This window comes from Amblyomma mixtum, chromosome 4, assembly GCF_055824585.1.
Source record: "Amblyomma mixtum isolate Tamu chromosome 4, ASM5582458v1, whole genome shotgun sequence".
NCBI lineage: Eukaryota > Metazoa > Arthropoda > Arachnida > Ixodida > Ixodidae > Amblyomma > Amblyomma mixtum.
In genome coordinates, this window is record NC_143015.1 from 86,149,218 (window position 1) to 86,221,306 (window position 72,089).

Here is a 72,089-nt window from a genome sequence, read left to right on the forward strand (position 1 = left end):
CAATTAACCCCGTCGCTCGACAGCTGCGGCCACCGCATCCTTGCATCTTCTTAATCTTGTCCACCCACCTAACTTTCTGCCGCCCCTGCTACGCTTGCCTTCTCGCGGAATCCACTCCGTTACCCTTAAAGGGGGACTGACGGCAACGCTGCGAACCCTTTTGTGTTAGTAAACTCCGATAGTTCAGCATTTTGTGGCTTCGTTGCTACTAGCCCTGCAGCGAAAAGGTGCATTGATTGCTAAGAGATTTGGATTTGAAGTTGAAAACTTCCTCCCGCCGCTACAATACGAACTCGGGACTCTATGATGACGCATTAGTGTAAAATTGCGTCAAGTGGCGGAAGCCGAAAGCCGGAACTTCGTCAGTACTGGACCCGAGGGTTGCGCTGCCTCCAAAGAGCAGGATAAGTGAATACTGCGGCCCGCCGGATGTTCAAGGCCTCAATCGGCCGTTTACGTTTCCAACAACGTTGCGGGGGATCCCGTTTCTGATTCCGACAACTATGTTCTCGCAAACTGCGGCCTGCATTCAGCGACCTTAGCCCCACGCAGTGTACCCTGCTTTTGAGTGGTCCAGGAAGCGGGTGTGGGAAAGAATTGCTAACTCCGAGGAGTCGGTAGCGTCACTGTCACCGCCCAGCCACCATTACATCTGATGCGTAGCGACTGGTACGTGCAGGCCTATTCAAATTCTGTAATAATAGTCCTCGTAGGGCTGGTTATGCTGCCCATCGTCATGGTACGTTGACGAAAGGAACACGCCGAGCGGTGCGTTTCAGGATGTGGAGGCGCGTTCAACATTGGCCATACACAGCTCTTTCTCCTTATCGCAATTGCGTGTCGTTGCGAGAATTTCAGCAGAGGACCAATTAGAGAGGCACTATGGGGTCCTCCGCTGCTCTGCCCTTGTAAATCGAGGCGCATATCGAAACATGAGGGCACGCAGAACGCACAGGCGTGAAGCACCCCAAAACTTAACGAAATTCAGCTGGCTGCCTGTTGCGCAGCCAATCTCAGGTTTTCTTTGACTTCGAACGCTCAGGTTGTCTTTTTTCTGTATTGCTCGTGTGATGTGCACTAAGGGTTTCACAACAAAATTTATATAGTTCAATATCGATCAAACACGTTGCCTTCATGCACGTTTGTCAGCGACAGAGATCTATAGTGTGTTTTCTCCTATTTCATCATCATGCTAGTACTTGCGAGATTGCCGTGCGGAGGCGATACCAGAACTTTAATTCTTGCTCTTTCCCACCTACGAGAGCTTTGTTTTCTGAAAGAGTGGTGTTTTTGTGTTTAGGAGCTGGTATTCTATCTCTGCAAGCAAACTTCAATTTCTGCTCGGTGTCTGTTTAAGGACAAGCGGTTATATTCCCTCCGCATAACATGCCCTGCCCAAGCCCTTTCTTCCTCTTCATTTCGACTAGATTGTAATTAACCCCCGTTTGTTCCCTCACCCACCTTGCCCGCTTACGGTCTCATAAAGTTACACCTATTAACTTTCTCTGCTTAGCTCGCTGCGTTGTCTTTAACATAACCTTAACCCTTTGTTAGCCTCCACGCTTCTACCCCATAGGTTAGTACCGGTAAGATACAGCTGTTGTATACTTTTCTCTTCAGGGACTTTCATAAACTGTTATTCATGATCTGAGAGAACCTCCCATATGCGCTCCACTCCGTTATTATTCTTCCAGCTATTTCCCTCTCATGTTCCGGGTCAGTAGTCACTACCTCCTCTAAGCAGACGTACTCGTTTAGCACTTCCAGCACCTCGGTACCAATTTTGAACTGCTGTTCCTTTGCGAGACTGGTGAGCACTACATTGGCTTCCAGTATGTTAATTCTTAGACCCATCTTTCTGCTCTGCCTGTCCAACGCACTGATCATTCTTCGCAGCTCATCTCTTGAGTGGCTTAGCAAGACAATGTCATGAATCGCAAATTAGGTATTGTCAATTATCGCCACCTTTTTCCAATCCCGGCCTCGTTAGAGGTATGGCGTAGCATAAGGAATTCAGCTGAGGGTACAGGCATGCACTACGCGATGAGTGTCCGCCTCTCTCAGCCCACGTGCGCGTCCTTCACCCTTTATGTGAGTTGCACGGTGGCTGCTATGGCCTTTTTGTGTCGGTTTACTGTGTCCGTTTTAAAGGCGAAAGCTTTTAATGCCTCATTGTTGAGGACAGAAGGTTGTCAGCAGAGATGCCACGCTTCTGGAATTGTGCTAATTTTGGCCTCTCCTCCGCGCAGCAGCGCAACCTCCTCCTGTCCTCAGCAACCGGCGTGCAGGCGAGGGTTTCAGCTGTGCATAGCAACCGTGACGTCACGCAGTAGCGGTAGAACCAGCGTGCTTGTCGGCGCTGGCAGCTGCACCACCGCTCCTTCGCCAGACGTCTCGTTGCAGTCGAGTGAGGGAGACGCATGGCTGCGAAGCGGCCCAGTGATTCCGCACCAAGCCCTTCGAGGAAGCGGCAGTGTCTTGACCACAAGGCTTTCGCCAAGCACACTTTAGAATTTCCAAAGTGACTTCGGTAATTTTTTTCCATCCTGTTGAAGGTACAATCCTAGAGTGCGGTTGGTGCATACTTAAGTGTCCTGTAAGCCCTAAATTGATATTTCTATCGTGGTTTGGTATGTCCTTCGCTTGGGGGTATGACGAGTAATTGTTATTTGCCTAGCGAGCACGCTAGTCAGATTCTTGAGGTTAGCTTAGTAATGGTATCTACTGCTGTTTGTAACTTCCCCTCGATTCGACCATCTGATCTGTATGTGGATGGATGGATAGATATACACCTGTCGTGTGCCCACTGTGGCCACCCTAATACTTCAAACCTCTCATTCTCATCAGCGGACGTAACTTTCTGCCGCCTCCTGCAACGCTTGCCTTCTCTTGCTATCCATCCAGTCCGTTGCCCTTAAAACCATCGTAAAAACCATCGGCCTTCGAATTATATGCCGCTCAAAAACATATTTCTTCTTTTAGATCTTTTAACGGATGATGATGAGCTTCTTCTTGAAAAACCGGCCACGCTGTATACGCAGTGCCTTATGACCTCGGGCATACCGGAAGCTTGGAAGAAGGCTTTGTGATCTTAATTCATAAAAAAGAAGACGTCAAGCAAAAGAAAAGTTAGAGACCGACCACCTTACTCACTGCTGCCTTCAAGGAATTTATTAAGTTAATCGCTAAAAAAGTCAGGACAAGCTTAGACTTCAGTCAACCAAGTGGTCAGACAGGGTTTCGTAAAGGCTGCTTACTCGACAATAGGCCATATTGACATTATCAATCAGGGAATAGAGAAATGTGCGGAATATAATTAAACCCTTTATATAGCCTTCACACTAGTAGGCTACGAAAAAGCAATTGACTCATTTGAAACCTCAGGAGTGATGCAGGCATTAGGGAATCGGGGTTTAGGTTAGCCTGATGTTAAAATGCTGGAAAATATTCATCAAGGCCGGACAGTCACCACAGTCCTCCATAAAGTCAGCAATAAAATTCCAAGTGGGAAGGGCTTCAGGCAGGGAGGCACGACGTCGCCAATGCTTTTCTCAGCATGTTTACAGGTGGTGTTCAGAGGTGAACAGTTGAGGATAAGTGTTGATGGAGAATACCTTAGTAATCTGCGATTTGCTGATGACCTTGCCTTGCTAAGTCACCCATGGGAAGAACTGCAAACCATGATCATTGACGCAGGCATACATAGTTTGGCGGTGGACCTCAAAATAGTATGCAAAAATGCGAAAGTTATGTTCAACAGTCTCCGAAGCGAACAGCACTTTACGATTGGTAGCGAGGCGCTAGAAGTGGTAAGGCTAATCGTCTGAATCATGAATGGAAGTTTACCAATACCTGTGAGAAGAAAAGTGAACAACACTTGTGTCTTACCGGTACTCACCTAGAAGGCAGAAACATGGAGGGTAGCGAAAAGGTTCACTTAAGTTGAGGACAATGCGGTGAGCTATGAGAAGATAAATCATGAGTGTAAAGTTAAGAAGAATGAAGACTGCAGAGTGGGTCAGTGAACAAAAGCAGGTCAATGAAATCCTTATCGAAACGGAGAAATAATGGGACAAAGATTAACAGAAAATGAATTACTCTCTAGAAAATACGGCTCATGTTCTGCTTTTAGGGAGCCTTTTGGCGAGGGGTGAAAGGTGTGAACCCCTAATCTAACAGAGAAATGCCCGTCGGATGGTGGTCACGTGCCCGAAAAATAAATGTTGGCAATGTCGACAAGTTCTGTTGGGCGTAGAAACAAGCCAAAGAGGAATGAGAAAGTTGAATGTTGAACAGCTGACACGCCAGGCGTCCATGGGTCCAGTTACGGGCGTGGTTGTTCATTGCTGGCATTACGGAACACTGCACCGGTAAAATTACGAGTGGTAAAGGCTTGACACCCGATTATGCCTTTGCAAGTCGTTGCACAAGGCTCTTCGTACAATGAGTTGATTGCAATTAACAATGAGTTGATTGCATTAAGAAGTGTACTAACTCATGGATGTCGTAGAAATGTTGAGAATATTTCTGGGCAGCCGGTAGAAGTCTTTTAGCTTCTGCCAGCTAGTCGGAAAAGATCGAAAATACAGTTTTGCATACCCAGGTAAGTTAGTCAAGATTTACAACCGTTTCTGCCTAGTGAAATCTCTGCAAATACATTTGTGAGAAAGCAGAGATAGAAAGCCCGTAAAGTAATATTTCAAACCTAGCTTGTAATCTATTCCCAGCAGAGACAGAAGACGACAAGGCATGCAAGGCACGAAACATTTTCAAAATTCACGCTTGGCTCTGATATTTTTTCGTAATCGCCTATAGAAATTTACTTTTTTTCTGCCACTGCACCTTGGCCAATCCCTCCATGTAGGTACGTGCCATGTCTTAAGAGGAAGAAGAAGAAGGAAAAGGAGGCGGCGCTATTCCTCGTGCTCGCGCAGGCTGCCATCAAGTAGGAGCTGTTCCGTACCTGCAAGGCGTTTAACATACAGGCCCCGCCCGCTTCATATCCTCGGATCCACGGCGGCTCTACCCCTCTGGATCTTCAACGTCACCCTGCTGGAGGCTCACCCTCACAGGTAAGGGGCTACACAGTCGCTTCGAAACACTATGCCTCTGAACCACGGCATTTCGAAGTGGTTTCTGCCTAGATCAGGAACAGGCTGAAGTTCCTTCCATTAGGTCTAACCGCGTTTCTCCCTGAGGCGACCATTCGCTCATTCATTGCCTAAGATTGAAGAGTGCCTGGTATTCTTCGCGGCCCAATATGGTGCTTTTTAATTACTGACAATTTTTTCCTGCGCCACACGAAACCGATTATCAGTTTAGAGGTTGCCTTGTGCTTAACTCGAAGTTGAGTGTTGGCTTTGTAGCATCAAGTTTCTAGTGAATAATTGCGCCCTTAATGCTTCATGTAACCCTGGAGGAGTAATTGCCTTCAGGAGGAAAATCACTTCTCTCTCTTGTGAAGGCTTTCGCTGCGCGCTTTAAACTGCGTAAGCACTTTGCCAGTGTTTGTTGCGAGCCGGAAGAAAAGAGCAGTTGACATGCATGTAATTTCGGCGGCCCATAAGCTTTCTGTATTTGCAATGATGTCAGGATTAGGAGCTCTAGTGGGCATCTTGTGATGATGCTAGGCTGAGGGCTCTGCTCTCATTATCAAGTTAAGTGATGCAGAGGAACAATGGAACGAGGAAAAACAAAATATATAGTTGGTTTCGAAGGGCTGTCTTGCTTTGTTACATTTGTCTTGGCGGAATAAAGGACATTAGTGCCCAAGAATAGTGTCTAGCATCGGCCGGTATCATGTCACCGGATGACGAGAGGATACCCTGGCAGATTAGGCGTCGCATTTCTCTTCGACCCTACCGAGGACATTGTTGCCGAAGAGCAAGCTCTTGGTCAAGTTGGTCGTATACTGGCAACAGAACTGCAGCACGGGAATCATGCTGACATTACGAAGACAGGAACCGCATAAGCGATGTTTCAAATGTCTTGTATAAGTCGAAATAGAACCTTTTCTTTGCTACTCGATAAGTGGTCATACGGTGTATACCAGCTCTAGCTCTGAATTTGACACGTGACTTTGTGTTTGGTAGAGCAGAACTTTAGGCCAGTTGGTTTAGCCACATATTCAGGAAAGCTTTGCGCAGAATAACACAAGACGGGAGGAAGAAACACGCACACACACACGAGCGCAAACGCTCGTGTGCATTTCTGAATTTCTGTTTGGCTGTGCGGTGCACGCGTACGCGGCGCAGCAGAGTTCGTTCGTGTGTCTGTGTATGTACTGTGAACGTGCTTCTTTGGCTGCAGTTATCTCTCTTATTTGCACTTTCTTGGTTTCTGTCCTTTAATTTCAGCAGCTCATTTGCAAGGGGAGGATGTGCACAGTATTCGCGAAGAAAGGGAAGATGTGAATTGAATTTGAAACAGCGAAAGCGGTGTTCATCGTGTTTTAGTTAGTATAATAAACGCACAGTAACTCAGAACTGTGCGTGTTTCATGGGCCTCGAAAAGCGTGTCAGAAACAACCCCTCAGTGTTTCGGAATTGGTTGCACGGGCAGCCGCTTCGAAAGGGAATGGAAAGCCGTAATGATTGTTGAAGCAGAAAATCCTGGCATGTGGCTCCTCTTGCGAGTAGAAACAATATCCGAGGCCGCTCGTTTAGGCGCCATGGTCCAAGTATCTGGACTTAAACTCTGCAATCATCTGCATGCAGGAGGATGACTGGCAAGCAGCACAGCGGTGGTCGGCACTATTCCCGCTTCCTGGCATGCCTTGGCGTCGCCTGCCCGCTACTGCTGACCCCAATGCTCTTCCAGGAAAGCCAGGTGGGTATAAAGGCGAAGTGACATTGAACACTTTCGGAGAAGGCTGTAGCAAAATCCGTAACACTAAACTCCGCCTGAACGCCGGTGCTTCGAAATCCGCGTTTGCTTCCTACGTTCTGGGTAATTGAGCAGAGCTTTGAGAACACCTTTATAAGCGGCAGTGTGAGTCATAATAATCGAGCGCGAATGCTAAAAGTATATATGAGGTGTTTCCGGGAAAGCCTCTAATAACTTTTACAATACCCAGAAATTCAGAACATAAGTATTTTAGGCAAGAAAAAGGTGATGAACGCATTTTTATGTATTGCAAGATTTCACTAAACAATCAATAGATCCTCAAATCTTCAATCGGCAGACTTCCGATATTTTGCTATTTACTTTTTGGCTGTCGTCGAAAATGTTCCCCATTGGCCTTTCATGGCACTCTTCACCATTCGATGCGAGTCATGAAAAACTTAAAAAGAAAGATTTTGTTACGCATCGGAAGAGCGGCCAATTTCCTTCGATGTTTCCTTAGCAGCACCTTATAATATTCCAATATTCAATACTTTTGCCCAAGAATGCTGGGCAAGAGTATGTCGACGGTTTCTTTGGGGTTTAATGCAGGTGTCGCCGGACACCATAAAATACGTGCGTAATGTTAACCAGTAACCTGGTTCACTAATTTCTGAAAAGTAGAACTACACAAGCAATGTTTGAATGAATGTGCAGTATCTTGGTCCCAAATGCGGGAAAGGGCGCATTGAGGCCACTAGTTCATATTTAAGAGGTGGTATACTTAACAATGGTGTAAGTGGTCCTGCGGAAGGACGAAAAACCTTGCAATAAATGTATTTCGATAACGAGTTCCAAAGCACCGCAAGATCACATCTTGGCTGCTTTTCCGTCCATTCATGCAATCCAAGCAAAGAGAAAATGAAGTATAGTTAAATGACTTGGTGTTGACAGCAGTTGCAGTCCTTGTGTACCTTGGCGCACTTAAAGAAGTACACGAACATGCTAAAGCATCGATTGATACAGAAACGCGTGCAGTATGAGCGCAGGATCTGGGTGACTTGACAAGTCTATATTGGGTGGAGCCATCTGTCCGCGTTCGAAAGAAGCTCTAGGAAAGGCGAAAATGGTCGGGTCGTGCCGTCGGGCGGTCGGTCGACACATAAACATATTCTTACACTTCGGCCGGGTGCCATGCGCCAGCGCTTCTTCGAAGCTACAACTGCGGCGTGAGCTGACCGACGCCGCTAAACGTGCTTCATTTATAGGCGCCACCGCGTTTGTTCGTCGCATCGAGCCAAGGCAGTCACGCTCATACACCTAACATCAACAGTACAGTGTTCTGTCACCCTCCAACGGATCGCCATTTGACAAGCGTGGAGATGGTTACAGAAGCTTCAAGTTTCCTTCTTCCCCACTCGGGGCTGTCGCCTCCTCAGGGAGTGGAGAGATGCATTACCCAGAGCGGGCGAGGCTATGCACTCTACGTGGATAATAGGGGATCGTTTCTTCAAGCTTCACAAATCTTCTGCGGCCCACGCGGAGGAGATTCCTTTCGCGTCACACCTCCTCTCCAAATGTGCGCCGGTTTTCGTGACACCTATACAGACCCTGCCAGCTGTATGTTACAGGTAGTCTCCTATGGGGCAGAGACCTATACAGACCCTGCCAGCTGTATGTTACAGGTAGTCTCCTATGGGGCAGAAACGTGGTGGCTAGCCAAAAGGCGTGCAGCCTAAGTTAAGGACAACGCAGCGAGCTATGCAACGAATAATGATAGATTTAACGTTAAGAGAACGGGAAGGGACAGAGTATTAAGGAAACAAACGTAGGTTGATTACATCTTAGTCGAAATCGAGATGAAGAAATTGGCTTGGGCGGGCATGTAAAGCGAAGGCAAGATAACTGCTGGTCCTTAAGCGTAACGGAGTGGATGGATGGATGGATGGAAAAACTTTGTTTTCGTCATAGAGCATGTGTGGACGATTCCGTGTTAGATGGCCATCAACTCATGGCTGACGGCGACCTGGGTGGCCCACTCCACGGCCCTGGTCTGGACGACCGGGTCTGAGCTGGCCAACACGGCCTCCCACTGCTCGAGGGAAGGATCACGCATAATGTCCGCCGGTGGCTGTGTTATGCTACAGCTCCATAATATGTGGTCATAGGTTGCCCACTCGTGACACCATTTGCACTCCGGCTGAATGTCCGGGTAGATTTTGCTCAACACGTATGGGTTGAAGAAACATCTACTCTGCAATCGTCGCCAGACGCATTCCTGCGCCTTCACCAATTGCTTGTCCGGGAGTGGGTAAATCCTCCGCTCAAGTCTGAAATGATTAGTAATGTCATGAAAGGATACCAGTCCATCTCTCGTGGACCTTCCCGGGTGGCGGCATATAGTGCCTCGCATGTATCCCTCTTGGTTTAACCCTCAGCACAAAAAGCTCGGACTTTGGCTGAGAGCACGAGAGTCCTGCTTCCCCTGCTAGCTCCTCCCCAATATCCACCGCCTGTTGTCGAGTTTCTTCCAATTGTGCGTCACTGCCTCTTGTTACCCATAGAGTAATGTCATCCGCATAAAATGTATGTTTAAATCCCGATATCTCTTGCAGCCTGGGTGGTATCTTGATCAAAGCGAGATTAAATAGGAAGGGCAATAATACCGACCCTTGCGATGTCCCCCTGCCCCCCAATGGGAAGGGATCCGATTTCATTTCTCCGACTAAAATCTCCGCAGTCCTACCCTCCAGAAACGATCTGAGGTACCGGAAGGTTCTACCCCTCGATGTTATGTCCGATAGGTTCCTGAATATTGCCTCATGGGTAACATTGTCAAAGGCCTTAGTGAGGTCGAGCCCCAAGATAGCCTTGGTGCCCGTGTCGTACCCAGGATCAACCACGTCTTTTTTGAGCGATAACATGACGTCCTGCGTTGATAAATTAGCCCTGAAGCCAATCATTGTTTCAGGTAACAACTCATTGTCCTCTACATAACCCTGAAGCCTGTTCAATTTGGCCAAGCACGACGTTAGCGAGATGGGACGCAGATTCTGAATGCAGAGTTTCTTCCCTGCTTTAGGAATAAATGTAATCCTAGCATGCTCCCACTCTGGCAGAATCTCCCTGGCCGCCCAATATTTATTCATCAAATTCGTGAGTGCCCCCACTGACTTGAAATCCAGGTTCTTCAGCATTTTATTAGTAACCCCGTCCAGACCCGCTGCTGACGTGGTACGAAGCTGGCCCATTGCAAACTCCACCTCCGCCACCGTAAAGTCTGCATCTAATTCAAGGTTTTCCTCCCCCGAGTAATCCGGCAAGCAACCGCCTGCCTCTCTGTTTATGTAACGACTTCGGAGTTTATTTATAAATTCCCCAGTCGTGCCTTGATACCGATGCACTAATCTAGCCATTTGCCCCTTCTTCGCAGATTTGGTTGCCGCCGGGTCTAAAAGGTGCCTCAACAACTGCCATGTTTTTTTTTTTTGCATCCGAATTGCCCATTCATCCGGTCACAAATCTGCCCCCACTGTTTGCACTGCAACTCCAATGTGTAGGTTTCGATTTATCGTTCTAGCTTGGCCATCTTCCTACAGAGGACACCATTATGCCTTTGTTTCCTCCACCTCTGAAGGAGACTCGCATGTGCTCCCCACATGTGTAACAATCTAGAGTCAGCCGTAAAGCCCTCCTCCTCCGTCGGAACCTCTTCTGTGGTACTCTTCACGGCCTGCTTGAGTGTGTCAATCCAGGCTCCTAAGTCCTCGATTTCCCCGTTCACTATGTCATACCTGTATTTCCGAAATCGGTCCCAGTCCGTCACTCGAGTTCCTTTCACCGTGTCTTTGTGCTTAGCAGCACTACATATCGTGGAAAGGATATAGTGATCACTTCCCAGTGGCTGTCCCGTGTCTGCCCACTTTGCATCCCTGATACCATTCACAAATGTGAGGTCTGGAGAGGTGTCTATGCTCACACTGTTGCCTATCCTGGTATGATCTAGCGGGTTGTTCAAGATCGTCCACCGCAGGTCCTGGGCAACCTGCCAAAGCTTATTTCCCTTCGAGCTTGCTCGGATGTTGCCCCACTCCGGATGAGGCGCATTGAAATCTCCCACTACGATGAGTTGAGACCTAGCCGCTAGCCGTTGCGTCTTGATCAGCAGGTCTGACAAGCCCACCCCCTTATCTTTTGGAGAAGAGTATACATTAAGAACAAATAGACTCTTATCGTCCTTTCTTTTGGGCAAAATCTCCAGCAGGACGTAGTCCTCCCTGCTGCTGTCTATGGTATGCTGAATCACTGTGGTGTTGCGATGGACTAGCACGGCCGTGAAGACACTCGATACGCCCCCTCGATCAATCTCTGGTGGTGCAAATGTCTTAAATCCCGGTAATTTCACCGAGCCGCTAGCCTCCTGCAAAGCTATAATGTCCGGCTTACTATCCCGATTTTGTATGTGCAACTGCAGGTTCCCCCGCTTGCGACGGAAGCCAACGAATATACACCAATACGCCCAGCTTCATGTACTTCTGACGACGGAAGCCCTTGCAGTTCCACTGCCAAACCTCAATTTGCTGGCCAGGGGCAATGGTGAGGCCCTAGGTTCACTAACATCGGCTCTTGGCCGACTACGGGAGGCAATCTAACCTCTATAGCATAGCATTTAGCTGTTTAAACATGTCCATTACCTGGGTCTGGAAACCCCGCATGTCATTGGTGAAGGCGTCAAGAGGATCCTCAATGTTGCCTAGTCTAGCTTCGATCCTGTCGACCCGACCTTCCAACCTATCCTGTCTTTCTTCCAGTTTTCCTACTCTCTCCGCAAGGGTAAGCATGTCGCTCCTAAGACAAGTGACTTTAACTACTGACTGCGGAGTGTCCGCCGCCGAAGTTTCTGCTCCTCTCTTTGCATGAGCTCCCTCATCTGCCGGAGGTGGCCTTTTGACCGTCCACCGATTCTCCACTTTCTCCACTTCCATAGCTGTGTTATCGTCCACGCGAGAAGCGTTCACAAGCGCCGCTTGCTGTGGGGCCTGGGCCAACAGCGTCTGGACCCTTTCTACTCTGCCGGTTTTAAGCGCGCGTTCCATCTCTACTATCCTAGCTTCCATCTTTTTGATAGTTTCGGCTTGCTGCAGCACCTGCCTTTGTAGCTCCTTCTCTCGAGCAGTCTCATTTCAGGAGCCCGCGTTGGGCCAGCTCACGTTTTTCCTCGTGGCACTTGGGTTTCTTCCATGACCGGAACCTTGCCCTCCTCCTTTGCCAGGCTCGGGTCCGGGCAGTGGCGGGAAGGAAGCTGACCGGTCCCTGCTCTTGCTATCGCCTCTCGCACCGCTAGATGACCGCTTCCTGGGCCTCGAACGCCGCTCCTCCTTGCCAGTTTGGCTCTTGTCCTCGTTGTTCTGCTGCAGACCCGTCGGCTGCTGACGGGCTAGGCGAAACTTGCAGTTCCGGCTTCCCGTGCTGTGCGCCCCATGGCACACGGCGTGCAGGGCAGCGACTCTCCCTCCGGTGGTGCAGGATGTTCTTTCCCGCAGCGGCGACACAGATTAGTCTCCGGACGATAGCAAACGTCCGCCCGATGTCCCACTCGTCTGCAGTTATAGCAGGTCTCGACTAACTCTCTATATGGGATCACAGCGTACTGACAGTTCCAATAGATGACTTGCCGCGGAACGCGCTTCCCCGCGAACGTGATCTGAATCGCCTTTGACTTGCCCAAAGGTCTGGCATCCAAAATATCCATGTCTTCATTCCTCTTCAAGAATCCTGCGCGAACTTCTGCCAGTGGGCATCCGTTGTACGCATTGTAAATTACTCCGCGCACAGAGTTCTCCGGCGCCGCCACGTACGCCGAAACCTCAAGGTCACGACCGCCCAGCTTGAGCGTCTGGATTCCAAGAGAAGGCAAGTTTTCTAGAGGGCGGCAGGAAGTTAGGTGGGAGGATCAAATTGAGGAGATTGCGGGCATACGTTGGCCGCGCCCGGCAGAAAACAGTGTTAATTGCAGAGATATGGGGGAGGCCTTTGCCTTCAGTGGGCAGGGGTAGGCTGATGATGATGATACTACTGACCGTAGCAAGAAAAAAAAATCAACCCGCACGGTTCCACAACCAGGACTGATCATTTTTTTTTTGTCACATAAATAGTGATATCGCCCTGTACGGTACACCAAACGGCTTTTCATCTCGGCGAATTTTCTTTCGTGTTCCATACGTCCGTACGCCCATTTCATATCTCCAATAGCATTATTCTTGAGTTCAATATCATTTTTCGCCTCCCTTGGACTATACCATTCGCCGCTGAGAGGAAGGGGAAACCAAGTAGCGTAGTCTTAGCAAGAACCACCCCTGCTGATGAGGCCTGCGCATCGGAATCGCGATTTGGTTACTGGCGCTTCCTAGGCTTCTTAGTCGGCAACAAGCGAGCCCGGCAAGCTGCGTCTCAAGTACAATTTGAAGTTTATTGTGCATTAATAATACAATCAAACAAGTCCAAGAAATTAGTACTGTAGGTGGTCCCGTGGTTAAAAAACCGTCAGGGGGACCTCGTAATGCAATGTGACATTTTCTAAACAAGTACAAAGGAAGTGTTCACTAGGTACTGTCACAGGAATCTGCATGGGCCCCAGTAACAACAATATCGTTAGTAAAGAACTGCAAGTTATCTTATGTGCAAAGCACCGCAAAAAGCGTTATGCCTGGAGTGTAACAATGGCGAAGAATAACAAACTTAACATCATGATAAGCAAAAATTAAATCATGATTTGCGAAGCCTAATGTTTTTATTACGGTTAGAAAAATGAAACTGTTGCGGAGTGATTTAATTTGGTATGAAAGGAATTCCGTGACCTTATACCGGTGAAATTTTTGTGTATTTTTTATAAGTACATACTTTTGAAAGGGGCAGATTAAGACACTCAGAAAACATACTTGCATTGATGTTGTTAAAATAATGGTTGGGGAAGACTCCCAGTTCTATTTCACGGTGAATAACCGGATAAACAATAAGTTAACAACAACGACATCTTCGTCCAGACCTTGAACTGGCGGCACCTTATCGATGGCTTTACCACGGCTCATTTCAAAGGCACTTCTTCCGGCAGTACAAATGTGCTATATTCAAAAATCTTAGCTCGTGTCATGCTAGCACTATTGGCACATTTGAACTGCTGACGAATACATAGTGCACGTTAAAGCACCCCAGGTGGTAGAAATTTCCGGAGTCCTCCACTACGGCGTCTCTCGTAGCCTTAGTCGCTTTAGGACGTGAAACCCCATAAACCAACCAAACCAACCAACATATTGCAAAAGAAGAATAACCAACATTCCCAAAGCTTTCTGGGTGGTTGCAGTATAGGTATTTCCGGACTTCTTTCGTCTAGTCCAGGGCGTCCATTTAGACAGTCTCCACGCAGACTTGTTCTATAAAGGCGAACTGGTCCTGCTGGACCATGCTGGACAAGATCTGATGCCAAAGCTCCATCTTGGATTTTGGTGCGAAGGCACTGCCTTGTTAGGTAGACAGGCACACGTGGTATGGAATAATATGGCCCTGACTCGGTAATGTGCATATCTATAGTCACAAGCGATGGGATGATTTTTGCTTAGCACTGATACGTCGTAAGGGCAATGCGGCAGTTTCTTTTCATTGATTCGACAAGAGGCACTAAAACACACACGGAACTCTGCCGCACACTCGGTGGCTACTGCAGGAGTCCCGCTGCTGCTTCTGCCTGGCGACAGTGTCCATCGTGCAGCTGACGGAGGCGCTGCCGCCGCCCATCATGGCCCTCCTGCCGCTCTTCGTCTTCTCCGACCTGGAGGCCACCCCGAGCACCGACGCCGAGCTGACGGTACGCGGCGGCCCGAATCACCGACGGAGAATGCCTCATCGCTCTCCTGGGAGGAATTGCAAAGCTCTGTAGATCGTCTGGAGCTAGTGTTGAGGAAAAGTTGATGGAAGTTCGTGAGAAATGCCTTTGTCAATTATAGGTTCTCTAATAAAGTTGTTAAGAAATATCTAACGCAAAAATGTCGTGTATCACTTGTCATATTACTGGTTACTTACATGAACAGTTATTAGTGATTCCAATAGCGAACAACAATAAAAAAGAATGGCGGCGTCAGTCTTTTCACGATAAGACATGAGTCAAAAATAGTTTCAATAATACTTTAGAATTCAGGCGCCGCAGCAACCTCTCAAAAAGTCACGAATTGCGAAAGCAAAAACGAATATTCAAAGACAAGAAGTCTGAGCTGGATGAGTTATTTTCTCTGCTGCCACCCCCCCAGGAAACATAACGGGGCGCCTAAAGGAAATCCCTCATAGCAATCAGCTGTGCTTTGCTGCGATTGAAGGAACAGGGTCAAATGCCTTCAGCGAGTCCAGGAAGCGTGCTTATATTTCTTTACTACTATCCGAACCTGTTCCTAACTCCCTGAAATACCAATTGTAAATTCGGTAACTGCAATAAAACACGATAAAGTGGCGCCAAAGCTGTGCTGAACAGGTAATAAAGTTGTCCTTGTGTAAGTGTTATACCACGTCAGGGTATAGCGCACGTTCGAATGTCTCATAGCAAAGATAAGTTATACTGGTGTGTAGCTGCAGACATGTGTCCGATCACCATGAAATATATGGCACCCGCTGTGGTGGTCTGTTGTGGCTCGGCGCTTCAGAACACCGGCACGCATCCCGCAAGCCTTGGTTCGGGACCTGCAACCAGCTGTTCTGCTGTGCAGGGCAGCCTGCTGGTCGTGCTGGTGGACGTGATGATGGTGCGTGTGCTGGGCTCCACCAGCGTCCTGCAGCGCCTCTCGCTGTTCCTGCTGCAGGAGTTCGGCACTCGGCTCCGCAACGTGGCGCTGGTGTGCCTGTCGACGGCCGTGGTCGTGCCACTGCTGGTCCACGACACGCTCGCCGTGCTGCTCGTGCTGGCGCTGGTCAGGCGACTCGTCTTCGACTTCATGAACGACAACTTGCAGGTGTGCATTTCGGTCCGGTGGAGAGCAGGACGGAAATGGGATCCCGAGGACATCATTTTGGGATGGCTAGACTGTCGTTTTCTGATAGGAAGGTTTATGGTTTATGGGGGGACAATGCTCCATAGTGACTCAGGCTATAAGGGAAGCCGTAGTGAAGGGGTCCGAAGTTTCGACTACCTAGGCTTCTTTAACATTAACTGGCATCGCACATTTCCTATACGTCTGAAATTTCGCCTCCATCGAAATTCATTTGCTGTTGCCGGGATCGAACCCGCGTATTCTGAGCCAGGAGCCGAACGCAATTACCACAGAGCCCTCGCAGCGTGCCAGAAGGAATGCTACTCTAAATGGCTCCATTGGAAGCACGTACGATACGACCAGAGGGAGCTTTTTCTAAGATGTTATTTATTGGCGTCACCATTGGCGTACTGGGACAATTTTTGTACCGTGCACATTCTACGTAAGTTGGGACTTTTGCCCATTTATTTTTGTCTTGTGACCTTTCTCTCTCACTTAGATGTGGATAACAAAGATAATGTTTTCTTCATCCGGTCTCGCATGCATGATGAGAAAGCTTTTTAGGAAATGAGTTGTTTTTTTTTTGTATTCGTCTGAGATAAACATCAATTTTTATAATCACGCAATATTTACTTCATGGACTGAAAACAGTGTCTGCGAAGTGGAGATGTGTAATATCGTGTTTGCAACAAGACAAGTGTGCATTGTCCACAAGTGACTGTGCACAAATGGCCTGTGCACAGAGCTTTATTCCGGCCCCCATACCGCAGAGGGAAAGGCCAAGTGGACAGGCCGCGGTCTAAAAAGATTCGCAGGCTCCCTTCTTACAAGAGCGATGCAACTCGCAAACTTGTGTCCTAAAATACGGTGTGCCTACTCTGTGTGTACCTAGTTGCCACAACATGCCCCGAGGCGCTGAACTCTCCAAGGTCACAGCGGGAATTTCGGACGTTCGATACATCTCTCATTTTCTATCACCATTGGAAATATTTGGTGTGAGCGGAGAAAGCAATTTATGGGTCAGATTTTGCTGGAGTGAGCATGAGTTAGCCATTGTAACCATCACGTTGGAGCATAATCACGTGACACTCCATTTCCCATCATGTGAAATTTCAGATAGCAGCTCTAAAATAGACGGTGTAGTTTGACGACTTAACATATGACGCCACGTTTTGATACCCAGCAATGCTTGACATGCGAGCGCTATACGTGACCATGAGAAGTACATGATTCGAGTCATTCCACGGATAAAATTTCATAGTAAAAGGCAGAATTTTTTCTAGCCTCTCGATGCTTAAATTTCATCCCAGGGTCGGCGCGGAGCCTCAGGGTGTAAGGCAATATTTTACCAGATGACTCGTCTTTATCATGAAAAGTGGAATACTTATTGGCCGAGGTTAAATAGGCCCTTCGCTGCAGGCAGAAGAACCGGTGAAGACTGAGCTTGAAGGGGCGTTGTTCTGGCATGGAGGCGGCGACAGGCGACATAACAAAGGGAAAGTTGGATTTTTGACAAACAAGGCGCGCAGAAGACGACGAACACGAAGACGGGAAAAGAAAAAGACAAGGGCTAACTTACAACTGAATTTTATTCGAAACATTGATTAAAATGTATCGGAACATGACAGGAAGCAAAACGCAAAAAGCTTAGGCAGTCACTGCCCGTCCTATCTATCTCCAGCGCCTCGAGCATCTCTCCTGATCTGCATACGATGGCTGCGAGTAATTATACCTCTCACGAAATCAGGAAATACAGTGCCCTTCGTCCTCGAGGTCATGGTCGCAACAGTGAATCGCAAGATTATCACGTGTCTTTTCTACATTGCAGATGCTCTCGCAGTGTAGTTGTTGACAAGATGTTATTGGCAATTATTGACGAGATTACTATGGCATCGAACAGGGCCTGTAGCTTTTCGTACCGTCCATAAAGTTACCGTCTTCATTATAGAGCTATGTTGCTTTGCTAATTTTATTTATTTATTTATTTATTGTACCCTCAGGGCCAAAGGCATTACAGAGGGGAGTGGGTTGATTAGGATAAAGAACAATGAATATAATACAGTGAAAACAGGTAGTACAAAATAAATTTTCTTCATTTTAAAACAAACAACATTCACAAAGCGTAAATAACATAAAATCAATGTACATAACACAGTGACAACAGATATAACACATGATCAACTTCTTTCAGAATAAACAATGTTAGCTATTGCGTCGTGAAAGGTTTTCTTATCTGCAATGGCTGCAATATCGGGGGGAAGGCAGTTCCATTCCACAAATGTGCGAGGAAGATATGACTGAAAAGAAGATTTGGTGTGGCATGTTGGGATGCCAACCTTGTGGCGGTGATCGATGCGAAGTGAAATGTATTCTGGGGGTGATATGAAATAGTCGTGAAGCGTAACGTGATGATATAGCTTGTGAAATAGTGTTAGGCGACCAATTTTACGGCGAGATTGTAACGGTGGGAGTGACACGTTAGATTTCATGGCTGTGATGCTTGCCGTACGCTTCTAATTTGAAAGAATGAAGCGAACGGAATTATTTTGGACTAGTTCCAAGGAATGTACAAGGTTATCATGTGTAGGGTCCCATATTGATGCTGCGTATTCTAGTTTAGGACGTATTAGGGTTTTATAGAGTATAAGCTTAAGAGATGAGGGAGCGGCTGAGAAATTGTGACGTAAGTACCCTAACATGCGGTTAGCGTTATTAATAACTTAGTCGATATGAATAGACCATGTTAAATTTTGAGTGATATGAATACCTAGGTACTTCTATGTTTTTACCCAATCAAGAGGAGTGCCGTTAAGATAATATGAAGGAAGAGCGTTAGGTGCACGGGAAACACGCAAAGCTTTATATTTATTAATGTTTAATTCCATATTCCATGTAGTGCACCAGTCTGACACCAAATTGAGGTCTGACTGGGGAGTGTCAGTATCGTTAACGTTATTTATTTCCCGAAATATTCCACAATCGTCAGCGAAAAGGTGAATGTTGGAAGATATGGCAGAAGGAAGATCATTAATATAGATTAAGAATAGGAGTGGTCCAAGGACCGATCCCTGTGGAACACCAGATAGCACGTTAGCAATCGGTGAATTAGTGTTATTAGCATGCACAAATTGCCAATGGTTAAGAAGGAAAGATTTAATCCAGTCGAAGACGTTAGGATTGAGATTAAGATGGCTCAATTTATGTAGCAGCAATTCATGACATACTTTATCAAAGTATGCGGTATAGCTTAAAAGTAAAGGCAAGTAATTGAGTTTCACACGAGTATGTTTGACGAAAACCATGTTGCGCAGGTGTGAAAAATGAATTCTCATCGAGAAAGGTAACGACATGTTTGAAAATATGTTCTAGTAATTTGCAGCATGTGCTAGTGAGCGAAATGGGACGACAGTTTTGAGGGAAGTGCTTACCACCGGACTTGTGAAGTGGAACCACCTTCCCAATTTTCCAGTCGTTAGGAAGGCTTGCTGCGTCGAGTGACTGTTGAAAAAGTTTGGTTAGTATAACTGAACTATAAGCACAACTCTTTTTTAGAAATTTAGCGCTAATCGCATCACAACCAGGTGAAGAATTATTTTTCAAAGATTCAATCAATTTGGCTATGCCAGGTGGATCGATAGTTATAGGTGACATTGTCGGGAACCTGTGCTGCTGTATGTGAGGCAGATTAACACTTGAAATGGAGGAAAAGCTTTCAACGAATGTGTTATTCAGCACGGAAGCACAAAGATCACTGGGGATAAGGTTACCGGAGGAATCTTGTAGTCTTATTAATGGGTCGTTCTCAGGGTGTATAACGCGCCAGAATTTCTTAACACTCGTTTTCAAAATAGTTGGTAATGTGGCAGACAAAAAGGTATTTTTTGTTCGTTTAATCGCGTTGACCTAAGCGTCGGAAGCAGACTTGTACTTCACCCATCGCGCGTTAGATAGTGAAAGATTCGCGCGGCGGTATAAACGTTTCTTTTTGTTAGATAATCGTTTGATGTGAGAGTTGTGCCAAGGTGCTTGTGGATTAGAGGTGACGATGCGCTTAGGGATTTACTTATGAGTTAGTTCGTGAACCTTCGTTTTGAATGATATCCAGTTTTCTTCGACAGAGTAGTTGTCAGAGTTAGCAATAAAGCAATCAACAAATATGCCCAGTTCATTGTTAATAGCGGCAAAGTTGGCGCGTTTGTAATCTAGAATGATTTTTTTTTAATTTGCTCGGTTTTGGACGCGGTATATTAATGCAAAAATTGACCAGAACGTGATCACTGATGCCTGGAAGATATGTTATATCAGTAGCTAACTCTGGATTAGTTGCTAGAATTAGATCAAGAGTGTTCGAAGCGTTATTTACTGTCCTTGTGGCTTTTGTTACTAACTGAGTTAGCGAAAACATGGTGCATAGTTCTAAGAATTCTTTAGCTTGATACGAAGGGGAATGTTGCGGTCTAGAATGACGTAAACGCCGAAAACCGTCGCAAAAGTAAAAAGATCCAAACGACATCTGATATGGACCAATGTTGTTCCTCCACAGTGCATCCTCGATTTTTTAAGACTTGGATTTTTGCGTTTCATAAAATTTTGTGATGCTCAGAGAGTAAACTTGCTCGTCTTAATATCGCACGACGAGCCTGTGGGGCACGGAAGCGGCTGTTTCTGTTTATTCTATTTTTAATGAAGGCGTGTTCACTTGTGTGGACCATCTGTGCGCGTGTAGCTCATACAATCCCGCATACTATAAATTGAATGAGTTGTCAAACGCCGTGCCATTTTAATACCGGTCAGGCCAATGGCGCATTTAAAAGCGTTGCACTCACGTGAGGCTGAATAGGGAAAACATAAAAACCTCCACCACATAATCAGCATCCTCATAAGCAGCAGCAGCAGCAGCCTAAGGCCTCTCCCATGCTTCTCCAATTAACCCTGTACTTTGCCAACTCCAGCCACTGTATCCCCGCAAACGTCTTAATCTCACCCACCCATCTAACTTTATCGTGACCCCTGCTACGCTTGTCTTCTCTTGGAATCCACTCCGTTACCCTTAGGGACCAGCGGTTGCCTTGTCTCCGCATTACATGCCCTGCACAAGCCTAATTCTTCCTCTTGATTTCGACTAGGATGTCATTAATCCGTGTTTTGTTTCCTCACCCACTCTGCCCGCTTGCGGTCTCTTCACGTTACACCTGTCATTTTTCTTTCCATAACTCTGTGCGTTGCCCCTAACGTAAGCTTAACCTTTTTCGTTATCCTTGACGTTTCTGCCCCGTCGGTGACAACCGGGAAGATACAGCGGTTAAGTACAGGATATTGGTGGGATATTGGTAAGCTGCCATTCATGATCTGAGAGAGCCTACCATATGTGCTCCACCCTAATCTGATTCTTCTAGTTATTTACCTATCACGATCTGGAGCGGTAGTCACTACCTGCTCTAAGTACATTTATTCCCTTACCATTTCCAGCACCTTAGTATTAAATACGAACTGCTCTTACCTTGCGACACTCTTGAACATTACTTTGGTCATGTGCATGTTAATTTTAACACATGACTTTCTGATCTGCCTAATTCATTGATCATGCTTTGCAGCTCATCTCCTGAGGGACTTAGCAAGGCAATGTCATCAGCGAATCGCAATTTACCTAGGTATTCTCCATTAACTCTTATGCTTCACCACCACAGATCTAGCCCAACCTTCACCTTTACTGAAAGAGCCTCATCCCAACAGATATTTTCAAATAATGTAGAAGCTGCGTAACGGTACTCTAATTTGAGTACGCTCCTTTTTTTATCCATAGACATGAACCTGCTAATTGTTTTCACTTTGTCGCTGCTTTCTCTGCAGTCGATGATGACATTCGAGGCTCATGAGCTCCCCTGGAACGAGGGGCATGCATTGCCGCGTAGGCGTTCCGATGGCTCTACCAGCGATGCGAACGCCAACCTGGCGCCCAGCGACAGTCGGCCGGCACAACAATTGCCCGCGGACGTCGAGTCCCCGGCGTCGCCTGTCCCTCCACGGGGCGCTGCGTCCAGCGAGGAAGGGACTGCAGCCGCGCGAATAGGATCCACCACCAACATCGCGCCGTCAGCTAAGAATCCAACTTGTACGCACTCTTTCATATGCAAATGTCACTATGGTTCAAGTGGTCGCATATAACTAAAAAAGAAACTACGAAGCCTATGCTCCTGAATGGAAGCTCTTCATTAAACTGCTCGGCAACGTCACGGCGGCACTTTCAACAGCCTTGTACTTGCCAACCTGGCATAGAAATTGGCTCGAAAATGCACTGCTGTCGTCGACGATGCCATAAGTATAGTCCGCCGCCACTAGTTGGAGTGCCTTCTTGGATGATCCTCTGCCACTGAGCTCTTGAGTCGTGCATAAGAGGTTTGGTGACTGCCTTTTGCATCACAGAGTGATAAGCTGTGCTTGCTCTTTCGGATGCACCGAACGCAATAGAACTGGCTGCTGATCATGGTACCAAGCTATTTAAACCATGAAATTCCATGGACACTACACGCTACTTCACAGAAGTTAATTCGCAGGACCGACAAAAATTACTGATGAAGTACGTTCAGCCATTCATCCTCTGAGCAATGCAGACTTACAGCAACGCCTCCGTGCGAAATGTCTAACTTCGCTTTCATCCCAAACCCAAGAAGTGATTGACACCGATGACTTACACAGGCAGAGCAGTTAATGATGAAGGATCCACAAAACATTACGTTTATAGGAAAACTTGCATAAAGTGCTCTTCTCTATGAGGCCCTCTATTTTACTATGCCGGTAGAGCTAGGCTACTCAGGCGTTGCTTGTTACTCGCAACGTTGCTAAAAAAAAGCATCAGGATAAGCTTTCTCCCCAGTCGTCACTGACAGTGCCTGGTCGTCGTGAGCCATTGTTAACTCCTACACTTCAAGGGGATGTCTGTGAATCCCTCGGTGCGAAGGCGAAGTTGTGGGAAGGACTTGTGAAGCAAGGGTGCTGATGAATGCCTGCGGTTGCACTCAGCGATCCCTCAGTGCCGACACCCACACCACCAGAGAAGAGGAGGAGGAGGAGGCTATGAGGAACGGAAAGGCGCGATAAGTGCCTGACTGTGTGCAACCCGGTGCACTACAGAAATTATCAGGAAAGAGAAGGAAGAGCAGAGACAAGTATGTTTACGAGAACAGACTTCTATGGGTGCGCGAGGGCAGGTGCAACCTAGAGCTTTTCTTGATTTTTGGTAAGAAAACCGGCAATGCACTTGCACACAACAGATGTCACTGCGGGCTAAGCCGTGCAAAGCAGACGGTTCTTTAGCACCTCAACGCTGTTTGATAAGGCATTGGCTGCCGATTTTTTTCTCACGCATTCTCTTACATGCGGTGTCGGGGCTTTCTATTGTTAGTGTGCTTACTAGTGCCCTTCTCGCACTTACAGCGAGGACTGCTAGACCTCATTCTTGTCTGCGCCTTTAGACAGGACTGTTAGAGGTGGCCTTGAGAAACATGATTTACGTATTGAAAACAATGCAACACGCCATTCACAAAGGCACCGCGGAACAATTTCCCGCGCGGGGATTTTTATCCGCGTGTGAAAGAACCCGCTTAAATGTCGTGGCTGGGATTCAAGAACCCGTTCCTGTGAGCGCTTAATGATTGGCGCCAGTTCAACGCTGCAAGTTCAAACGCGTAGTGAAGCCTGTGTACCTGCTTACTTAGGGCAAATTTCGTTCAGCCTCACATCCTCCCGTAGTTGACACTTACGGGGATATTACAAACAATGTATGCATCTCTAGGAGGGCACTCCCGAGACCCGCCAAGGGCCTCGTCAGAACCGAGGCGTGCCAGCTTAGACGGCTCCGAACGGGGTCTTTCTTGAATCCCGTCATACAAACACGCGTGGATCCTACATTTACGGGGAGATGCAAATTCTGCGGGCAGTATGCTGACCTATACCACATGGTGGGGGACTCCCAGTACAATACACATATACCCTTTATAAGTCAGCAAACTAGGGAGGGCTGGGAGACAGGCCTGCCCAGCTTTCACATGGAGGCCCAGCGGGCCCTGGTCTAGAGAGCACGGGCAGCGGCGGCGACCAATTGCGTCCCGAGATAGGGACTGCCACCCAGCGCAGGGACCGTCCCCACCTCTCTTTCCCAACTCAGCACAGTGCCGTTATAGATGTTTTCTGCTCCTGCTCCCACCTGGTTAGATAGCGACACGAGGAGAGAGAGACAAAAAGGTCATAAACCGGAAGATACGACCAGATGGCGCCTCGTGGCGCTGGCTTTTGGACAAAAGCCACGCCACTTCGCTCCTTGCTCCAGTAGGTGAACCCACGTACGCTTTCTGCTTTGATGAAATATATGCGTATCAGACTACAGCCCTCACATTGCACGCGGCTTCAAATGACGCCTTATGTTGCAGACCCTAGCTGCCCGTTACCAGCGCCCGCAGAGCAGCAGCAGCCTGTCGGTAACAATTCGACAGGGACCGTCGGTACGTCTTCGCTTTCGATGGCGGGGCCAAGCAGGGCCTCGGACCACGGAGCGGATGGTGCATCGCTGGGTGTCGCCTCCCAGCCACACCACTGCATCGGCCGCAAGGCTTCGGAGTCCGAGGCATCCATTGAAGGGCGTCTCCACGTCGAAGGCCAGCCCCGGAAGTCGTCGCTAAGCTCCACCAAGAGCGCGAAGAAGGTGGGTTAACCCCTTCCGAACGTCATTGATACTCTTGCTTGCGCAGGTTGGGTGGGGCGTTCTCTAAAGTTAAAGGAAAGAAAGAGCGCCAAGGCAAGTTAGTTATGGAGACAGTTGTGGCAAGCTAAGCTGATCGCTGAACGCGCAGAGGGTTTATTTAAATATAGATGCAATTGCTTTCTAGAATACTTCATCAAAAATATAGATATAAAGCATTCAGTTCATTCATTACTACGTATTCTTTCAGGTAGGCATATCGGGTATTTCAGTGCCGATATTGATTGCTTCGAAGATGAAATTTTTCTTTTCTTTATACTGGGCGGGTAACGTAATTTGGGTCAAGGCTTGAAAATTGGCCGAGCCCAAATGCATGACACCACGCAAACACTGCTGCTCATATTGTGGCGCAGGGCAGCATTTTTTTTTAATGTGAGCTCATGAAATATTGAACAATCTTGTATAATAAAATATTTATAATATTCATGTTCGGCCCACCACAGTTGTTGACGTTGTAGAGGGGGTACGAATACACACGAGTTGATTGTGGTCAGAAAGTGCGACCTTCTCCGCAAGAATTCCGGCACAGCCGATTTAGTGCTTAGGGAAAACTTACCCTCAGGCTGAAATGAAACTCCAACACGCCACCATGCGGTTTTTGGTACAGCCCGCGCCATATAGCAGCCTTAAAGCTGTTGACGTATACAGTTCGTACGTAACTTCTTCTCCAACCGCCCCTCGTCAGTGTGGCGATCCCCGTCGAGCGCCGATGGCGAAGCTTCCTGCACGTGGGTTGGGCTAGGGGAATAATGCCGCGGTTTTTACTCATTTTGCCTGCCGCGTCACTTATTTCACGCACATGCAGAAAAAAGTCAACCGCAGTCATTGAAATCACGCAAGAAACGGCTATTGGTTAAAACTCCATGACTTAGCTCATTCTTCGTGGAAGCTTAATTAGGCAATGGCGAAAGCAACAAAGAGAACACGAGAGCGTTTTACCCCTCTCCCAGCCCGCGGTCACAGCAAGCCACGGAATGAAGGCAATGGGGCCAGCGTAAAGCCAGTGCTGTACGGGGATCTTTAAACTTATCAGTGGAGAGACGGGCCTCTGAGAGTAAAGTACCAGCACAGCCCCACTTTGAGATATAAGGATTGCAGTGTGCACCATCCTTTCGAACACTCATACAGAATAGATCAAAGAAAAGCAATTCGGCATTAAGTAAGGCATATAAATATCCATCAAAAAGCCCTAGGTTCATTTGTCATTTGTGAGTAGTTTCCAGTGCTTCAAATAGCTCTAAACTCTAGAAGTGAATAATTTGTTTGCTGTATTCAAGAGAGCCACCTGTTCTATTCTCCATTTTTCTTTAACTGTGTGCGAAGATAACTCGTTTTGTTCAATAGAGTCCTATTCATTCCTATAAAGATTACTGCATAGGCACGGAAAAGGACCGCAGTATGTTTAAATTACGTAAATCCTTCAGATGAACTCTTCACTGAAAAGAAAAATCTGCAAGTCACAGAGCTCGTTAGTAATATTTAACTGCTTACTACGGCAAGAAACGAAAGGTCACACAATAATGTAGAACGCAGCCAAAGACGGCGGTTTTGGAGCTATGGAAATAAAGCTCTAGGGCTGGTGCGCATTGTGACCGGTGAATACGTTTTCTTGGTATGTTGGGCAGCACGACTCTGAAGGACAGAGAATGGAGAAGCGAAGGGGAAAGGCTGTTTTGTTATGAAACTGTGTCGGCCCTTCGTTGAAAGGTGGCGATATGGGGCTGTTGCTTTTTCGTGGGCTTTCATTAGCGCATTGAAGGTGCCAGCCTTTGAACGACATGCGCAGTTCAGTGGTTGAGGCGCAGTGAACTCTCGATAGGCTGCAATAGCAGTCACCGCAGAATTCTAAAAGCCAGTTTTAGATCCTATGTTTTCGGAGAAACTGTTTAGATTTTCGTGCTTCTATCTGTGTGAATAAATGACAGCTATGCGTGGAGGGAGCCAATTCTCTCTCCTCATGATTGTGCGGCTCCGTAGACCGCATGATGACAGGTGGTGCCCTCTGTGGCCATTCCTGCACCAACATGCCCCTCGTGGCTCGCGCTCACAAACGCAACAATGTTTCTGGGCAGCAGCTGAGCGCTGGGTCAGTTTTCATGCTTCAATTTGAAAATTTAGCGAAGGTCTTGCCGTATACCATTAATGGGACCGTCAAGGGATGGCTGCTCACCTGCATCACGCGCACGCGCAGTTTCTTGCATATTTGTTCAAGGTCAAAATTGCTGACTAGGGCGAGTTGGTGGGACATGATTCGAAATGACCAGCGCGAAAACAAAGACAAGAGAAGAAACACTGACGACAGAACGAGCGACAGGACAAGCGACCGTCCTGTCGTCAGTGTTTGTTCTCTTGTCGTCTTCTGTTTTCACGCTGGTCATGTCGAATTGCTCAAGGCAATGAGAGTACCGCAAGGGTAACGTACAACGTTACCGCTCATGCGCGCTGTGACTCAGCGTAGCTGCCACCTGACCGTTGCTAAAGAACTTAGCGCTAACAACATGCTCAAACCTGCTATGACCAGCACTCCCACTTTGACATGGGAAGTGGACGACCACTTTCGCATAGGCACAAGAATAGCAATAAATTTTACAACCTGGGTATGTGAAAGTAGGTGATGGGTTGAAGTACTGAGGGGTCACCTATGCTCTTATCTTTCTTATTCTTGAAGCGAATATGAATTGCAGTACAGACTTGATCAGACCTGGTTAAACTTAGTGCGGGGATCTTCATATTGATTCCGACAGTGCTCCGGAATAAGTCTTCTCCACGACTGCTAAATCTCGACCCTGGTGACACGCGAAGTACCTAAGGTGAGGGGGTAGGAGGTAGTATAGTCTTCGATGAATTTTCAAAACTTTTTTGTTCAGGCGCATAGCATCTATACAATTGCAATGGCCCTTCTGGGCCTTGTACTGTCGCTGCTCACAACGTCAGTGGTTGCGTATCTTGCAGGGCAGTAAGCGGACCTCGATTGTGGAGGGCGGTAAGGTGGTACTGCCCGGCGTCTCCTCGCCCACGCCCAAGCCGGCTGTGGTTCATATGGACTCCATCAGCGGTAAGCGCTAACTCCAGTAAAAGAGAAAGTAGCGCTTCCTGTGGATGACCCGCTGTTGCCGGTTACGCATCGTCCTACACAAAATGAAGGGGGGTGGGTGTTTGATACAGAAAGTGCTACTTACGCCCAATAAACTGCTCTATAAACTTTTCATTAGTTCCTACAGCCCTGCAGCAACGCTAGACGGTGGGGAAAATGAAGCCGCTCGCATAGGTAAGCAGAGATTACGAGTGAGTGAAGTGAGTGAAAACTTTATTAGCTCTAGATTCGGTTGTATTGGGCGGTTTTGAGATGGCTTCGTCCATCTTGCTGAAAGGTCGGTTGCCCTTACTCCAGGGCTCCTCTGGATGCTGCTGCCAGTTTTGCTCGCCGAATCAGACTTTCTTGGTCGACCCGGGGATCGCTGGAGAGCACTCTCTCCCATTGCTCCGCACTCGGGTTTGTTATCACTGGTACCACGCTTATCCTCTGGCATGCCCACGTTATGTGGTACAGCGTGGGGGGTTCTTGGCACCAAGGGCATTTGTCATTGTATTGAGTTGGATACATTTTTTTTGAGTTCGTGTAGGTTCGGGTAGGAGCCCGTCTGCAGCTGCCTCCACGCGACAGAGTCCTCTCTGCTAAGGGAGTTGTCCGGTGGTGGATGCCGCTTTCTGCAGCCCTTGTAATAATTTTGTATCGCCGAATAATCTTGGAGTACAGGTTCGTTCCCCTCGAGGTCGTCTACGTTGGATGCTCGTTAATAAGTGTGCCCTCGAGCTATCCTGTCCGCCTCTTGGTTCCCTGGTACTCCCGCGTGTCCCGGCGTCCATACTATCGTATGCCTGATTGGTTCTTCATTTGTTAGTCGTTGTGTTATGTGGCCCTCAGAGCGGAGTATGCGGAGCGCTCTGTGCCCTATTCTGCCGCGTAGGTAGTTGCGGCATGCTGTTTGTGAGTCTGTAAAGAATTTTAGAGACCGTTTCGATCGATAGCCCTCCGCTGCCGCTAGAGCGACGGCCGCTTCCTCAGCCTCGACTATCGTACAGTCTTGTAGTGATGCGCTGGTGATCTCGCGTAGGGTCGAGTCAATCACCGCTGTTACCGCATTGCTGTTGTGCTGCCCCGCTGTTCCGGTGTATGTGGCTGCGTCCACATATATCGTGGTTTCTTGGGGTGCTAATGTCTTTTGTAGGTATTCAGCCCTTGCCTCTCTGCGTGCTTTGTGTAGGTTGAGATCCATGTTGCGGGGTATTGGCGTTACTTTTAGTGTGTTGCGATATTCGTCCGGGATTGTTTCTGTTCTCTGTATCTCTTGAATTTGATCGGCGCGGCCCGGTTTCTTTAGGACCTCCCTGCCAGATGGAGTCTGTTGTAGTCTGCGCAGTTGGGAGACTAGTTGTGCCTCTCTCAATTCATCGAAAGTGTTTTGTAGTCCTAGGGCTTTTCGGTTGAAGTGCTGTGAGGAAGGTGGAGTGCGGTTTTGTAGGCTTTGCGTAGGATCACGTCCACCTGTTGTACCTCACTCTTGATGGGATTGTAGTAGGGGAGGCTGTATGTCACTCGGCTGACTACCAGGCTTCTGACCAACTTGAGTGTGTCCTCCTCTCGCATGCCATGACGTCTGTGTGAGATGCACGTAATCATGCGGGCCAACTGTAGAGTGGACGGTTTGAGTAGGGCGAGGGTGTGAGTGCAGCGTTCGTTTGACTGTATCCACATCCCCAAGAATCTGATGAGTGTTTTTTCCGGTATCGACTTCCCCTCGAGGTAGACTTTCAACTTTAAGTCGTCGCTAGTGGGGACTGTGCGATTTTGTTTTCCTCTGCAAACTCTTAGGAGCTCTGATTTCTCGGTGGAGCATGCTAGCCCTCTTGCTCTGGCGTAGTTCTCGCTGCCTTTTGTAATTTCTCTTCTTTCTCTCCGAGCGAGCCTGCGTTGACCCAGATGGTGATGTCGTCGGCATACATGGCATGGTGTATGCCGTCGATTGCTTTTAGCTGTTTTGCCAAGCCAATCATGGCTATGTTGAAGAGCGTAGGGGAGATGACCGATCCTTGAGGTGTTCCTTTATTTGGAGTAAGGAATTTGTCTGATCTGAGCTCCCCCAGGCCAATCGTTGCCGTTCTGTTTGAGAGGAAGGCTTTGACGTAGCCGTAGATTCTCCTCCCGCAGTTCAGGTCGTTCATGCCCGTAAGGATAGCCTCGTGACTTACATTGTCAAAAGCCCCCTTGATGTCCAATGCCATTATTATGTTTTCTCCGCTCTTGGGGACGTTCCTAAGTACTTCTTGTTTGATTTGGAGTAGTACATCTTGGGTCGATAGTTTTGCTCGGAAACCGAACATGCTGTGGGGATACAGTTCGTTGTCCTCCATGTACTGTTGTAGTCTCAGCGTCACAACTCGTTCGTACAGTTTTCCTAGGCAAGATGTGAGCGAGATCGGTCTGAGGTTCTCAATTTGTAGTTTCTTGCCCGGTTTAGGAATCATGACATCCTCCGCTTGCTTCCACTCCTCGGGGACGGTCTCTGCTTCGCAGTGTTTGTTGAGAAAGTCGGTTAATTCTGCGAGAGAGATTACGAGGATCTATACATGCACTCGCGGGTCGTGTTTCCAACCTGAGGTTCACATATTCTGGCGCTACTTTTTCATTCATTCGAAAGCAAATGTTTTTTTTTTTCACATAAATACATAAATAGCATATTCACTCTCCAAGAAAGAACTTAGAATCTAAGCGCAAAATACCAATGGTTTATGTTTCCAGAGTATGGACCAAATTTCAAAGTGTCTAGTAGTTACAAATATTAACATCAGGATCTTATAACACGTCTAATAAACAGCCGAGGGGGCCATGGAATCAGTTTTTTGTTTTGAAGGTGCATATTATGCTCGAAACTAAGAGAAAAAAAAAACTGATTATCATTGTTGGAAAAACCGGTTCCTAAAAATGACGGCGTCCTTGCTACCGAGCTCACTGTTGAGACAAATATTTAGTTTGTTTGCTAGTCAGCCCAGAAAAGCACGATAAATATGAAAGGAAGGATACTAAATTCGCCACAAAGAATGAAAGCACGTCTATGCGTAGCACATTTTAATCAATAGCTGCTTCTTTGAGCTCAGTTGTGTACAGAGCGCCCTAAATGGCTAAGGAATGCGACGCAATACTAAAGGCTAAGTAAACAAGAAATGCACCTAGCACATCCGGTTGCCACAGGTCGCAATTGTGTGGTTAACCCACGCCGCCACCGGTAAGGGCAGGCTTATACTGAGAACCGACCGTGTCAGGCTTTACCGTATACAACTCTGTTCGCGACGTGATTTGAGCGATATATGATGTGCGCGAGTTCGTCAGCCGTCAAGCATGTTTTCTTGCGAACTGCAGAGGACATGGTGGAAAGGGCTAATTAGCGTGCTGTAGCTAGTGTTAGTAGCAGGTTCGGCGCCCATTCCCAGCGAGCAACCTAGCGCCGATGAAATCCTCCAGCTCGTCAGTGCAATCGGCGACAAGTGATAGGAACTTTTTTAAAGAAACTGAAGATCAGCCAATCGGTTAGACTTGTTCGCAAAGACCGCATGAAAGGCAAAAGTAGCATCGGATGCATGCCTGCTGTAGAGTAATCCCATTAATTAAAAGCAAACTGTGTTGAGTGCTTGTTGCCGAAGAAGCGGCAAGCGCCCCTGAAAACAGGTCCTCTTGACAATGACCTATTGCCATGAAGTCCAAGGTAATTCCCTATGGCGACTGCCAGGCGCCGAGGTGCAATGAGATTAACCGCGACGTCGGGACAATCGGTAGACGCCATTGGCTGAGGTGCCTGTTTTAAAGTTGTTTGCTGCTTAGTCCTTGAGTTGTATCCGCTAAAGGCGCCTTTGTAAGTTGGGGCTCGCTAAGCCTACTCAAAAAGCTGCAGCTACCTGCACGCGGCTGAATCACTGAGTACTGGACTGTACCAGCGTCGGAGGCAGTAAAGGTGTCAGTGGTTTCAATGCTCACAGTGTCGTTGATAAAAATCGTCAACAGACATTCGGATTAAGGAGTAAAATTTGCACCTTTTGTTGATGTAAATTCATGAGAGACGGATGATGGTGCTGTCGGGTCGGGTTGGATCAACAGCCCTGCAAGGCATGTGCTGGCGGAGTCGTATTAGCTGCAGCTGAGGAAAAAACTGACGAAATAGTTTCTTACTTATGCCGTTGTCGGCATCGTCGTTAGGTCTACCATACTTTGGGCATAGCTTTTCGGTTGGATTATGCTCCGCGAAAGTTTCTCTTCCCAGAGATCATGCCCGCAGAGCTGTACCAGATCAGCTTACCTCGAAACCTTCAGCCTAACATGATATAGAGATTTATATGCTTGCCTACTGTGCAATGAAAGACGTACCTATATACCTAGCTGAAATTTCTGCCCAGAAATCTATCCATACGGAGCGCACATTCGCGAAAAGTATGCTTCCTGGTACCTTGCACGAAGCGTGTTTTGAACATCCGCCAACACTGGCATTACGGTGCCGCGAAATGTTTCTATTTGCCTCAAAAATCCTAGTTTTAAAAATTAGTGGTGGACTTCCCTGAGACAACTGATATACTCATTATTATCGAGAGATTAAGGAAAATGAATAAGATGAAAAACACACACGATGTACGGAATACATTAAAAAACAAGTTGAAAGTGATAGACAATGAGACCAGCGAACAGGATGAGCCTTCCTGTAAGTCATCAATAATATACGAAGTGTTCACTGGAAACAGAGGTACGTTGTGTTAATTTGCACACTATATGTTCTGCTCGCATTTAGAATACTTCGAAAATTTTTGCAGGCTTCCACTCGGCCTCAAGACGACCGATGAAGGACAGCTTTGGCTGGAAATTCCAGTAAGAAGACGCTTTTCTGGTTTCTGAATTTGTGAGCTTGTTTTTAAGGGTTAAAACTTAATGTGTGCGGTTTAATTCTCCATTACCACAGTTTTTCCCCTGAGAAAATGTAGCAATGCAAAAACGAACCAATTTTCGTGTACAAGGTGTGCATTTTTGGAAATTCAGAATTCTTGAAAGAACCGCCCAGGTCGCTTAGCGGTCTGAACACCCGCCTGGCACACGTAAGGTGGGGTTTCGATCTCCAGTGCCGCCTGGTACCCACCGGTGATATAGTGAGCACAAGCTTTTCCCTAGCCTGGTGCTCGGCCTAATCGGGGTGAAATGCTTGGGAGATGGGTGTTTAACCCCACCTTGAGTAGAAGAAAGAATACATTGTGCCTTGGCCCTCTTTGGCCACAGATGACCTTGCGCAAAAAAAAAAATCCATCATCATCAATGATCGTCATCATCGACATCAATTCTTGAAAGAAAGAGCGGTTAACAGACCACGAAAGCCGTTTTCCAAGTAAGTTGCGCGACGAGGGGGGCACAAAGTTAAAGAATACTGCTCGTTCAGAGTTTTTGAAGATTTTAGTCACTGCAGCCCCTATACATCTATGAATTGAAAATTGAGGTGTTCCTATTTATACACTGCTTCATTCGGTAGAATGCTTGTTGCAGCCCTGTGTTCCGAAATATTTGGCTCTCAGTTTGAAACTCGGGGTAAATGCGGGTCCACAGCGCCGATTTCCTTGGCCTAGTACTCTTCCTAGTGTGACATACTCTGGAGCGTGGCGTTTATTAATAATATCTGTTGCCTTTTCAATTCCAGCTAACAAATACGAAGAAGCACCATACGTAGCAGCGTCGAACCTATGAGATGTTTTGCGCCGGTTGACGCTATCTTGGGCTTGTAATAAAACGAATTGAGCGTTAGCCACCTATGCGGTTTTTGCTCAAACATGTGCCCTAAATAAATGACAAAGTTCATTACTCATTTTTAACAAGGCGACCGAAATGACAATCATCAGCTCACTTGGTGTCCACCTAGTCGCGTGACCTACTTGCGAGAACAACATTCGGGCACTGCTCACTCAGACTTCCTAAATAAAAGCGAGGAAATATAATTTTGAATACACTATATTTTTGAGCTGCTCGTTTGGACTTTTTAAATTCCTGTACAGATTCACTGAGTGCGCTCGCCAGTGAGAATTTCACTTCACCCATGCCAGCGACATTCTGGACGTAGCATCGAACCTCATACATCCCAAACAGCAGAGAAAATCGGCCCGATATTGCAGACGTACTGACAAAGGCCGGTCCCACAAAGGACCACAGTGAAGCATTTTATTTCCAATATTGGTCCAATTACTGTGTTGCTTCATATGGACCTTCTGGGCCTACCCCGCGGTCCACGTGTAAGGGGTTCATAGGGGCTGCAGAGCCTGTTTTTGTTGCGGAAGCAACACTATGCTAGGTGTGAGCAATTTCGTGGAGCCCCGGAGAGCCCAAACTGCGCATTCGCGAGGAGCGAGTGACGTCACATGGCGCACATCTGGAGAGCAGCGCGCAGCTGATATCTTTCTCTCATCACCCCACGTACCAATAAGCATGATTCAGGCTTCCACTGACCCAGGGAGCCATTATGCGCACTTCCTTTCCTTAAAATGATCGGACTGTAAAACGTTATCAACGCCAACCCCAATGAACACAACGAACGCCGACGGCCTATCGTTCGCTAGCAGCACACATGTGGCACTACCGCCACGTAGTTAAGGCACGACTGAGGTGTCCACTGTTCCAAGAGGGCAGTCACGAGCCTTTCCTTTGCTTTGGGTAAGTGGTATGTGTACGTGGGGCGATCAGAGTGAGGTGTGGGCTGCAGGAACTGACATTTGCCGGCAGAAACGAGGCGCAGAAGCATTAGGCCATCGGAGTTCATTGTTATTGGTGTTGGCATTGACAACACGATTGCCACGCGGTTGCTTCCGCCATTCTACTCGGGATGGCCATTGCTAAAACCGCAGCCAATTTTTCTCTTCGCAGGAAGCTCTGCATGGTTCACGAGCAGCTGGCCAGGGCCGCCGTGCTCACCTGCACGCTCGCCTCAGCCATCAGCCTGAACCGGAACCGCGCGAGCGTGTACTTCACCGACTACTTCCGGGCGTAAGTACTTCCGCCTCTACATAACAGTGGATACCAGTGCGGCCCAGACCTTAGACGATCAAGATTCTGAGTGTTTAAGAGGATTTCGGGACAAACACTTCTTGGCGTCCATCAGGTGGCGCATGGCTTTGAACAATCAGAAACACTGCGTTAACATAATCCGTGAAGTAAGAAATAGAGAGACTAACGCAGTGCCTCCAATCGCACCGCTATAGGCTGCTAGCCCTTACGACACTGCATGGACGTTGTCCCTAATGCTTTTTTCATTCATTTGGCCAATAGAACAAAATTATATTGGTCGAATAGTGCTTCTGTGCCGGAACGCTGAGCACCGGGTTCTCAGGCTGGGCTTGGCTGTTAATGCGTTGGTGGCTTTGCAGCAGGTTCAAGGCGGAAGTCACCAACACCCTGGTGTGGACGGCGATGCTGCTGCCCATGGAGTACGTCTCGTGGTTGTTGGCTTGGCTGCAGATTCGAGCCTGCGTACTGCGCTATTTGTGAGTTGCCTTATGATGTCGCCTCGCTGGTTTCAACCTGTGCCGTGTGAACAATTTTTCAGTTTTGTTCGAGCCCCTGCCACTTTGACAGAAATAAATCAAACTGAAACTCTCGACAGTGTGGATGCGTAGCTAACCTTTCATATAGTACAATAACCGAAATATTTAGAATCACAATATTTGCTCCTGAATTCTATATTTCGGTGTATAATTTCTGCTGTTTGTGTTAAGGAACGAGCGTACAGGAACATTAGATAAAATCGCTTGTCATGGTACCGCTCAGCGTTTTATTAGACCTGCAAATGCTCATGCAATTCTGTACTTCTCTCCATATCTTGAACGGTAAATATTTATCTGGTTTTTGCATGGACGCATTTTCATGTTCTTAAAGACACATGGCACGTTTACTCGCTGTAAATATGTTTGTGCGTTTCTGTTTGTCACTTTCCTGGGAGTCTGTACTATGATGTACTGTCGTAATCACTTAGAAGTAACTGCCAATCGCATTACAAGGCGCACATCTCCTGTCACCGATAAACATAGTGCCTCTTGCTCCATCTGCCAAGTGACAAAGGCATAAGTTGGAGCCAAAGATGTGCTCTTTTAACCTAAGGTCACTTCTCAAAGCTGCAAATCATAAATTGTGGGACACACCAAGAAATTCTCGACAAGCTGATTTTTCAACTGGATGTTGTTTATGCAAGCCGTTTTTTGACACAACTTTTCACTTAACAAACAATATATCAACAGATCTCCCCTCGGCTGGCTTGCATGTTTTGCTATTATCGTGTCTTCTAGATTTAAAACATTCACCAATGTTTTCCTACAGCACTGTTTACTGCTCAATTTGAGCGATGCACAAAAATTAAAAGAAAGATTTCACTGCACATCGCAACACTGCCCATTAGCCCGAATAATTTTATTTACAGTATTACACAGTTGCCTAACGAATAAAATGCCAAGAATCCTGCTAAGAATTGAGCACTTGGTTTAACGTCCTCAAGCAACACGTGGGCTATAAGGGACTGCTTAAAGAAGTACTGCGGACAAAGTGATGCCATCTGAGATTATTTAAAGTAAGTGACATGGCGCAGCACAGAGGCGTTTCCGTAATTTTGCCCCAGGTGGTACAAATTTCCGGAGCCCTTCACTACGGCGTCTCTTATAGCCTGAGTCACTTTGGGACGTTGAACACCAATAAACTAACACCAATAAACAATGGCAATTTTTTGCCATTGTTTGCCAGATACCGTCCACTCCCTCATGTAATGTTTCAACGGAGACCCTTGAGGAAATAAATAAATAAATAAATAAATAAATAAATAAATAAATAAATAAATAAATAAATAAATAAATAAATAAATAAATAAATAAATAAATAAATAAATAAATAAATAAATAAATAAATAAATAAATAAATAAACAAACAAACCAAGCCTCCACTGAAATGCGGTCACCACGGTCGACATTCGATCCCATGACATTAGGAGTAGCACCCACTTAGGAACTGCAATGTGTTACGGTCCCTTATAGCTTCTGGGTACCCCGCCGATACTGAAGCAAAGAGAATTAAAGAGCTATAATCTTTCAAGCAAATCCTGTTGGGACAGCGCAGTGAGGCAGACCAAAAGCATGATGCACCACTTGTTGTGAGTGAGGGACAGTCTGAAAAAGAAATCCACTCTGATAGAGAGAGGTCTCACTTTAACGGCTGCAGCCAAGATCCCTTATTCACGACGCTAATTTTGAGGCGATGGTCGTCCCTCACGACTACAGCGCAACATCTCCAGACTACACGCTTCCCAGCGTGCCAATAATTTTTGAGGAGCAGACACAACCTATCCTCTGTGTAGTTATGAAAGGCAATTACTACTTTGGCGAACACCGTGGGAAGATTGAAAATCCCATGAAATAAGTCACAAAGAGGTGTAGCTTTCAAGGAACTGTGCGTTAAATTCCTGCTCTGGGCGTACTCGACCCCTTCGCCATTCTTTCTTTAAGTGATCTTCGATGCGGCGTCGTCCCGTAGCTACGCATTCCACTGGCCGTGTTGCCGCTGTTCGGCCGCCACTATCCAACCGATGTTTTCCCATCACTGCCTCGTACGCCCCCAACCTGTTACGTGTGCTACCTTATGCTTTTTTGGTGATTCAGAGGTCGGCTTTGAGGGCGAAGTCGGAGTTTTAAATCTTGTCCGCGGTGGACGCATTTTAATAATGGCGAAATTCAGAATCCAGCTGAGCTTTGTGACTTGCCCGTTCACGTACTAGAACACCATGGTGCTGAAATTATTTTGGCGCCTTTCACTAAGCCTCCTTTTTTTTTACTTTCCTATCACTACTTACGCCTGTTTTTTTTTTATCTGTTCGGACGTCCACCCTGTGTCCCTGTGCTTGGTAATGAGTTACCACGCCTTTTGATTTTCTCACTACAAAATTATTTCCACTTGGATGCGGAGCACACATCTCCTTTGGGTGCTCGTGTCTGCCTAATCAGTGCGGCCTGTTGAAAGCGTTGAGTACCACGACAATAGCGAAATATGCGTGAACTTCACGTCACCAACGTGTTGGTGGATATCGGAGACGAGGAGGGGAGAGAAATTATCTGAAAGGCACCTTATTCCAATATCAAAAAAACACTGCTATGGATACCAGATTCAGAAACTCGACTGTAGAGAGAAGCTGATCAGCGTAAACGTGATCTTAGGCCATTCCTTCCGTAGCGACTCTGTGTGCTTCATTTCTCTCACTGCTGCTCGCAGTGACGGGGAGCTGAGCAAGAGCGCCGACACCAGCATCCAGATGTACCTACAGCGGAAGCGCCAAAGCATGGGGCAGATCGGGTGCGTATCTTATTGACTGCGGGCCCACGCGAGCACTATACCCCGCGCAACTGTGCCTGCTTCTTCGCTGCCTTCGTACCAGTATGCAGCGCTGTCACATGCGCGGTGCTCGCCAGGGACTGCTGGCGTTAATCCTGCCTGCATTGCGACCGCTCATTTAGAAGAGTATACATCATTTCTTCAGAATTATTTCGTTGCAGTTGCTCTTTCACCACTGAACGTCGACTCCTCAGAGTTAACAATTGAGGCCGTAACAGGCCTGAAACTGCACTGGTAATTTTTAAATGGTGCACTATGTCTATCAGTAAGTTCTGGCCTATGATCAATCGGTTCTGTATGAAAAACGTTAAAATTTTAGCCTTCTTTTGATGCCTGCCTTAAATTACTTTATCCACTTCTAGCCTTCAGAGTGCCGCCCAGTCGACCGAGCGACATGCAGATGATCTTGCCTCTTGATTTCTTCTGGCATTGCTGCACACTTCTTTTGCTCTTACCCTGAGTTTAGAGAAACCACGTGTCTTTGATTGTAGTGGAACAACGCAACACCAGTGGGACACAGACATTGCTTGTTTTGTCTATGCCCTGCCGCTGTTGTGCTGTTCCCCTGCAATGACTGCATACCAGCAAGCGCGCATTTCGGCATCACTGAAAAGTATTTCCTGAAGGAAACCGCGTCAGTGCTGCTGAAGTTGCTTGAAGTCACCTGCAGTTTAGTTTGCACTACGGATATTTAAACAAACCCTGAGAGCCAATAAAAATTGGCCTTTATTGGCATTGGGGCCAATCTAACCAAAAAATGGGGCTTTTTTTAGCTGTAAAAGACCCAGAAACCAAATATAGGGGTCGCAATCGAAGAAAAATGCTTAAGTAGGCACCGATTCGCATCAGAGAACCTACGCTACATGCGTTTCAATTGAAACTTGTGGCTTACCTTCTTTTTTGTTCAGAACATCACGGAGTGTAATCGCCTGAATGCAAAATCTTAAAAACCAATTTTTCCTGCAATTAATTCGTGTCTTCCAGCTGGACAACCGTCAACATCGGGAGAAGCCAGTAAATCCGTTTTTACTCAGAAATATAGTGAAATGAAGTTTCCCACAATGCGTTTTAGGATCACTAAGGTAAATAGAAACCGTTTGGGCGAAAGAAAGCTTTAAATTATCGCAGTGCTTCCAACAAGCGGTGATTCAGATAGCTCTTTTTGCTGGCTTTACAACAAAACCCAGGAAATACAATGAAAACGAAAACAAAGCAAATGGTGTTGCGTTGTCGCTTTTAAGATTCTAAGGAAGGCTTTTTGTGAAATAAATGTCTGCTTTCAAAAGCTGAGTCCGACAGGTTTTACCGTCTTTGTGGCTGGAAGACATTTTGAGAGACTGGTGACGTGAAGGCGGGCGCGGGTTACATGTCGCCACCTCGCGTGGCAGGCGAGTGATTCTGGTAGCAGTGCATCGCGCTTTAATGTGCGGAGTGTAAAACATACCAATAATACATCAGGAATAACTGGTTTAAAACATCAAGCCTTAAAGTGCAAGCCTACAAAACATTTCATATTGTCTGCGCCTGCCGCACATTTTGAGCTACTAAGCGCTATCGCTGAGGCTATCCGCGCTTACGCAATGTGGATTGTGTGTGACGTAAATCTTCAACTTTCTGTTTTGGGGACGTTGCTGGCCAGCACGAGGGCCCGATCCTTCGCGGGCGTTCTTTTGTTAATGTGGCGGGGGATGGTTATGTGTCCGCTATGTCACCATCACTGCCGTGAGCTGTCCACAGCGTGATATCGTCCGCACAAAGGGTGTGCCGGAGGTGCGGTGTGTGGCGAGTTCATGGGTGAAGGGAATTCGGTCGTGTTGAAAAGGAAAGGGCGGAGGATGCAGCCCTGAAGGGGTTTCGACATTTCTCAGTAAGTAAGAAGGTGATACTTGTGGGCCAAGGTGGACCTCAGCTGTGCGGTTGGTAAGGAAAGCTCCTATTACAGGTGTACATAAGTAGGTGAACCAATTAGAAGAGGGCAGAAGGCCGTTATAATCGCCTGATGGACAACACAATAAAAGGCTTTGGATAAATACTAAGCCACGGTGGACTTTCTGTGGCCAGAGATGGCTGGGTTTAAAGATGTCAGTGAGGAGCTGCAGCACGGTATCCTGCGCGGAAATATGGGGACGGAATCCTACCATTCTGTGGAGTAGAGGTTGTAGCGCGTCATTTGTTGGCAGCCTCGCCAACACGACGTGTTCGAAAAGTTCCCGAGGAAAGATATGTGAGAGATTGGGCGGAGGTTGACAAGTGTGAATGGTTTGTTTGCTTTGAGGATAACTATAACCTTGGCTAGACGCCACGACTGGGGGAAGGTGCCCTAAGCCGAGAATTTTTAAAGTAGTCAATCTGAGTGATCGACTGATCATCAAGAATGCGGAGCATGGAATAATGGAGTAATTCCTCAGCGCAGCCATATGACTACAAAGGAAAGCTAAACAGCTTTCTCAGAAACTTCGTAGTTGAAGAAAAATTCGTCCTCGTCTGAGGTTCTCCTAAACACTGGACCAACACAGTTCCCGCTTCGAGTTATTGATCAGTTTGCTGTCGCTCTAACATAAGCTTATCGTCCCAGGTAGTAGCTTAGTTGGTTGAACCACCACCGCTCCGGTGGAGCGGTGGTTCCAGGTTCGAAACTCAGGCCAGGACAAATTTTTCTTCAACTACGAAGTTTCTGAGCAAGCTCTATAGATTTTCTTTGTTGCCGTATGGCTGCGCTCGGGTGGACGTTAATAGGTACTTACTCCTTTATTACAAATCTACTCCACATTCTGGGTTTCCCCTAAATGTTTGACCTGCTTAGCATGGAGTTTGAGATTTTGCCAACACCAAGAGCGGAGGAGGTACATACAGTCAGGAGGGCCGCTCTGACTTCCGCTGCCTTACCCTCGACATAGGGGGCTGAGTTTGGTTGGCCTTTGTAGGTAGGAAGGGAGTCAGGTGGAGAGGTTAGCCCAAGGCCTGATACGCCTGGCACAGGCGGCCCCTGCATCGGAGTTCTCCTGGGAGCGTATGCACACGTTCAGTGAACTGACCTAATTTGGCTTACCTAGCCGACAGACAGCCCTTCCCCTCCCAACCCCCCTCCTCCTTAGGCAATTACCACCACATCCTACGTCACCGCCTCCAGACGCAAACCCTTTCATCCCCTTATACTAGGTTCCGCTACCACGAAACCCTCACCAGCCCCTCGTGCACACACGGCAACCACCCCACACGGCGCACTCGACCACATCCTATAGAATGCCCGGCGGATCATTCCGCGCGGGGCCTGGAGCACCTCCGCGCCTGGAAAGACTGGGAGACCCTGCTGCGCTCCAATGGCCCGGTCCAGCAGAAGAACGCAAATGACAAGGCTGCTGATGTCATGGACCGCAGGAACGTGAACGTTTGAGTGTAGTGAGGCCGTGCGGGGGCCAAAAAGCCTGCGTGCTCCGAAGTCCTCTGTTTTAATTAAAAGTTCTCATTACTATACTACTGCTGCTCTGTTTTTCGATAATGTTGGATACGTTCTCCTAAGTATCAGGTATTTCGCCTAGGAGTACCAGAAATTCATTAAGTTATTGCGCTTAAATGCTTAGCAGGAATATGCGAGTATTCGAAATTTCAATTAATTTTTATATGTTTCATTTGGTTGTTATTCGATTAAAAAATTTATTATTCGGCATTAATCAAATTATCAAGAATGCCTTCTCCTAAATCTCAGGTATTTCGCCTAGGAGTACCAGCAATTCATTAAGATATTGTGCTTAAATGGTTGGCAGGAATATGCGGGTATTAATAATTTCGATTAATTTTTAATATGTTTCATTTCGTTGTTATTCGATTCAAAAATTTAATATTCGGGATTAATCAAATTATCAAGAATTTCTGAGTATTAAGCATTGATGAAATAGCGCGCCGTCTTTCAATTATGGCAAAATAAAATATCTGCAGGCTGCCAAATATTCTACAGATTAGGATAGGAGTACCAGGACAACTGCTCAGAATCATCGCTTAGACCAGTAATATTCGGAAGCTGATAGTTGGAGCTAGTGCGATATCTCATGTGATGGGTACGACATGGCCAACCGCTTTCTAAACGAACACTCACTGCGCGGTAGCGCGTGTTTCTTTTTGTCATAGAATTCTCTAGTATGCTACAGATCTCACGCCCACACCTATGACACTTGTCCTTTCGTTTTCAAAACTGTTGACGCTACAGTTGTGCCACATTGTTTTCGTCAGCTCTGAAATGTGCAAAGGCCTACTTGCGGTATATTGCATGGAACTCCCCAAAGAGGCGTCGAGTCGTGGTGCCTCCAAGAGGGCGAGAGATCGAGTAAAAATATACGCCTACCGCATGGCGCATTGTAACTCGTGCTCCGGTGATATGTGCTTAACGGCAACAGTGACGACCGTAACGAAACCCCCTTTCGCCAAGCCACAAAACAGCTGCGACGCATAGTTTCGTTTTCTAACTTAGCCGCCCCGTTCTCCTGGCGGTTAAGCCGAGCATGCGCTAGCCGTCTTAATCCAACCGCTGAATGGTGCGTCAGTGGTCAGTGCTTCCTTACGACGACGTCATTTTACCAGGACACGGAAACTGCGCGCGCGTAATCGGCCTTTCGCCGTCTTAGCGATGGATCCTCCTCACAATTCTTAACTGCCCCGCCGCGGTGGCTCACTGGTTACGGCGCTCGGCTGCTGACCCGAAAGACTCGGGTTCGATCCCGGCCGCAGTGGCCGAATTTCCACGAAGGCAAAACTCTAGAGGTCCGTGTGCTGGGCGATGTCAGTGCACGTTAAAGAACCCCAGGTGGTCGAAATTTCCGGAGCCCTTCACTACGGCGTCCTTCATAGCCTTCAGAGTTGCTTTGGGACGTTAAACCCCAATGAACCGAACCAAATTACAATTCTTGTCTATTTCTCTCTGTTTTCTTTTATAGTATAGGATGTTTGTCTCGCATGAAAACAGGATATTGTATTAAAAAAAATATAGACTTCATTGGTCGTTAGTTATTTTTTTCGAAATATTTTTTGTACTTGAGGTATTTGGCACTAGAAATCACTTTTTAAAGCGGCAGCTTCAAATACCCCGTTATGCAGAAAATCATGGCATCCATGTCGTTGACCGTGCGTTGGCCGTGAGCAAAAAAAAAAAACCTATTGCGTTAAAATCCCGTCTTGGTGGCCTAGCATGACAGCTAGCGCAATGAGAATGGTGAAGTGGTGCCGACATTTTGGGGCGCCCTCCATCGCCGGCACAAGAACAGTGGAAGGCCCAGACGCTGCCGCTGGTCGGTGCCATTCGTGTTCGCAGTGACCTTGACAGAACGAATCAGTTTTCTGGTTTGGTTTGGTTTATGGGGTTTAACGTCCCAAAGCGACTCAGGCCATGAGGGACGCCGTAGTGAAGGGCTCCGGAAATTTCGACCACCTGGGGTTCTATAACGTGGACTGTCATCGCACAGTACACGAGCCTCTGGAATTTCTCCTCCAAAGAAATTCAACCGCCTTTCCGGGGTGAACCCCAGTCAGTCACGACCTGTGTTCGTCGCGCATTCTTACTGTTCGCCTCGCACTCTTCTGAGCAATGTAGTTTGAAGTTCTGAATTTGCTTTTCACTCGTGTTCTTAAATACCTAAATGGACGGTAGACCTACAGAAATGTTGTGCCAGGCGGAGCTGAAGTGTCCACCGATATTAAGGCGTAAGCCTTTAATGCCTCATACTGTCGTTGGCAGCCGTGTCGACAGATTTGTCCGCGCTTCGCGCATCACTACTTAAAAACGAACTGCGTCGAGGCTGGGAATCGAACCAGGGCCTGTGGCATTTGAAGCGGAGAAGCTACCACTTCGCCACGAATGCTCAAGGTTTGAGCATCATCAAAGGCGCATCTGGTGAATGCATGGGTTTCATAAATGAAATAAAAGGAATAGGAAACTAAAAATGAAAAAAAAAAATAAATAAATAAAAAACAATCAGTGCTCCAGGAAACACCTCCGCCTTGCAGCAATTTAGAGAGCCAAAGCTCCCCGGACTTTTTTCTTATTATTCGTACTCGATTCATATTCGAAAATTTCAGTTACCTCCCGCACCTAATTTTACGTTTTACGCTCAATAACCATGAGCTCTGCAATTAGTATGTTGAAAGTATCACCGCAGCCACCTTATAAAAACTGTTTTACAAAAATAAAACTAGCGACCTCCAATCTCATGTTAAACTATTCACTTGCCATTCAGTTATTACGTGTAAACTCGAGCATGCATGCACTGTGTGGGACCCATTTACAAATAGTTACGTTTGACGATGGTTGAATCCAAAGAGTAGGACTAAGATTTACTTGTTGCAAGTTTGCACCATTAAATTGCTCTTCAGTTTAGAGTAGGACTAAATAATATATCGTCGAATGGTTCTTTATGATTTTTAAACAGTAAGGTAACGTTTCTTCAAATATTCTAATTAACGTTTTTTTTTTTGACATGCGAATGTACCAATCATCCCATTAAAACAACCTGCGCTTTTCCCGCAATGAGTTGAATTGCTCGGCACAGTGCATATTGTATAACGATTAGTGCACGCTGCTTCGTTTGTAGTTCTTTAAATGTTGTTGTGTTCTTGCTCGGAACTGAAGAATTATCTGCAGTGTGCAATAATGAGAAAAACCTCACAGCAGTTATTTCTCCTTTTACACGCTCGCTTTAGGCCGGTGGAATGCCTGCGGCTCCTGCTGTTCGGCTCCTGGATCGTAATCCTCGCCGTCGCCGACAAGCGTGTGGGCGTCAAGACCAGCGTTGACGAATTGTAAGAAGCGCAATTGTCAGTCAGCTGATAAGCAATATAGTCCCTTTAGTGACCGAGAAACTCAACAGCTGGAGAGCTGCAGTCTACAGCGCGGAATCAGTGGCTATTGTTGCGTCCGGCTCTATGAAGAAATATTTGAAGTGGCTGCTGCATTTCTATGCAAGGTTACGGCTGTTTACTATGAGATGTTAGTGCAAGGTAACGAACTCTATGTGGTTGATATTAGGCAGTTATAGTTTAGCGCGATCAACGATGCGCTACCGTGACCGCTTCCGCGGCAGTGCTCAAAGAAAGCAGTTATGTATGTCATAATCGCTGTGACCACATTAGACTCAACCAGAACGGTCGTCTGCAAGCGTACGGCTTAGTTAATGAACACACAAGCGATAATCTGCAGCGCACTGCGCTGTTCGATGAGAAATGTGCGCGCGATATTGCAGTGAGTGTGGTGTTCAATTAAACACAGACAAACTTATCTGTCTTAATAAATATGTTGCAATTCTATTCCATTACTAAATGATTAAGGTTTGGGATTTAATCCCAGAGGTCATCGATGTCTCTCTTTCACCCTCTCCAGGCACCCCCTGGGCATGCTGTGCCTTGTGCTAGCCTACTCCGTGCCCTGGAGCCAGCACGGGGCCATAGGGGGCGTCGGCGGCCTCGCGCGGAGTCTTCCCTGGGGCGTCATCATCACCGTCGCCGGGAGCGGCGCCGTCTCGCTCGTCGTCAAGGTTCGAGCAGCTTTCGAAATTGCAGCTTACCAGTTGAGGCTAATTTTGCCTCGACATGCCTGGTGCAAGGGGCTTAAAGTGGAAAACATGCAAAAACTAAGCACCTGCTAACACAAGAATTGAGCACAAAGCTATCGACGCGGTGCCATTGTTTCTACCCTTCGTCTTTCTGAGCATGCTGTTCACCCGTCTGAGCATCCTTCGCACGGGGCGGCTACGTTGCTGGTCTGGGCATAGCCGACGGCAACTTATCCGGTTGCTTTCCTCCTATGCTTGCGATATTCCCAAAATTAAACCACATTCATATGGCGACAATGTCCGGTCTTTCCGCCCGGACGGTCCACAAGAAGCATTGGACACTAACTCGCGAAGCCAGCGATGAACATCACATAGCTAGGGTTGATGGAAGCAGAGGTGCCGTTCTTCATTCCTCAGCAGTTCCACTAGTGAGTTTACTGTGACAGTTCTGAAACGCTTTGCCAAGGCACTTGGCTCTAGCTCGTGGTTAATCTGTGAGGCAGGCTGTAAAACAGAAGAAACAGAATGAGCGAAAATATAAACATGCACTAAGTGAAATAGACTCGCATATGATGGTCTATTATTAAGCCGTTGTTGAGGCGCTGGGAGGAAGCCAAGCGCTTCCCAAAGCACCCGTTGCAACCGCCTCAGAGCCCTGTAAGCATCTCGGAGGCAGGGAGATGGGCCACAGAAGGAGCCGTCGCAAGCAGGGCCGCGGTGAAGGTATCTCCAAAGATTGCTGGCACACGCCTGGAAGAGGGCGAGATAGCTGGTGCCGCCGTGGTGGTGGTGAAAAACTTTAATCAAAGAGAGCTTGAGGGTTAAAAAAAAAAAACCCTGCTGCATGGTCGGTATCCTTAGTCCGGGACACCGCATGACGAGGCCCCGTCTCGCGCCCGCTTGACCAGAGCCCTTTGGGACTCCAGTGTGGAGCAGTTGAGGAGGGCAGTCTCCCATGCCTCTCGGGTGGGGGTGGGGGAGGGGGGAAGGTGAGGATTCTGAGTACATGCCCACACCATGTGAAAGATATCGCAGATCTCTCCACAGTGCGGGCAGCGCCCATCTGTGTTCGGATCGAAGTGTTTTACTATTGCATGACAGAGAAGGGTTCCTGTCTGCAGGCGCCGCAGAGTTCGCTCCTCCGCCTTACTCAACCCCTTGGCAGGTGCCGGGTACAGACGGTGGCTGTCGCAATAATAAATTAGGATTTCGCGGAACCGCAGAAGCGGTTTATGAGCTTCTGAGCCGTGAGAGCTAGGATGAGGAGGCCGGTGTGTGAGCGCTCGGGCGGCCGCATCAGCGGCCTCATTGCCTCGTAGACCCTGGTGGCCAGGAGCCCAGATCACTTTTGTGCGAGTTGGATCGGCGAGAGCGCGTCTTAGAATTTGCGAGGCAAGAGGTGATATTTCGCCCATCGACATTCATTCCCCGGTGGACTACGGCAGCCATGAAGAATCCCGCGGGCGACGGCCCTGTGATGTGAACGTAATAGACGCCCTCTTTATAGCCATATTGCCTCTCAAGCGTGCGAACCCGCGCTTGTCGTCTGCCTTCATGTGAAGCCATGTCCATGTTACGCGGGAGCGGAGCGACCAAGAGCATGTGGCGCCACAGCACCGGGATGTTCTCCGTCCCCTCTGGTATGCATGTGTGTTGGATGTGTAAGCGGTTTAGCAGGCGGCGCCCAGGCACCGTCTGCGATAGCCGCGTATATTGGTTCACGAGGTGGGCCTCCCGCAACTCCTGATAGGAGTTTACCACTCCCAACGCCTTCAGTTTGGCGTTGGAGGTAGCCACCGGTAGGTCCAGTGCTCGCTTTGTTGCCTTCCTGATGGTGGCGTCAATGCGCTCGTCTTGTTGTTTGGTGGTGCGTAGGTACGGCACGGCGTAGAGGATCCGGCTGGTCATGAAGGCATAGGCGAGCCGTAGCGCGTCCCTGCCCCGCAGACCACCCCGCTTGTTGGAAACACGGCGGATCATGCGCCCTACCGGTTCACCTATGCTCTTGAGTTTCGCTATAGTAGAGTCCGGCCTAAGTTTGTTATTGATGAACAGACCCAGGATCCGGAGCTCCGCCACTTCTCTGATGGGACCGCCCGACAGAGATATGTGTAGAGACGTGTTGTCCTTGTGGTTTGTCCTGACGTGTAGAAGCTCTGATTTGGCGGGAGCACATTGGAGACCACAGTCGGCAGCATATGCTTCGACTATGGAGGCGGCCTGCTGAAGGCGGTCCTCCATCTCCCCAAGTCTCCCCTCGGTGGTCCAGATTGTAATTTTGTATGCGTAGAGTGCGCGTTTTATGCCCTCCACCTGAGGCAGTCGGCCGGGCAGGTGCATCATGGCGATGTTGAAAAGGAGCGGTGATAACACCGCCCCCTGCGGTGTACCTCGTGTACCCATAGAGTACGGGCCGTATTCCTCGTCCTCGATCCGGAGGAGTGCCTGACGCGCAGAGAGAAAGTCTCTGACATAGGCGAAGACCTTCGCCCCGCAGTCAGTGGTGTTCAAGTTAGAGAGTATGGTGCCATGTTTAACATTGTCAAACGCCCCCTTAAGATCGAGGGCGAGAATGGCCTTGTCGTTTTGTTGCATGGCTGTGGGTCGTATTATGTCCCTGTGTAGTTGGAGTAGGACATCCTGTGCAGACATGTGCGGGCGGAACCCGAACATAGTGTCTGCAAAGGGCCCTTACCCTCCATGTATGGAGAGAGGCGATCCCGAACCATCGTCTCCCTCAGCTTTCCCACACACGAGGTTAATGAGATGGGTCTCAAGTTGTCCGTAGTCACGGCTTTACCTGCTTTGGGGATGAACGTTACAAGCGATGTTTTCCATTCGAGTGGGAGCGGACACCCATCCCAGATCTGATTTATGCATTGTAGCAAATGGAGGTATGCAGAGTCGGAGAGGTTCGCCAACAGTTTCACTGTTATGCGATCCCGACCCGGTGTCCCACCTCGGCGCATTTTAGCCAGGGCCGCCTTAAGGTCATGTAACTCAAAAGGGGCGTCTAAATCCTGATTTGGCTTGCCGGAGTACGTGTACTCGGGCCCAACCGGGTCATTTGTGCGGCAGAGATACCTGTCGCACAAAGTGTCCGCAAGTTGCGCCGTCGTACCTTGGTACCCGTGCAGAGCCCGCCGGAGCTGTTTTTGCGTCTCCCCTTTCGTTTGAGAAGGGTTGATGAGGCTGCGCAAGAGACGCCAAGTCCCCTTCGAGCTCATCTGACGCGCTGCCGAGTTGCAGCGTTCTATCCAATTGGTGTCTGTGAGCTGGGCGGCATATGCCGCAGCCTGCTCCGTAAGTTGTGCAATACGAGCTCTAAGCTTACGATTCGTCTTGCGTTTCTTCCATCGTTTTGTTAAGCTCCGGCGTGCCTCCCACAGATGCAGGAGGTGATTGTCCACTGCGGGGATCTCGTCGGTGGTGTGAAGTGTTTGCGTGTGTTGTTTCTGTATGTTGGTGACCTGTGTTGCCCACTCCGCATAGCCGTCGGAGAATAGTACCGGAGGGACGTCCTTAGTTCGAAATTGGTGCCAATTGGTTATTTTCGCCTGGCCCCATTTTTTACGGGCTGCCTTCGCCAAAAGCGTGATGCGGAGAAGGCAGTGGTCGCTGCCCAGGGTATCCCCCAGGTTCTCCCATGTGGCGTTTGTAGTGTTCCTAACCAGAGATAAGTCAGGACACGTGTCACGGGTGACCGAGTTGCCCACACGTGTGGGGAAAGACGGATCCGTGAGCAACGTAAAACGAAGGGTGGAGATGAGCTCCGCCAGCTTGCGTCCCCTGGATTTCTCGAAGCGATAGCCCCAGTGTAGACTGGGTGCGTTGAAATGCCCAATGATCACCAGGGGTTCATTGTCAGCCGATTTGAGAGCACGATAGAAAATTTCGCTGAAAGTAACACGCGGCTTATGCGGGGGGCAATACACATTAAGCACATGTATTGACGGGTCGCGGCGCTTGAGAGGCAGAACCCTCACCATGGTGTATTCCTGCTCAGTCTCCAGATCAAGATCGACCTGAATCGCGGTGTATGCTTTATGCACCAGGATGCAGGTAGAGGGGCCCCCCTGAAACGAGCTATACCCAGAGAATTTAGCATCATTGCCGGGCTCTTGCTAAGCAAGAAGCGCCGGCATTTCACCAAGGGACTGCAGGTAGAGCTGGAGATGTGACCGTTTTTTGCAGGCTCTGAAACCCCTGCAGTTCCATTGAATGATTTCGAATTGGTCTAATTTTTTAGCTTTCTGATAAGGTTTGCCAGCCATATTGATGTTCTTATTTTACGGTGCTGGGTAGCCACTCGGTTCGGGGGCCGGCGCAGCCCCAGGTAGGGGTTGCATCAACGCCGCGGCTATCGGGCCGGAACCGCTTTCTTCCGCTGCCTGTCGAGGAGCTATTTCACGTTTTAGCTGCGGGGAGTCGCAGGAGAGAGAATTTTTTTTATTTGGGAGCTGACCCAGGGCTGCACCGCCTTAAGGACAGAGTCAGTCACCTGGGCCGCAATCATTGCAGCAAATGCGGCCTTGAACATGTCCTGAAAGGACTCGCGGACCGCAATCATAATTTGGTTCGGGAGCGCTGCCACCCGCTCCTCCAACTGCTCGGCTTTACGCTCCAGGGCCTCAAAGCGGCCGGCGTCCGCGGGGGCCGAATCGACCACCGTGTCCGCGGTTTGCCGCGAGACGCTAGTTAGGCAAGATGACACTGAGGATCCGTCATCACTATCCTCGGGCTCAGCGTTCTGCATGGGCTCAGACTGCCCGGCCTGCTTAGCTTCTAATTCTTGAATTTTACGGGCGAGAATTTGATTTTGGCGCCTGAGCTCCTCTACCTGCCGCTGTAGGGCGGATTCGGTGGCCGACGGCGGCACCAGAGACTAACCCACTCCAACTGCTCAAAATCAGGTGAGCAGTTGGAGTGGGTTAGTCTCTGGTGCCGCCGTCGGCCTGCCGGGGCCACGGGCAGGAATGCGATGGCCCGTTGGCAGAAACGCCACCGGCCGTTTTGTAAAGCCGTGCCTTGCAGCTCCACTCTCACAAATAGACTTCTGAATATGTACAACTGTTACCGAAGCGGACACCACGCCCAAGCAGTAAAGGTAATCGGCGTAATACTGAAATTGATTGGCTTCACTCTGGTCCTGTCCTAGGCGGGACCGGGCATTGCCTATACGTTTCCAAAATTGGGCTGATTAGCTGTACTTCTGGGGGCTCTTCTTACCTCTTACGCAAATCGCGCTGTCATGCAACGCTCGCACAGGTTCCGTGATCGGCGAACATCGCGCTAGTAGCACTGCTCAGCGCAAATATTACTGTATTTTAGACGCTAACCACATGATGAACATACAAAGTGAATAAACTGTTATTTTTTTGGCACATAACCCACATGATGGCAAGCACGATGAACAACTTGGCAAGCAATGCATATCATATACTATGCTTCACACGCCATGCACATTACATTTCAGATCGCCACAGCAGAAAGAGCAGTCGAAGACTTTCTAGCAGCATCTGTGTCCGCCAGCGCTAGCAGCTATATTCGCCCTCCTCGAGTGGGTAGCGATTCGGAGCAAGCCGCGGCTGGGACGCCGTACGCCGTACTTTGCGCTGCTTACGTTATTGCAAATATTCGCTTGCACAGAATATCATAGGTGTGTATCTTGCCTAAGACATTCATGTCGACTGCAGCCTTTATATTAGAAACACTTTTTTTATTGTGTCCGACACTGCCCGTGCAATTCAGGTACACAAAAAACTAAAGTCGAGCCGTAACTTGAGAAATGTAAACAAACATTATGGCAGGTGTTTCAAACAGGATACCAGGAAAACGCAGATTCGGTGGTTTGCACTCAAAAAATGGAGCGACCTGCTTAATAGCTTAGTCCCCAGCTTTCAGAGATCTGTTCACGAGAACTGCAAGCGTGTCGTGTGGTGGCTCCGGAGAGTTTGGAGTAACGTTTTCACATCTTTCCCCCAGCTACTAGGTTGGTTGCAAAGTGCGAAAATAACTTTTCTTTCCTCTGTGTAGAGATTTTCATTCTCATTTGCTTATTTTGATTGGTGAACTTTGATGAAAAGGCAACACTTGGTACTTTGTCAAATTCCAATTAGTTTTCAAAATGATTAAAATGTTCATAGAAGGCAATAAGATTAATGGGACTCAAAGGGGAAATCAAAGTTTGCTGTATCGATAAAATACCAACTCCTAAAAACAGAAAGACGACATTACGGAAAATAAAAATTCGCTGTGGCTTAGCTTGGTTAAGCCCAGTAATTGCGAAAGCAATACCCGTACCTATGCCATGGTTCAGCTGGTAGTGTAGCTGGTGGGGGTGCTTGTGGTTAGACTTGTGGCGATGCATCTGTTATACAATCCAATCCAATTCAATCCAATGTAATCTAATGTAATCTAATCTATTCTAATCCAATCCAATCCAATCAAGTCCAGTACAATCCAGTCCAGTCAGGCCGCCGTTCATATGCACCGCCGTCGCACACGGACGGCGCGAGATCGCTAAGCAATGTTAAGCCGCTGGTGGTTGGCACAGCTACTGCTTTCTAGCGACGTGAGTCGAGCCTAATCTCTTCAGCGTAACGCTACAATCGCGCTCCTAGCGAAGAGCGCAGGAGTTAGGCGCCGGTGGTGGTACCGCCGCGGCTTGCGACGGCGCGAGTCGGTCGCCCTTCTCTTCGGCGTGACGTCACAACACCTGTTGCGCTCCTAGCGGAGAGCGCAGGAGTTAGGCGCCGGTGGTGGCACCGCTGCGGCTTGCCACGGCGCGAGTCGGTCGCCCTTCTCTTCGGCGTGATGTCACACATCACGTTACACAGAGGTCAACTAAAGGTCAATGGTGGCACCGCCGCGCCACGGCAAAGGCTGAAAGTGCAAGTAGTACAGCTTTCGCTTTAAAAGGTCTTTCAAGGCAGTAGAGAGCAAGAACTTCAAAATAGGTGCCACCGCTACTGGCTAATCTTGCGGGTACAAGCCTAAAACAGCACGAGTCTCTGAGGTTATGTAAGCCGGAAAGAAACCTATGCTTGGGGACAATAAAGGTGGCCAGCGATGCTTCGCGCCTATGAGCTTTCCGGGCCGGCGTGGTTGCCCAAGGAGCACAGGCAATCGCCCCAATATAGTAAATGCATTGGCAGAGATCGGTCTGACAAAGAACCAGACTGAAACCTACCACTTGGAATACTGGGCCGATTACGTGTGCTGTTTTGGGTCATTTCTGACACGCCTCAATTGACAAGTGCGGAGCAGAGGGGGAAATCATGTGCCCCTCTAAGTTCTCCTAGCACGAAGTTCGTGCCACAGCAAGCGCCTGCGAGCAACAAAACATCTGAGGCTAACTAATGTTGCACTAGTCTCTAAGTTGGGAAGCGAACAGCTCGGCATGTTTGCTTCACCAACGTACCGAGATACTGGGCTCCACAACAAGCTCTAGGAGGACTATTATTACCGACTCTAAATGTGTCCTAACGTACCACTCTCTTCTCATGCGTCGGGAAGGTGGCTGGGCAGTGATAGCTGCCGCACCAGTAGCATGCCTTGCTTTCGACTCTGCCGACTCCTCAGCTCTCGGACTATCCTGCAAGGCTCGCCACCTCAGCCCTCAAAAACATATCGCGTTGTGTGGAATTTAGTTCGCTGAAGTGTAGGCCGCAGTCTGTTGCAAGAACTACACTGTCGGGACCGGTAACGGGATTCATTGTAGCGCTGGTGCAAGCGCAAACGAAGTGACATGACGTCCGAGTGAGGCCTTCATCATCCGGACGTGGTAGTTTTCATTTCGTCTGCTGCTAGGCTACATCGCTCGGAGTGAGCGATCACGGTGTCCACGTTCACGCCACTTTGCTGCTATTTCTTCATCAGAGGGTCCCGAGTTCGAAATAAAGCGGCAGAAAGAGTTCTCCAACTTAGAATTCGAATCCCTTAGCAATGACTGCACCTTTCGCCACCGAACAAGCGACAATATAGCCACGAATTGCCGAACTGTCTGATTTTCCTCTGGAAAAAAATTTATAAAGTTGTCCTCAGCACCCTTTTAAATATTGCCGTCTAATGATTGCTTACTTGGTGTTAAACAGTAGTGTTCTATGCTGCAGGTTCTGTAAGAAATTAAAAGCACCTGCCTGAGCAGGATCTCATCAGGCTTAAGTCGAAGTGGACGTGACCTCAATAGGAGAATTTTTACCCAAATGAAAAAAAAAACATTTTAGTTTTTAAGCTAGTTATAAAACAAGGTAATGTTACGCATATACTCCTTCAATTCGCGGTGGCTAGAGTCGGGGTAAAGAAATTTGAACTCGGTCCTTGTCAACCTAAGCAGCGGACGTCTTGCATATGATCATGTTCGAACTTGCCGAATCCAAAGCACTCCACAATAGAATCAGTGCTGACCCGATTTTATTTCTCAGTGCCGCACGATATTTCTAGATAATGAGAGTTGCAAAAACAATTTGATACCATCAGTTCTGTAGATTCGTGTTTACTGTGTATGCATTCACCACTGAGGTCAGTCTTGGTGCACAAAGGTATGGTGTACCGTGCCATGTTTCCTGCTTGAGCCGCCTTTGAATACCCGCTCGTTCACTATTTCCAACGTAACTTCGCATTTGTCGCTCCCTTCGAAAACCATCATTGCGGTATCTAGCACACACACAAGTTTGAAATGACATACTTTAGTTACAGGGAACACCCTCTTTCAGCGGCCTCGATGTCTCTATCTGAGTGGTGCCGACGGGTTTCATCTTCCCGCCCGCAGGGGACGGGCTTCGGACTATGGCTGAAGGCGCACTTGAAACGCAGCACGGCGGGACTGCTGATGAAGCAGTCCATCCTGGCCGTGTCCGCCTCGTTAATCACCGAGTTGGTCAGCAACTCCTCAGCCCTTTCCTTGCTGCTGCCAGTCGCCGTCGACGTTGTGAGTATTTGTGTGTGCGCACACATGTGCCTAAAAACTATAGGCTTGCGCTTCTACTTGCTATATAGCACCTGCGATTGGTCCAGTATGGCCACGGGATGCATCGTTTGGCTGGCGACAGTTGTTTTGCTTCCGGAAAAGGAAAATCTGCTGCGCATGGGTAGACACGCTCAAGTTGAGGCTGATCGCAAGATATATTGCAGGAGGGTTTGCGAATCAGGGATATAAAAGTTGACACTGGAAAATTATTAGATAGGCGGAAATCAGTAGCACGACCTAGAATCTATATATTTTTTATGGAAGCGTCTCGTATGGAGCACATAGGTTCTGGCAACTTTAGGAGATTTACAAGACCAATGACCAGCAAGCAATTGTTATGGGCACAATTTGTGGAAATAAAAACATCACTTGACACTTCAGGACTGTCACAGAGATACTCCCAGAAATTATTACATACTTTCACCTAGGGGGGGGGGGGGGGTTAGAGTCCCAAGAGCAGGAAGACAGTGAAAATGGCTTCTAACCAAAGCTCTTTATTTGGGCTGATTTATATTAACGCGATAACAATTCGGTTGTCGTCAAACAAAAAATTTCCGGCTTCCGTGTCAAGAAATTTCGTGATTCGTTGAGACGATCCTGACCTCATCACTACCATGCGGCTACCAGTGTTTCGGCGCTCTTCTGCTGCTTCTTATTTAGGTTTTGGGGGCACCTTTGCTACATAATTCATTAGGCGTTGAAAAGTTTCGCGTAGTAACGACCCAATGTTTGCCTGCGTTTAGCCCGTAATCATCACCATCATTGTCCGCCTGACTACGCCAACTGCGTGGCGTAGGATTTTCCCATATCTCTCCAATTGGCGCTGTGCAGCGCCAGCTGCTGCCACTCCACCCCCGCAGATCCCAACTAACTTTATGCCGCCCCCTGCTGCGCTTGCCTTCTCTTGGAATCCAATCCCTTCCCCTTTACGACATTGCTTATCCTGCCTTCGCATTACGAGCCCTGCTCAGCCCCATTCCCTCCTCATGACTGCGACTAGGATGTCATTAACTCGCGTTTGTTTCGTGACCCAGTCTGTGCACTTCCTGTCTGTAAACGTTACAACTATAATTTTCCTTTCCATAGCTCGCTGCGTTGTCCTTACCTTAGGCTGAACCCTTTCAAGCCTTCATGCAAGCCCAACTCTGCAACTCGATCGTAGTACATTTCTGCCCCAGCGAAGCGCCCATGTTTGCTCGATATCAGTGATCCATTAGTATTATTTAAAAACGCAGGCGGTGACGACGCCGTGCAACCCGCTCTACTTCGCTATCCCGGTGGCGGTGGCTGCATCCACGTCACTCGTGCTGCCCACATCGGGCGTCGGCATCGCCGTGCTCTGCAACATGATCGACGTCGGGCCCGTGCAGTTGGTGAGGCACTTCGCCAATGTCCTTAGTGGTTCTACTTCTGCCTATCATTGCTGCCTCTCCATCACACATACAAAAAAGGCGTGACATGAAGTCAGACTGTGCTCTGCTAAAGGGACGTTGTGCGAGAAGTCTTGTGTATCGATTCAGTAGCATAGACGGGGGGTTATTGATTTGGTACCCATGCCGAATTATCTTTCGGTACCGATCGTTAAAGAAACATCGCTAGTATGGTTAATGAAGGCAACCTCTAAAAAAAACACCAAGTCAGCGCGTTCATAGAGCCATATGAATGCATTCACTGTCATCTTAAACGCATGCCTTATTCCTAGCGCTGCCCTCATGTCGCAAGAAAAAGTGAGAAGTTGAGATCAGTATAATTTAAGCATGCAGGCTGGCGTAATAAGTGCAGTGCGGCTTGAAACTCTGGCTTCTGCTCGCGAAGTGTATTTGTGTTCGGTATTCATTATACGGTTCTGTTCTGTCTTCTGGTTGAGCAATGGTTCTCCCCCGGGCTCTCTTATCCTATCATTTTCCTCCTCCCTAACTGGCTAGAGGTACAGGTGGACCAGTAAAGATGTCCATCTACCACTCGGAGCGTATTTCCTAACGATCTCTTATTATGCATTCACTTGATCCCCGTTCAGTTTTGCTGCCCCCAGTGACGCAGGCTGCGGGAGAAGACATCACGCTGGTCGTGGCGAAAACGCGTCCATTTCGCTATATATTGATTTGAACGCGTTCCGCACCCATTTCGCAATGGCAGGCCGACGGCGACGAATGACGGGGTGCAATGACGCGTTTTATCCGTCTTACACTGTTAATGGGATCTAACGCAGCCTCAGAAAAGAAAGTGAGCGTCAGCGGTGCGGATGATTGCCGAAGCGTGGTTACGGCTGCCTCAGCCAGATTGGATGCGCTGCCAGGCGGCCGGCTGGCGCCGGCCCCTTGAAAAGACCGGCTTTGTTTGCAAGTGGTCCCTTGCCACGCCACGTGGTGTTTCGCCAATTGATGTTCGGGCAATTAAAATGGTATTCTTCAATATAGCGTCCCTAATGTGCAACGCTCGTTATTCTTCGATTAAGATTCGATAAAGAGAGGATTAAGATTTGTTCACGGCCTATCGTCGTATGAACACTTGTCCAAATTTTTTGTAAAACATGGTACATTGAAAGTTGAAGCCTTGTATTACCAGCGGCTTTGCGAAGCTATCTATCCAGAGGTGAAAGCAAATAGAGAACTTTTGTTTTCTACTTACACTAAGAATTTACCTTCTTACACGTTCAGACACCGCTCCTTTTTTAAACGTTTCGTTAGAATGAATTATGGTATGCAACTGCTCAACTGGCAAATTCCTAACTGCTTGAATCTTTTCCAGCCTTTAATGGAAATCAGTAATTGTTGTTCTCTCCTGATTTTCTTGAGGAAAAAGGGGAAAATTTATTTTCTCTATAACTTGTTGGCATACCTGCAGGATTTGGTCATTGATGCTGCTTACGAATAGCATATCATAATCTAGTGTTGTTCCTGTGATTTTATCCTTTTCCACTGCGTGAATTTATGCCCACTGATTGGTTCTGTATTTTATTATTCAACTCTTTCTGTCAATTTATTTGTTCTTAGATTACGCAATTGTATAATTTGACTGCTTAGTGCTGGCATCAGTCCTGCTCTTTTTAATTTCCCCTGTAATCGGCAGATTGCTTCTGTTCATGTGCAAGTTTGCGTTATTTGCAGTCGTTCCTCTGTGTGTGCTGTTTGTGCTGCAAGGTTTTGTAGGGACATTGGCTCAGTCAGGCATTCATTGCTATCGCCTTTTGCCTCTGCCCCTTGGCACTAGTTATTGCTGTATTAAGCACAATAAACAAACAAACGAACAAACCTGTACGGATGCCGGATGTTATGAAAGGGGCCACTGTCCCTTGTACAGCTAGTACCCTAATATACGTGCTTTATTAGGAGCAGAGCTCATGAAAACATCTTTTAAGCTCACCCGCATATCAAAAGGGCAGGCATCTATTCAGACGAGAGCCTACGAGAATACGTGTGCCTCATGTTGAGCATTCTCTCACAAAAATTTTTAGCATTGAAAAATTAAAAAGCGTGGGTTTTTGGACATGTTGGTTCATCATCATAGCGAGATAATATAGCGCACAGTATGACAGGACACAAGAAGAAACGAACAATACGAGCGCTAACTTCCAACAAATTTTATTCAACACAAGCAACACATTTATATACCAAAGATACATCATCACTGGTGTTAACAGTAACACTGCCTCAAGAACAAAGAGTTCTTTATCATATAAAAAGATAGAAGGATTGCTTACAAATGTCTGTCCCGAAGCATTTATCCTTTCAGCTTCAATTACTAGTCGTATAGTCATGTCACTGCTTTTTGCTAGCACAGCAGTTTTTTTCAAAAAACTGCTTCGGGAAAACATGTTCAAGCACTCCCTCTGTTTTCTGAGATAAAAAACTCGTTTCTGAGGCAATGTTATTGTTAGCACAAGTGATGGCGGGTCTTTGGTGTATAAATATGTTGCATATGTGACATAAAATAGTTCGAAGTTAGCGCTCGTGTTGTTTGTTTCATCTTGTGTCCTGTCCTAATGTGCACAATATTCTCTCGCTATGATCATTGAAAATTTGTAAGATGCTATGAAAATATTGAAGGCAATGGTCAATTATTCTGATATGTAGCAAAAGCTTTGTTTCAAAGTGTTTACATCGTTCGCATGAAACATTTAAGTCTGCCGCAGAAAAAACAATGGGGAACCGTTTTGACGTTAGCGAAAACGTTGTGAGAAAAAAAAAACTCAAGACTGCCGTCGGGTGATCTGCGGAGATATTGATAGTTATAGTGAAATCTTACATTATATGAAAAATTTGCTGTCATAAATGGTTCCCTGGTCAAAAATGCTTTTGTACAGAATTGTTGCGTATGACGGCACCTCCGATTAGAGAAGCGCAACTTAAAGGTATCTTTCGGAATAAAGGAATAACCTACTGCATTTGATGCAGAACGGTAATATAGGTGTAGCAAAAATAGCTTGCAATTTTATTGTTGCTGTGTATACCATACAGAACCAGCGAGTAGTGTATCACGTGAGCCACAGAGTTCTTTACTGCTTAGTTTCGGCCTTCAGAAAGGCTGGCTTACGAGGTAGTCTTTTTCTTTTCTTTTCCTGTCTCCTCCTTCCAGCTACTCAATGGCTTCGCAGTAAAACTCGCGGCTCTGATCATGATCCTGGTGACGGTCAACCTCAACAGCGATCTCCACCGGCTGCCGGACTGGATGTTCTCCGAAAACCTGAATTACACGGCAGGCATTTCCTACTAGACGCCATTGCTACAAGTGCCGCTTGCCTCTTATGCTGCGAGGCTGCGGTCAGCCATGTTAATGAATAACCGGATTCATACAGACACATACACGATTAAATATCTTCTACGTTTTGCACTCATGGTTCTTCATTGGTAGGCTGCCGTAGTGGTTCAGAGGTTATGGGGCATCGAAATGCACTGCGGGCGAGATGTAGAGACCCGTGTGCTGTGCAATGCCAGTGCACGTTAAGGAACCTCAAATGGTTGAAATTACCCGGAGCCCTCCACTAGGGCGTTCCTGATATCCTTAGTTGCTTCTGAATGTTAAACCACATAAACTAAAACTAAACTTTCTTATTAGTAGATGGAGCCCAGTATCCACACTCTAGCACTCAGGAGGTCGAAACGTTGCCTTAAAATTTCTCTTGCACGTTCGAGCTTGGTGGTGGATACTTTTTGGACTGAAAATCCTGAGTAACATGCTGCGTGCTCGTGTCCTGGTGCTGTGGGGACTAATTTGTATATTGTCATTAGTCAGTACTAGGCGCGCTAGGCGGGGAGGAACCTTCTGCAGCGTTGTAAACACTGTGAGCCGAAAGGATGCACTCCCTCTCTTCGTGAGACTCTCTTCCTGGCGAGAAAAAATGACGAACTAAAAGTTTTGGAAGCAATAGCGGTCGCAAATCATAAGGATTCCTGTATTAGCACTCCGTCCCTGGCACTGACAAAGAATTTGGTTATGTTGGATAATGTTCTCGTTTTTAGATTCTGCTGCTTTTAACTTTTTACCTTATTTTTGCCGTGGCCCTTTAATCCCCGCTGTTTCTTGTCTGTTGGTTAGTGTTTCTTGTCTGTTGTTTGTTGGTTGCATGATTTTTATCTTCTATGCTTCTTATGGTTTGATCCTAGTGACGTTACTACTTCTGTTCACCCGCCCTTGCGCAACATACCTTCCCCTCTGCTGCTCCTTCCCCCTCTTTTCACAATATATGTGCTTGTTCGCTTGAATAAAAGCTAAGTTATTAGTCAGCCTCATGGGTGTGTGTGTTTCGTTTCTGTGTGGCATCCATTTGTTGGCTGTTTTTCAGTGTGTTACACCCACTAGCCCGCACTCACGTCCCAGGTGGAATGTTCGACAAAAGCCGCTCCTACTGATAGCCACTATATTTTCTGCGCCGAACGCGGTCACCGTAACCAAGCAACTTTCCTGGACTGAGTAGCCACATTGGCGCCATTTCCTATGCCTACCGCCCTTTGAAATCTACTGTCCTGACGTAAGCGCTGCGGAGTAGTAGCTAGCCGCGTTCTTTCTACAATCGCAGCCCTTGGTGCTGAAGCTGAGTCCAGTGGACGACTATCATCTGTTTAGTATTCCTGATACGTCGCATGCGAAGCATTCTCAGAAAACGAACTGCTCCCAGCTCTATGTTACACACGCCACAAAGCACCAACCAAGGTCGATCTGACTACCCATCCCTGCTTTACTTTTGAGCTTCATTTTTCACGATAATTTGTTAGACCGCGGTCAGCCCAGGAAAAGAAGCAAAAATAAAAATTGCTATACCCGTAAGTTCTCATGTAGAGTTGATCATGAACAAAGCAACTTGGTGTTTCGAAGATTAAAGCGTGCATACGAGATGCATAGTTTCCTCGGTGCACAAAGCGGCATGGCCGGTGTTGGTGGAGCTTTTTTTAAGAACTGTGATGGGGGTACCGATCCTCGTGGGCGGGGTCCTCTGTACAGGACCTTCATCAACCAGTAGCTGATCGCTCAGGCTAGAGCGGTACAGCGGAACTTCCCATGAGGAGGTAGTAGGGTTGGGTATACATCGTTGCTGGAGGTGCGAACTCTCTAGTGTACTAGAGTGCACTAAGCGCTGTTTCATGACAGGCAGTGCAAGAGCTATAGTGAGGGGAGGTGTTACTGTGATGGAGGTTTGAGAATTAGTTCGTCCTGTGTGAGGGGTACGTGCGTCTTCAAAACTGGCCGGGGCCTCTCATTCAGTGGAGTAGAAATGTATGTTTGCGCCACTGAAATTTAAAAATATTTTTGACCTATAGCAATATTCACTCCGAAAATATCTCGAGAGAGACACCCGCCAGAATAAAGTGCTTTAGCACCGTCGTACGGGCAACACGTTATCCACGGCAAATACAATTCGACGGCAAAATGTGGCCCGGAAAGCGGAGAAATGGTAGCAACAGCAGAGCGCGACCGCATTGGCCGAGCGGTCGGCTGGCTGTGCCAAAACTCACCAGTGGGCCTCTAATGCACAACCTTTTATATTTTCACTAATACCACCAGAGCACAGAATACACAACTGAATACGCGGCAGAAAGCACTTCTTGCGGAATGAACCGTCATTTAACTTTCTGAAATATTCATCATTGTGCTCATATTACACAATGCCCCAGTTATTACCTCTTTCTGTAAAACTTTCTTTAATTGATTTGAAGATCGAGGAAATCACACTTGCGTATTCCTGGAAGTTTCCTTTTGATACCAAAACAATTTCGTTTGCTAAGAAATTTCTTTTAACAGTTCATGCAGATAAGCAAAATGTTTACCAACTACATATTAACAAGTATGGATAAATGCCTTCAATTCATGGCGCGTTCATGAATTTCGGCGTAATTTTTCTGCTATCAGTTTTGACTTTTCTTCGCACTTTTAAATGCGAAACCGAATGCAGTTTGGGTTGAGGTCATTGGAACGAAATTGTTGACACAGACGCACTCATTGCGTTTCGCTAGGAGATGCCATTTTTGCTTTCTTTCGCTTTCAATGTTGTGTTGTCTGCTTTCAATGTTCAGCTACAGTTTTTAATCAATTCAGGCGTTTATTCGTATGACCAAAATTGCTTTCTCGGTTTATTGTACATTTATAATGACCACGGTAAATGGAAACTTTTAATGAAACCCTGATAACTGCATCTCAACTAATGGTGTTTGAAAATCTCCCTTTAAAATGTTTATATTTCATGATTTGGTTACAAGTGTATTTACTACGAATATTTTGGTGGGATTTACGATTTAATGAAATTGTCAGCTAGGCCAAAGAATTTCGCTGTGCACAGGTAAGATATTTAGTTCTAAATGCATTTACTGCAAGTAATGTGGAAGGCTTTACGATTTAGTGATATTGTCAGAGAGCTGCAACGAATTTTATCATTAAGTAAGGTAAGAGATTGTTGCTATAATGCGATAAAGTTTTTTTGGCCATATTGTAGAGCTTGCATTTTGAGTATTATTTCATTGAAATGTCAGAATGCCACAAGATTTTCGAGTAAATTTCAATTGGCAGGATTGTACAGAAAGAAATAATTTTCTACCAAGTTTGTATAAGAGACGTTGATAGAAAGTAAACGTTGACACATGGTAATAAAGTCAATAGGAATGTAATACAAACTATAAGGAAAGTCAAAACCGCTTTTCTAAGGGCATTATCTACTCCGCAATACAAGGAGCGCTACTAAAAAGTTAGCGAAATATGAAGGCACAAGACAATACAGTTGCTTGCGTGCAATATATGTATTTTTGGAACCATTCATTGCGCTGAAGTTTCTTCCGGAGTTCCGTTTAGAATACAGCTGAAAGATGAACGCTCCTTGGTGCGCGGTGCAAACTTCATCTTAGGCCACCACCTTTTTCAATCACCACCTTTGGCAGTCCATTTAGGCACCTAGAACAGAAAAGAAGGATTCAAGGAGGTTAGTGGTTTTACTACACATGTGAGGAAAAAGATTCTTTTATTACTAGAGTCCGGGAAACAATGAGAAATATAGTTATTTTCTCGTATATTCGCGCTCGTGTTCAAGAAGTGCTCGTCTCTAGAATTACATTCTATTTGCGCGCATATCAGAGCTTAAAAATGAAGTGCAAACGCCACTATCCTATCCCCACCTTAATTCCTGTGTATGTAATAATATCCAGCCTATAGTATATTTCCACCGAATATGCCTCTAACATTTTGGTTTATTACTCGAACACGCAAAGTGAACGCACAAAGCACGTTTAGAAATCGGGAACTGATTCCTTCTTGGCAGCAGCCCACTCCGAGAAATAGACTACAGGTAGAATAGCTTTAAAAGGGGCAAAGCTTTTACTTCCTACAAGAAGTTAATCATGATGGTGCATGTTTATACTCTGTCGCCAAGCATTTCTCGTCAAGCAGCACAATGTAATAAGGTGTTTTCGTGCACTAAAGGCGAGGTCAAAGACCCAATTCCCAAGCATTTCACTCTTAAAAAGCCGAACATCAGGCTAGGTTAGAGTTTGTACTCATTGTCTCCCCTGTGGGTACCCAGAGGCACTGGGAACGAACCTCGCAACTCCCGCATACGAGGCAGATGTTCAATGCAATGCAATGCAATGCAATCAGTCGCTGCAAATCTCTTAGCAGATGGCTTTCGCCTCCGTTGATCCAGAACTATCGGGAACATCGCTAAAATGGACTTCCTATCCCTTGCTCCTTTGACTGCGTATAATCGAACATCGTTACTGCGATGCTACTAGCTACGAGAGTGATAGGATGCAGACTTCTGACTGCATAATAATGCTTTGTGTCACCACTTAGTAAAGTTAGTTTTATTGACGCAAAAAGTGTGATATAAACGACGGAAATATATAAGAGAAATATCTGTGTTTCGTACTTCTAGGTAATTCCAAGATGCTGGAAGGTCCGAATGTACGGCGACATTAAGGCACTAGGTCGAACACTTCTTTCTACTCAAAGACTTTTGACACTGCATACAGAGTCACCAAACTATGGCTAAGGTAGTCGTATTGGTCATCTAGGTAGTCTTGTCTTTACAGCTGTTCTCCAGCACCTTACGCATACCTTAATCATCGTCATCTTCTCTGAGCTTTTCCCTGTCAGAACTCTGCTCTAATAGCTGCGGAGAATGAGAAGACAACGCCACGTCTTCTCGTCTGTAAATGTTGGTAAAGAAAACTGCCACGTATTCCGCTATTCTCAAGGGCGAAAATTTGACAAGAAAAGCTGTAGCGCATCACTCCGGGTGCCGCTCTGCAGTGCATCCGCTAAACAGCCGACTTGGGCGAGAAATAAAGTTGGATAAGATTCTTGATTTACGTGTGTACAGAACGAGAAACTTCTGATAATATTTAGATCATGGCAGCACTGCACGACGCACTTCTCTTTGTTTAATCGAATATTAGCGCTGTTTTCATTGCAAGGCCCTTTCTCCTCTAGAAGCGGTTTACGGTTTACGGGGTTTAACGTCCCAATGCGACTAAGGCTATGGGAGACGCCGTAGTGGAGGGCTCCGGAAATTTCGACCACCTGGGGTTCTTTAACGTGCACTGACATCGCACAGTACACGGGCCTCTAGAATTTCTCCTCCAAAGAAATTCAACCGCCGCGGCCGGGATCGAACCCGCGTCTTTCGGGTTAGCAGCCGAGCACCATAACCACTGAGCCACCGCGACGGCACTAGAAGCAGTTTCCAGCTGCATGTGTGCCGGTGCTAGAAATTCAGTCCATTAAACACACATCAACCTAAAATTTAAATGTAATCGTTTATTCTAAGCTGCTACTTTCGCCTTTGTATCGGCTTTCGCCGTTATATGGACGTGGAAGAATTAGTTATACACTGCAACCTCGATGGCAAAGCCACTTCAATGGAGTATGTCCACTATGAACATGCTGTAAAGCGCACCCTGATCAGGCCCTATTTACGGTTTACCAAGTTATTCTCAGAAGTGGATACCAATTCGCCACATTACAGTGAGCTGAGCGTTTCATTCAACATCTTAGTTCCTGTACTTCAGCGGAGTGTTGCTGAAGCGGTCACCTTTGCAGTCGTAGACTGCGCTTTTCTTTTTCCTCGCTGGACACGCGGGTACATTCTTCACTACGACGCTGCAGGTTGGTACACTGATAACAATTTGACACTGGTGATCTGAAAGGGCCTATGCGCGGCGCGCTTGTAGACCTAAGACCGCGGATTACATTGTGCGGCCACGCTGATGCTTGCGGACAGGCCCCCCAGCGGCAGCTTCAGCATCAGGTTCGCGCTCGCTGCTGACTGGAGGAGGTCAGCCACGATGCAGGCAAGACCGTTGATGAGGCTTCCGGGATCCGATCCAAGGAGGGTGTTCAGCAGGCACTGCGGTCGGCGGATGTTTCACTTTTAGCGGCTAATTGCACACGACCGAAGAACCTTCGTATCCTGCCAAACTTACTGTATACACGTTTTCCACTCCTGTTGCATTCCAAATTTGACTGAAGAATGCTGAATGGAAGCTTAAAACATTTTGCATATGCCTTACATTAAGGGTGTAAAAAAAAAAAAGGAACTGCTAGAAGCGCTCCCGATTTGCCGAGAATATATACATGGATTGATAACGCAACGTCCGCTTAGAAACGAGGGCGGGCAGATGCCATGAAGTTTTTTCGAAACTTTTCTTTTTCGTTTTCTATCTGGTTCTTGAAGTTACTATAGTAACGGAGCAGTACACATTACATTACCTTGCTTTTAAATATGGCCGCACTATGTGTAGCATTAAGCTTGCTATTCACGCAATCTTTTCTGAAAACTTTCTGGCATAGTGGCGTTGTTTGGTTTTGCTACGTATAACGCTACAAAGCGCTTGAGACTATGAGAGATGCCGTAGCGCAGGGCTCTGCATTATATCGACCACCTGGGGTTCTTTAACGCACACTGACATCGCACAGTACACGGACCTGTAGCATTTTGTCTCCATCGAAATGTGGCCTCGGAGAACGTGATCGAGTCCGCTTCTTTGGGGTGAGCTGCCAAGAATCAGATCAACTAAGCCAGCGCGGCGGCTTTTTGCGGCGTGATGACCACTAGGCCGAGGCAATGCGGTAAAGGGCGGAACCGCTTCCTACCTAGGCTTGCTCTGGGTCACGCGCTGGCATGGTACAGGACAGTCAAGGGGTGAATAATACTTCTTTTTGAAATTTTAACTTAAACAGGAAAAAAAATGGTGGTAAGTTATTGTTCTGAATGTCAACAAGCACAAAGACATGGCGAAAAACTAGAATCAAGATTTTACGTTGTTTCAGCCAGGATAAGAGGTTTGCGATATTACCTTCCATGCTTGCAGAAAGAGGTAGTCTGAAAGCCTGATCTATCACCAGACATCTCTTTATAGTTTACATGTACTTATCCTAATTGTTGTAAAAATATTATGCGTACTGTGCAGCACTTGATAATACGGCCTTCAACAGAACCTTTTGTTTTGCTTTGTCGCATAAGAATGCAGACACATCAACGGTTATCGCGCATATATTTGGGTACAGACAAATTAAAATGTATAATTTCGGCACTCAGTATCCTGCGCGAATACTCTTGTTCCATTATGTGAACAATATTAATCTTATGTGCCCCTTTTCAGAAAAGGGGAACCTCCGCATGCATCTGCATCTCATCTTGTATGTGGTAGAGTGTTCCTACATGTTTTCATTTACTCCTAATTATGCTCAGGACGCGAATAAATTCTTAACGTCAGTATTTGTATTGTAGGGTCCTTACCACAACGGCCTTGACCAGATTCGCAAGAAGTTCATCCTGAAAAAAGAAACAAGAAAAACTGTGACCTTCTTATGTGCAAGCATAATGCCGAAGTAATGAGGTGGAGGTGCTGTGAATCTTGGCCGTTCATTTGGAACATTTATGCGCTTAAAATTTTCAGTGGCGGTAGGGAAACACCATTGTAATGCATGAATTAGATTGACTGATCCTTTCTGACTGTTATCGTACTTACTCCTCGATCTTTACTAGGTGTGCACCACAAGCCTCAGTTCAATTCTATTAGAAAATATCTCTTTATAATTTAGATGCTGCATCTTTCCTTTCGTTATAATGGCTCACGTAAGAAGAAATAGTCTCAACAGGGAAGGTTTTATTAAAGTGTAAAAAAAAAATAGTCACGCTTATTGCAGTATGTGTTGCCTATGTGAACTAACCAACCGCTTATAAAAATCAGGTGCACTATTTCTCAGCATTCAAAGCTTAAATTTTGCCCTCTATGTTCTTTCGGGCTGTAAAGTGTATGGTCATACCTTGCTAGTTTTTCAAAAGCAAGATAAATAAAAGAAAAACCGCCTTTTTTATCTACTTCCCAAAAAACACTAGTTCCAGAAACGTTTTTTTGCGGCCACAGCCGGCCACTATTACATTTAACGACAATGCTTGTGGGAATATCTTCTTTGATAGGTGTCAAAAGCCTGACCATGCGTGGAGCCGTCGCTGGCAGTTGCTATGCAGCTCTCATTGGCTAGGCTTTTTACATTTTTTGAAACTGTTACCAAAGGTCGATGGAGCAACAACCGAACTGCATTGAAATTTGCCATCTCATCTGTCTGCTTTGACCCATGTATCCAGCGTTTCACATGGTAAGTTTCTGGATTTACTTACCGTGGCGAGATCACCGTTTTGGCACAGAAGCAAGGTGTCATCCAGGCACTGGAACGAAATGATTGCGTGAAATAATTGTAAGCCTGCCGCCGATAAATGCAGGTATTCTATTCTACTCTGCCTAACCATTGAGAGCTTTGTATTTCCTTCCACCACATGGTAATATGCATGGCCTTAACCCATGCACAAGACTTTATTTTAGAGCTTTTAAGCAGGGCTCTAAAGGCATCCCAGAAAGTCTGCACATTGTAAAGATCGGAAACATTCTCCTTCACCTGCACAGGGTTTTGATGCTTCTAGAATGCCTTTAGCGCCTCACGGCACAGCTCAAAACCACGTTCTGTAGATGGTGAGAGAAGCCAACAGCCACAGAAACCAAGGGGAACAGGGGATTTTTAAATTATTTATTTTGTGGTGTTAATCAATTCATAATATTACTGAATATGTTATGGCTTAAAGCTAATTGATTAGAAAAGCAGAAGAAAAAACAACCACATGCCGCCGGTGGGATCCGAACCCACGACCTCCGAATTACACGTCCGGTGCTCTACCGCTGAGCTACGGCGAAGGCTGTCAAACCTTCTGCTTTCGGGGGTATTTATGTTTCCAAATAACCTAACCTTGGGAGTGTTCAACAGCGCCATCCACGTTCTTAAGCGGCGGACGTAGCACGTCCTGAGTTACCGCTGATGTGACGTAGCAAACACTATACATCGATGAGTCTGCATAAATGCACTACAAGACGATGATACGTTTCCTACATGGCTTGACTGGTGCGTGCGGAAGAGACGGAGAGGAGGAAAGGGCACTATTTATATTTATGCTGATTTTAAATGGTAGCAACTAGGTGGAAAGGCCGAACGCAAGTTGAGGTGTGAAGCGACATCGTACACACCACTGGTGTGTGGCGCGTAGGTGTAAAATGCCGCACGCTCGCTCTTTGTAGCTCCTATAGCCGACCGAGGCTCATATTGATATTATTTAGCAGCCTCTGAACATAGATTCATTGAAAAAATATAGTCGTTAAGGAGCTTGCTTAAGATCCTTGGTAGTGGTAATTGACAGCTGTGGGAACGTGCGTTTCCTGCACGTTCGAGTTTGGAACGATAGCAATAAAAAAGAGCCTTACCGCATTGCCCTAAAGAAAACCCAATGAAGTGTACATTTTGGCACAGGCTCTGCGCAAGCTTCCTCAAAATGACACTGCAAAATAGGTTTGTTCATGCAGGCGCTTCTAATGGTATTGCTTCGGAGTGTGAAATAAGACATTTATACGGTTTAAAAATGGCGTTTAATTACTGCTATTACGTGATTTAAATTACAAAAAGAGCTGCGTTCTCAGAGGCTTGGCTTCAGGCGTATACTGTACGTACGATTAAGCGAACGTAATGCTCTCTTGACTTCTTATAACTATCATCGAGAGTTGATGGACGCCCCATCACTCTGCCACAATGGCCTATTTCTTGCTTTGTAGTTCCAGGGGCAAGCGAACTGCCGACCCCGATGTGTTGAGGCTACCACAGATAGAAATCACGGACGAAGCGCATACATTCTCGTGAGAACGCCACCATTACTGCAGTGTGAGCAGTTCCGCTCGTCAGCTGCGAACGCAACCGATTTGGGTCTATGTATTTCTGGCGACTCTGTGGCACTGGCTGTGGTCATGGAGCCTTGAGATCATCGGCATGGCGAGCTACGTAACGAATGTCGGTGCAAAAAAACAACATGAAGAGAACAGCAGCGCTCACCTGTCCGAGGTTCAGGTTTCCGGGCAGCTTGATAGATATCGGCTGCGAGCAAGTCTTGCTTCCGGAGAGAAGGGTAGTGCATCCGGGAACATTAGCCACCGTACACAGTGGCTTAATCAGGTTCGTAACAGTGCTGACATCTGCATTGCGAAAGAGCGCGATCAATGAATCACGGTCTTTATCATGTTTAATGCACGTCTCCTGCAAACCTAAATAAATAATAAATTCCTTTCCCAAAAAGCAACATATGGCTTTTTGTTTCAAATGTTAAGGGGCAAATCACGCTGCTGAGGTGTACGCGCAGATTCATTCATGCCACCAGCTGTCAGCACTGTCAGCGGTAAAATCGGTAGACACTACAACGGAGTGTTGCTTGACTTTTAGCATTAAAGACGGATTCAGCTCAAATCTCGCACATTTTCACGTATTCACGTTATTTCTGGCAAGATTCCATAGCTCTAGCAGGATCTTTGGCATGCTCATAATTCTTGGGCAGTCTCCGAACTTCTCATAGAATCACGCTCATTAGCCTGACGATTATCATGCCGCTAATCGTCAGGTGAGATCTGCAGACATGCGCAGGTAAAACTTGAGCAGGCAAGGAAAATGTCACAATATTTCCGATCTACTTATCAGGTTTGTGCCGCTTGCTTTAAGGTCAATTTATAACATTTCTCACATTCTGTGGTCATCTGATTTTCTATGTTGCATTGTACATTCGGTTGCAAGGTAAGTTAGATTTGATTTGCGAGATTTGGGTGCCAATTATGGCTTCATGTTTCTTGTGCAGTTAGATGATATGCTTAGCTTGTGAGATAACTAGTCAGCATCAGCGGTAGTCCTGCCGGCATTTTATTTTTCTACTACTAACTGTCGTTCGACTCCAGCAAACCTCATAGCTAATCTCCTCCCACGAACTTTTGCGAACTCTCTCATTCAGCCGCAAAGTTAGCTGATAGATGTTTTCGAGCTACGTTAACACAGTATGTTACAAAGTATGACGCAGTACATAACTGCTGACAAATTTCTGCAATCTAGGGTTCTTAATCCATTAATGTGTGACTTAAATCACACCACACTCTTGTTTTCTTACTTTCGCTCTATCAAAATGCTGTAATTCTACCGTGAATTGAAGCCATAAACTTCTGCCCAGCAGGTGAACGCCACAGATACTGAGCCCGCAGGGATTTTTCGTGAACCTACGAGGCCTCCGGTCACCCGATCTGCGAATTGGATTTTCTAGCCTCGTCCATCTCCTCCTCTCACTAAAGACAAAGTCTTGTGCATTCTGTGATTCCGTCGGCTTTATGCACGTGAGAACGGACATTCTGTCAGAAGAGTACAAATTTGGCATATGATGTTGGTTGGATTTGTCATGGAATTTCACATAACACGCATCTCTGTCCGAGTGTTCATTTCACAAATTTTTGGTTGCAGTAAGTATATGTTTCAGGGTACTGCGTTTCCATGCTTCAGTTTTAAGGTATCTCGGCAGGCTGCTCTTAAATTTACGCTGTAAGTTCAAGCTGTAAACGCTACATCTGAAGCTGCCCCTGATGAAGAAACGGCTAGCTCGTTGAAGGGCGTTTATGCCTCCCTGTTATTCAAAAGGTGCCCCAAAATTCATTAGTGGCGGTAATTCCAAATTGCCCCTGGAAGATATGTCTCAAAATTGTCTTCCATGTGTGGTTCAAAAAGCTGTGGTGAAGTTTACTTACACAACTTGTGGCATACATGACAGCTGCACAGATATTCCAAAAGATGAATGTATAAAGAAATAAGATTGCAAGGAAATGTGACTTATCACTCCGGCCGACGTATATTCCGCTTTTGAGACAGCAGGAAATGTGGCGTTGGTTTACTGACTCTGGCACTCGGCTGCTCAGTTCAAAGTGGCAGGATCTGATCCAGGTCTCAGCGTCAGCTTTTCGGCGCAGGAGAAAGCCATGAACGCCCGGTCTTTTGATGTCAATGCGCTTAATTTAACCTTACATTGTCAGAAGCACTGCTGAAGCGTTCACTACGACCTTTCCTTTGCTTATGTGCGGCTCAAGACATTAGGCGCCACAGAACACTTAATTTTTCGACAAGAGTTGCTTGTAATTTCTCATGTTATTTACGTGACGAACTTCATGAGGCGTATTTTGCAAGTTTACCTTCGTTTCGCGAAAACAGTGCAATAGCAGGAGACATTCATTTCTGCATCTACTAATAGCATGTTGAAACAAAAAAGTTTCTGGAAGCAGACATGAATGTTACACGTAAGAATTTTTTCTGGAGCTTTGTACAGGCTTCTTGGGTGTACAAGAGGCGAGAACAAAAATAAATTAATTGTCTGTGAGTAACTATTACATCAATTTATATTCTAAAAAATTGTCGGTGATTAGTTGCATGTGCTTTTTAACCTGAATATTTCAGTTGTGAAGAGCACTGCAGTAAAAAAGATTTTTTTATTTTAATTTACCATTTTTTTAACGAAAAAGCAAGTTGGCTGAACAAACCATATGTGATGTCCGAGTAAACCAGCAAGGCCTTGCTCAACATTTAACAAGGCTGCTGCGCAGGATGACGAAGAGAGAAAGTGCTCAAAAACATCGGTGTGTTTTCTACCATGTTGTTTAGGGTTGAACAATAAGGGCAGAAAAATTATCCGATTACTGCATGTATGAGCATGCATGGCTATAGCGCACTCCCAGCCACTGCTTACGCC

General features: G+C 46.9%; 1 protein-coding gene, 1 non-coding gene and 2 pseudogenes across 2 annotated transcripts in view; 2 read left to right on the top strand and 2 right to left on the bottom strand.

Annotated features, from left to right (window-relative positions):
• The first annotated feature begins 4,969 nt into the window (after positions 1–4,969).
• LOC149347296 (uncharacterized) lies at positions 4,970–14,787 on the top strand (annotated as a pseudogene).
• An 815-nt stretch (positions 14,788–15,602) lies between these two features.
• Positions 15,603–25,612, top strand: LOC149347297 (uncharacterized; annotated as a pseudogene).
• A 39,568-nt stretch (positions 25,613–65,180) lies between these two features.
• Positions 65,181–72,089, bottom strand: part of LOC149347298 (uncharacterized) — an 11,411-nt gene continuing 4,502 nt past the window's right edge. The window contains exons 6-9 of the mRNA XM_089541534.1: positions 69,380–69,519; positions 67,632–67,679; positions 66,747–66,782; positions 65,181–65,354 (exon numbers count right to left, since the gene is read on the bottom strand). Of these exons, the coding sequence (XP_089397660.1) occupies positions 65,181–65,354; positions 66,747–66,782; positions 67,632–67,679; positions 69,380–69,519 (398 nt within the window). The remainder of the gene's footprint in view (positions 65,355–66,746; positions 66,783–67,631; positions 67,680–69,379; positions 69,520–72,089) is intronic.
• Positions 68,128–68,202, bottom strand: TRNAT-UGU (transfer RNA threonine (anticodon UGU)). Its single transcript has one exon. It is a non-coding gene; the product is annotated as a tRNA-Thr (tRNA).